This window comes from Kogia breviceps, chromosome 3 (genome assembly GCF_026419965.1).
Source record: "Kogia breviceps isolate mKogBre1 chromosome 3, mKogBre1 haplotype 1, whole genome shotgun sequence".
NCBI lineage: Eukaryota > Metazoa > Chordata > Mammalia > Artiodactyla > Physeteridae > Kogia > Kogia breviceps.
The window spans coordinates 102,378,789-102,447,908 of record NC_081312.1 but is presented as its reverse complement, the minus strand read 5'-3'; the positions used below and the strand labels follow the sequence as shown (position 1 = coordinate 102,447,908).

The following is a 69,120-nucleotide window of genomic DNA, read 5'->3' as shown; positions in this document are numbered from 1 at the left end:
CGGCAGGCGGATTCTCAACCACTGCGCCACCAGGGAAGCCCTTCCCTTGCTGCTTTTAATATGTTTTCTTTGTATTTAATTTTTGACAGTTTGATTATTATGTGTCTTGGCGTCTTTATCCTTGGGTTTATCCTGTATGGGACTCTCTGTGCTTCCTGGACTTGATTGACTATTTCCTTTCCTATATTAGGGAAGTTTTCAACTATAATCTCTTCAAATATTTTCTCAGTCCGTTTCTTTTTCTCTTCTTCTGGGACCCCTATAATTCGAATGTTGGTATGTTTAATGTTGTCCCAGAGGTCTCTGAGACTGTCCTCAGTTCTTTTCATTCTTTCTTCTTTATTCTGCTCTGCAGTAGTTATTTCCACTATTTTATCTTCCAGGTCACTTATCCGTCCTTCTGCCTCAGTTTTTCTGCTATTGATCCCATCTAGAGTATTTTTCATTTCATTTATTGTGTTGCTCATTGTTGCTTGCTTCCTCTTTATTTCTTCTAGGTCCTTGTTAACTGTTTCTTGCAATTTGTCTATTCTATTTCCAAGATTTTGAATCATCTTTACTATCATTATTCTGAATTCTTTTTCAGGTAGACTGCCTATTTCCTCTTCATTTGTTAAGTCTGGTGCGTTTTTATCTTGCTCCTTCATCTGCTGTGTGTTTTTCTGTCTTCTCATTTTGCTTATCTCACTGTGTTTGGGGTCTCCTTTTTGTAGGCTGCAGGTTCGTAGTTCCCGTTGTTTTTGGTGGCTGTCCCCAGGGGCTAAGGTTGGTTCAGTGGGTTGAGTAGGTTTCCTGGTTGGGGGGACTAGCGCCTCTGTTCTGGTGGATGAGGCTGGATCTTGTCTTTCTGGTGGGCAGGTCCACGTCTGGTGGTGTGTTTGGGGATGTTAGTAGCCTTATTATGATTTTCGGCAGCCTCTCTGCTAATGGATGGGGCTGTAGACCTGTCTTGCTCTTTGTTGGGGATAGGGTGTCCAGCACTGTTCGTTGCTGTTCCTTGAGTGAAGCTGGGTCTTGGTGTTGAGATGGAGATCTCTGGGAGATTTTCGCCGTTTGATATTGCGTGGAGCTGGGAGGTCTCTTGTGGACCAGTGTCCTGAGATTGGTTCTCCCACCTCAGAGACACAGCCATGGTGCCTGGCTGGAGAGCCAAGAGCCTTTAATCCACACGGTTCAAAATAAAAGGGAGAAAAAATAGAAAGGAAAGGAAAAGAAGGAAGGAAGGAAGGAGGGAGGGAGGGAAGGAAGGAAGGAAGGAAGAACAGAAGGGAGGAAGGAAGGAAGAAAGCAAGAAAGGAAGGAAGGAAGGAGGAGAGGAAGGAAGGGAGGAAAGAAGGGAGGAAGGAAGGAAGGAGGGAAGAAAGGAAGGAAGAAAGAAAGGGAGAAGACAAAATAAAGTAGGATAAAGTATAGTTATTAAAATAAAAAATAATTATTAAGAAGAAAATTTTCTATTAAAAAAAACAAAGAAAAACGGGTTGGTCTAACCTAGGACAAATGGTGAAAGCAAAGCTATACAGACAAAATCTCACACAGCAGCACACACATACACACTCACAAAAAGAAAAAAGGGGAAAATAATAGTATATCTTGCTCCCAAAGTCCACCTCCTCAACTTGGGATGATTCGTTGTCTATTCAGGTTTTCCACAGATGCAGGGCACTTCAAGTTGATTGTGGGGCTTTAATCCGCTGCTTCTGAGGCTGCTGGGAGAGACCTCCCTCTCTCCTCTTTGTTCGCACAGCTCCTGGGGTTCAGCTTTGGACTTGGCCCCGCCTCTGCGTGTAGGTCGTCTGAGGGCATCTGCCCTTCGCTCAGACAGGACGGGGGTTAAAGGAGCAGCTGATTCGGGGACTCTGGCACAGGCCGGGGGAAGGGAGGGGCACGGATGTGGGGCAAGCCCGCGGCGGCAGCGGCCGGCGTGATGCTGCACCGGCCAGAGGCGCGTCACGCGTTCTCCCGGAGAAGCTGTCCCTGGATCCCGGGACCCCAGCAGTGGCGGGCTGCACGGGCTCCCGGAAGGGGTGGTGTGGAGAGTGACCTGTGCTCACACACAGGCCTCTTGGTGGCGGCAGCAGCAACCTTCGCGTCCCACACCCGTCTCTACTGTCCGTGCCGACAGCCGCGGCTCGCGCCTGTTTCTGGATCTCCTTTAAGCGGCGCTCTTAATCCCCTCTCCTCGCGCCGCAGGAAGCAAAGAGGGAAGAAAAGGTCTCTTGCCTCTTCGGCAGCTCCAGACTTCAACTGGACTCCCTCCCGGCTAGCTGTGGCGCACTAACCCCTTCAGGCTGTGTTCACGCCTCCAACCCTAGTCCTCTCTCAGGGATCCCACCGAAGCCCAAACCTCAGCTCCTGGCCCCCGCCCATCCCGGCGGGTGAGCAGACAAGCCTCTCGGGCTGGTGAGTGCCGGTCGGCACCGATCCTCTGCGGGAATCTCTCCGCTTTGCCCTCCGCACCCTGTGGCTGCGCTCTCCTCCGCAGCTCCGAAGCTGCCACCCAGCCACCCACAGTCTCCGCCCGCGAAGGGGCTTCTAGTGTGTGGGAACCTTTCCTCCTTCACGGCTCCCTCCCACTGGTGCAGGTCCCGTCCCTATTCTTTGTCTCTGTTTTTTCTTTTTTCTTTTGCCCTACCCAGGTACGTGGGGAGTTTCTTGCCTTTTGGGAGGTCTGAGGTCTTCTGCCAGCGTTCGTTCGGTGGGTGTTCTATAGGAGAAGTTCCACAAGTAGATGTATTTCTGATGTCTCTGTGAGGAGGAAGGAGATCTCCGCATCTTACTCTTCCGCCATCTTGAACTTCCATCCATATTTGAAAATTTTAAAACAAAAAGAGGTTTTTTTTAATTTTTAAATTAATTTTTGAAAAACAGACACAAGAAACACATTAGTCAAATATATAATAAAAGGGTATTTTAAGACTCTTCATTTGAACATCCATCTGAAAAAAAAAGACAAAAATTGGACTTCGATGGACTGACTGGACATTTGATGATTTTAAGGAATTATTATTCATTTTACTTTTCAGGTTTCATAATAGTCCCGGGCTTTTGTTTTTTTAAAAAATCCTTATCTTGAAGATACACAAACTGAATTATCTATAGGTGATGTTATATGAAGTTTGGGGTTTGATTAAAGTAATCCAGTGTAAGCAGAGTGTGGAGAGTAAAGAGGAAGCAAGAGTGTCTATATGTCAATAATTATTGAAGATGAATAATGGGATTATTATATTTTCTTCTATATAGATAGAAAATTTTCATTAAAATGGGGTAAAAATATTCATTTAGATGTATATGTGTGTGAATTTATAAATAAATCTTTCTATCTATCTATCTATATATCTCTTTATTTCCTATTCCATACCTGACCTTCAACTTGTATAGATTTCCTTCTGCCTGAAAGTACCTCTTAGGTCTGCTAGTGACAGATTATCTCAGTTTTTATATGTTTGCAAGTATCTTCATCTTGCCTGCTTTTCTGACATATATTTTTGCTATGTCTTGAATTTGAAGCTGCAATCATTTTCTTTTAGCCCATTGAAGGTGTCATTCTATGGTCTTCTGGTTCCTGCTGTTTCTGTTGAGAAGTCAGCTTTCAACCTCATTCTTGCTCCTTTGAAGGCAAGCTGACTTTTTTCCTGAAATTCTTCTAAGATTTTAAAAAATGTGTCTTTGATTTTCTGATGTTTTACCGTAATGTAGCTAGGTGTATAATTAATTTTATTTATCCTGCTTGGAATTTATAATACTTCATTATTTGAAAAACATTCTGTCATTATTTTTAAAACACTGCTTCAACCTCATTACCTCTTTCCCCTTTTGACTCCAACTGAAGGCATATTCGATCTACTCAGTATATCCTCTGTATCTCCTACTCTCCCTTCTGCATATTTTATTCTTTTGTCTCTTCATGTTTAATTCGAATATTTTCTTCTGACCTATCTACCAGCTCACTAATTCTCTCTTCATTTTTGTCTAATTGACTATGAATACCATCCATGGGGTTATTAATTATTGTACTTTTCTACTTCAAATTTTTTTCCAATCTGCTGTGCCATTTTTTTTGGTAGTTTTTGAAGTTTTCTCAGTCTTTTATCTCCTTGAACATAGTAAGCATGGTTATTTTTTAGTCTGTGTCTGTTGATTCCAATATCTGGAATCTCTGGGGGTGTTTCTTTTTTTCTTTTCTCTCTTTTTTTAATAACCATGCCTGACTGGCTTGTTTTATTAGAGAAGAGGATGTGGAGTTAACAACGTGAAGACAGTTGGTACCGATCTCAGAGAGACAGCAGTGAGTGGTGCTGAAGAGAGATCTTAGTTCCCTGCCCAGGAATTGAACCTGGGTAGCCTGGATGAAAACCAGGAATCCTAGCCAGTAGCCCACCAGAGGCTACAGGCTAGAAGCAAAGTTCCCCTGGCTCTTACCCCGTTGAAAGCAAGAATGTTTCAGCGAGGCACAAACTGTAAGAACAGGTACAAAGTTTATTATTACAGACACAACACACAAGTGGGAGAGCACACAGAGAAACAGTTTGTTTATTTAAGACAGAAGTAGGCAGAAATACACACCTGAAGAGAAAGGGTATGGGCATCCTTCCTAATGAGGAGGAGCGCAGTAAAGAGGTGATTTAAATCACTTAGATAGGGCAGTTCTTCTGGGTCTTTGTTTACCTTTGGCCAATTATCTTGTTTCTTTTTTCACATCTGACTGGTCCTAGGACCCTTCCCAACTTGCATGCACAACTTTTTGCTAAGATGGATTCCATTGCAGAGGCCTGTGGTGGTATGTCCACACTTATTATGGGGTGGCACCCTCACCCTTTTTGACCCCCAAGGAGCCTTCCTGTGCATGTGCAGACAGGGAAGTTTTCCTTGACCTCAGGAGCGGTCATCTTATCTCTTTACTTCAGCAGAGCTCAGCTTCTGCCACTAGCTTTGTCCTTGGAGCATCTGGGTGAGAAAAGAGCTTCAATTTTACTCCACTTGACAAACACCAGCTGTCCAGCCCAGGGGCCCATCTATCTCCTACCTCAGTATCTGAGGTTGGGAAAAACATCCTCCCCTCCCCATAAATGCCCACTGCTACAAATAAAAAATAACCAACTATGAGGGAGCAGCTGAGACAGTGACTGGGGTTCAGGGGAAGGACACATGGAAGTCAAGGGCAGCAGAAGAGACCATGCATGGACTGGGAGGGCCCAGAGGCAGCAGCTGCATGAATAACATGAGTACAAGTCTCTGTATCTTCCACATAGGTCTGTATAAGTACGGAGAGATAAGTTGTCACTTTGCCCCACCTTCTCTCCCTTCTGCTTCATGCTGCTTGCTGCAATCCCAGCTCCAAGGTAAAAGGAAGGGGAATGATGAGTACGTCATCACTAAATTGCAGTCAGACTCATATCCATTATCTGGATCTTCCATGCTATTACAAGATTCTTCAATGTTCACTGAGTGCCTAGGGGTAATTCTTTTTTAAAAAAAATTTTATTGAAGCATAGTTGATTTAAAATGTTGTGTTAATTTCTTATGTACAGCAAAGTGTCTCAGTTATACATATGTTACCGACCAGGGTTCTTGGCCTCCTTAATCAATAGAAATTGACTAGAGGACAGACCAGAAATTCAAGTAAGGCTTTACTGGGGCCCCTGCTGCAGCAGAGGGGAGCAAGAACAAGTAACAGTTTCCCTTGCTAGCTCCCTCCCTCAAGGTGGTGTGAGCTGATTCCTTATATTCGGTGAGGGTAGGGGTGTGTCCAGGGTTCGGGCTGGAAGGGTGGCTTAGATGGTGTGCTCGCCCCTTAGGTGGTGCTGTGTGCTGAGGGCACGCGCAGTACCCTGCTTTTGCCCCGGGCTCTTAGAAGGAGCAGTTGGGCTTTTTGGTCTCTTTGTATCTTGTTGTCCAGAATTTGCCCCAACTGCACATGCACACAGTTATTTTTAGTCCCTTATAGTTTCTTTGTATTTTTTTGCTCAAGGTGATGTTTGACCAGGTGCAAGCACTGCAGCACTGTGGCACTGCAGCAAAGGGTCCCAGGTCCCAGCCTGACTCATTTCCCCCAAGAGACTCTACACCTTTATTCTTAAGGGGTAAGGGGCTGAAGGTCTCTCCTTCTGAAACTCTTCCTTCTGGATGGGCTGCAGATCCTAGCCTACCCTAGAGGTGTAGAAGTCCCTCGCTGACTGTTTCAAGGACTTGTAGGGACCTGGGCCACTCTCCTCTAGAATGGGTTGAATGCCTTGAGCCATCATGAGCCTTACTTCAGACTGTTGGAGCCTAGAAGACACAACCTTAACCAGAAGGTTAAACAAACAAGGGCTAAAAAGGGGACGAACAACAATAGCCATTAAAGGGCCTCGAAAGGGAAGGAACCAGGTTAACTTTGGGAGGGCTTCCTTAACTGTTGACCAGACAGCTGAGGCGGTATCACCCCTGCCAAAATAGTGAAGCCACTTTGCTCGGGCATATATTTCCTTAATATTAACTTCTACCTGCCCTGTCTCATTGATCCAGGTGCAGCAGAAAGTATTAGTTATCACACAGACTATCTGTCAATGGTGCCGGTCTTTTGAATAGATATCTCAGGTCTTCCACTGGCTCACAGGTGTATTGTTCTTCTGTTGTGACCTTCAGGGCTTCTGGAGGTAAAAGCTTTAGTGTGGACAAATGTACCCAACTAGATATCCTTTGAGTTTGACAGCAGGGGGAGTGGCTAAAATTACTTTATAGGGGACCTTCCATTTTGGCAATAGTTGGTCTTCAGGGATCCAACTTTCCAGGTTTTACGAACTTGGTCCCTAGGGTTTATTTGTGAAGGAACTGCTCCTTCCTCTGTATTTTTAGTGGGAGCTGGCAGTTCTTTGTGGGCATAGTCCTGATCGCCTTCTGAACTTGTCCTAGATTAATAATATATCTCAGGGCCTGGTTTACTTCCTCATCCAGTACAATGTCAGTAGTAAGAAAAGGCCTCCCATAGGTCGTTTCAAATGGCTTAAGCCTCAGACCACTCCTGGGGGCTACATGGACCCTGAGGGGTGCAGTAGGAAGCAAGCTGGCCCAGGGTTCATGAGTGTCTTGGCAGAGCTTTGCTAAGGTTTTCTTTAAAGTATGGTTCGTTTTCTAAACCTTCCCTTTCTCTACCTTTCCTTGGCACTGGGGGTGCCAAGAGGTATGTAGCTTGTAATCTATCCCTAGGGCCATTGTGAACCCCTGTGTGATTATGGTTATAAAGGGCCTGTTATCACTCTGCAGGGACTTTGGAAGCCCAAACCAAGGAATTATTTCTTTTAAAAGGGACATACAGACTTCCATAGTCTTTTCAGATCGGGTAGGGGAAGGCTTCAACCCATCCTGTGAAAGTATCAACAAACACCAGAAGATATTTATATCCTCATCGTGGGGGCATTGGGTGAAATCTAACTGCCAGTCTTCCCCCGGGTGTGTCCCTCGGCATTGAATTGGCCTGAGTAACGAAGGGGGGATTGGATGGGTCTGTGGGTTATTACAGGCACATAAATCACAGGCAAGTGTTACTTGTTTTACTGTTCCTTTAAGCCCCTTCCCTGAAAAAGCCTTTTGCATGAAGTCCCATAGCGCATCCTCCCATAGTGGGTAGCATCATGTAAACTCTTAGTGAGTTTCCACTGTTGGGCCTCAGGGATTAGAACCTTATCCTCCTTTTTATACCAGCCAGTGCCTCCTTTCTCATAGTCCCATTTCTCAGCATTTTCTTGTTCCTGTGGGGAATACTGGGGAAGGCTGGGGAGTTCAGGGAGCCATAATTTGTTCAGGTTCTTGAAATCAAGCTGCCTGTTTTGCAATTTGATCAGCTTTGCTCTTCCCTTGGCTCACAAAAAATCCACCCCTCTGATGGACCCTACAGTGGGCTACTGCTACCTGGGTCGGGAGCTGTACTGCTTCTAAAAGAGCCAGAATCAAATCTTTATGTTTTATGGGGGAATTTCTAGGGTTAACATTCCCCTTTCTTTCCAAATGGCAGCATGAGCCTGGAGCACATGGAACCCATAATTAGAGTCAGTAAAAATATTTAATTTCTTATCCTTCCCTAATTGCAAAGCTCTCATTAATGCAATTAGTTCAGCCTTCTGGGCTGATGTCTGGGGTGGCAGGGCCTTGGCTTCTATAACTTCATCTAGACTAACTATGGCATACCCTGCCTTTCAGGTTCCCATTTCTACAAAACTGCTCCCATCAGTAAACCATTCGACCTCAGGGCTGTCAAGAGGCTCATCTAGAAGATCAGACCTGCTGGAGTAAGTCTGTTCTATGGTCTCAATACACGGATGCACTGAGTCTCCACTCTCGACTGCTGGAAACAGAGTTGCCGGGTTCAGGGTTTGGCATACCTTTAAGGGAATGTCAGGGGTACCCATTAGGAGGGCCTGATATCTTGTTAACCTTCTGCCAGTCAACCAATGATGTCCCTTGACTTCCAGCACAGATTGTACCTCATGAGGGGTTAACATCTAAGTGTTGTCCCAGGGTGAGCTTGGAAGCCTCATTAACCCACAGGGCTGTGGCTGCTACTGCCCACAGGCAGCTTGGCCATCCCAGGGCCAGTGAATCCAGTTGTTTTGAAAAGTAAGCCACCGGTCTTTGATCCAGTCCCAGCTTTTGTGTCAGGACTCCTAGTGCTGTCCCTGACCTCTTGTGAATGTATAGGGTGAAGGGCTTGTCCAGATTTGGAAGCCCCAATGATGGTGCTCTGCTCAACTCTGGCTTTCGAGTCTCAAAGTCCTGCTGGTAGTCCTTATTCCATTGAAGGGGTTCCCTTTCTTCTCCCTTTAGAGCCTCATATAGAGGTTTGGCTATAAGGCCATAATTTGGAATCCAGATACAAGAGAACCCAGCTATCCTGAGAAAGCCTCGGAGTTGCCTCTGTGGTTGGAGATGGTAATGCACTAATTGCTGTTTTTCAATCTATGGCCAGGGCTCATGCCTCTGGGCTCAAAAGAAATCCTAAATATTGAATCTGTTGCTGTGAGATCTGAGCCCTGGTTGAAAAGACTTTACATCCCCTTTTTGCCAGAAAATTTGGGACCCTAACAGTATTTTGATCTGAATCTTGTTTGGTCTCACTACTTATCAATAAATCACATCAACATATTGTAGCAGAGTTCCCTTCTCAAGGCCCAGTTTCCTCAGTTCTCTTTCTAACATGTTCCCCAAAAGATGGGGGCTGTCCTGAAAAGCCTGAGGAAGCACTGTCCAGGTATACTGGGTAGCCTCCAGGGTGTCAGCGTCCATCCAATTCAAAGGCAAAAAGGATGTAGGGGAATACAGAAAAACGCAACTGTGAGGTCCAAAACAGAAATACTGAGCGCTCCCCGGCACATGGGTGAGGTTGTATGGGTTTGGCACCAGTGGGTGAATAGGGATGGCTACCTCAATCACTGCTCCTAAGTCTTGCGCAAACAGATATTCCCCATTAGGCTTCTGAATGGGGAGGATGGGGGTATTGCAAGGGGATTGGCAGGGCCTAATGAGTCAGCTTTTTAGGAATTTGCTGAGCAGCCGTTGGATACCCCTTAGGGATTCAGACTTTAAAGGATATTGTCTTTTCCAGGAGTATTTTCCCCCAGGCTTTAAACTTTTTCTTAATTAGGGGAACACGTTTTGCCCTTTCTGGCACCGATGTATTCCAAACTTCAGGATCTACTCATTATCTAACACCTTGGGGGATGTTTGGGGGAGAATTATAATGACCATCAGGTGGGTCATCTGGGGCTACTAATAGATGGCATTCTGTGTTTGAATTCTCTACCTCGTTGGACTTCACCCTGTCCTAAGAATATACTAGCTCCTAACTTATTTAGCACATCTCTCCCGAGGAGAGGGACCGGGCATTCTGGCATATACAAAAAAGGAGTAAGTAATATTAATGGACCCGAGGAGATGTAAATCGCCTTACTTTTGGCTGTCCATCAACTCCCATCCCAGTACACTCAGTTGGAGAGGGGGACAAGAGGGGTCAAGTCAGAACAGAGCAGGTGGCTCCAGTGTCTACAAGAAATTTAGTTCTTCTACCTGCCACATCAAGGGTCACCTGAGGCTCCGCTGGAGTAATGAGGATCGATTGAGTGGGATCTGGAGCCGCGTAAGTGCTCAGGCCCCGTCAGTCGGTGTGTGGGAATCTCTCATCAGAGAGATTCACAAGGAACTGGGGCCACTCAGAGTTGCCCCTCGGGCATCCCGCTAGAGGGCGCTCAGGACATTCCCCCATCCAGTGCCCCCTTTCCGACAAAAGGCACACTGGTTCGGGCCCAGGCAGCTTCTTGGTGGTCTGTCCAGCCTTCTCTGCCCTCCAGGGTCCCCTCTAGGTAGTGGGTGGATCAGAGCAACCAAAAGCTGCATTTTCTTTATTAGCCTCTTTATTGGCCTCCTCCTTTAAGTCTCGGTTGTTCAAGACCTTGAAGGCCTCCTCTACCAAGGTTGACAATGGGGTTTGGGGCCCAGCCTCAAGCTTTTGTAATTTTCTCTGGATATCAGGAGTAGCCTGGGTGATAAAACGCATGGCCAGGAGTGTCCTTCCTTCTGAGGACTCAGGGTCTGTATTGGTGTTCTTCCTGAATGCATCTGTCACCCAGCTCAGGAAGACTGCCAGGTTTTCATCTTTTTCCTATTAACCTCTCGGACCTTATCATAATTTACAGGCCTCACCCTACACCTTTTCATTCCTTCTGATAGGCAAGTGATATAATGTCTCATCCTACCCTGGCCTAGATGATCTTCATAGTCCCAGTTGGATCATGTTCTGGGATTGTGTTCTTACCTGCCTGATAAATATGGTGGTGTAGATTGGTTGCCAGTAGGTCATCTCCATGTTCCCTGGCCTTCCTCAGTATACACTCCTTTTCATCTGGGGTGTGACAGTGGGCCAGAATAACCATGATGTCCTGCCAGGTGAGAGAGAATGCCAAACCCAACCTGATAAATTCATCCTTAAAATTGTCAGGGTTCTCTGAGAACCTGCCAGACATCTCCTTACAGATTCCTAAGTCTCCCATTGAGAAGGGGACATGCACTCTAGTAATCCCTCTGTCCTGAAGGCGGTCAAGGCCTTGTGGGCAGAGGTGGGGGCTAACTTTGAACCTGATTCAGAGTGTCAGGAAGTTTTACCCTGGAGGGACTAGTCTCTCCCTCCTGGGGCAATGGAAGATATAAAGGGACATAGCGAGATGGAGTTTGGGATTTGTCAGGGGGACCCAGAGAAGTAGGTGGCTCCGGGGAAGTAGGTGGGGCTTGATTTCCCCCTGAGAGTTGGGGAAGGTTAGAGTGGGGTCATCTAAAACATCAGGAGTGTTTTCTGATTCCCCAGGCTTTTGATTACAGGAGCTGCATAGAGCTGGGTTTTGGTAAAGGATCATGAACACTTGAACGTAGGGAACCCCAGTCCATCTTCCCATCTTGTGACAAGTAAAGATCCAATTGCAAGATGGTACTATAATTTAGAGACCCACTTTCAGGCCATTTTTCTCCATTCCCCAGCTTATATAAGGGCCAGGTAATGTTACAGTAGAGTTTGTTTTTCCCTTTTCATCCCGTCAATTTTGAAAATTTTCCAATTTTTTTTGGTGTATTTTAAAAATTTAATTTAATTTCTTTTTTTATACAGCAGGTCCTTATTAGTTATCCATTTTATACATATTAGTGTATACACGTCAATCCCAATCTCCCAATTTATCCCACCACACCCCCTCCCCGCCACTTTACCCCCGTGGTGTCCATACATTAGTCCTCTATATCTGTGTCTCAATTTCTGCCATGCAAACTGGTTCATCTGTATCATTTTTCTAGGTTCCACGTATACATGTTAATATATGATATTTGTTTTTCTCTTTCTGACTTACTTCACTCTGTATGACAGTCTCTAGATCAATCCAAGTCTCTACAAATGACCCAATTTTGTTCCTTTTTATGGCTGAGTAATATTCCATTATATATATGTACCACATCTTCTTTATCCATTCGTCTGTTGATGGGCATTTAGGTTGCTTCCATGTCCTGGCTATTGTAAATAGTGCTGCAATGAACATTGGGGTGCATGTGTCTTTTTGAATTATGGTTTTCTCTGGGTATATGCCCAGTAGTGGGATTGCTGAGTCATATGGTAATTCTATTTTTAGTTTTTTAAGGACCCTCCATACTGTTCTCCATAGTGGCTGTATCAATTTACATTCCCACCAAGAGTGCAAGAGGGTTCCCTTTTCTCCACACCCTCTCCAGCGTTTGTTGTTTGTAGATTTTCTGATGATGGCCATTCTACCTGGTGTGAGGTGATATCTTATTGTAGTTTTAATTTGCATTTCTCTAATAATTAGTGATGTTGAGCAGCTTTTCATGTGCTTCTTGGCCATCTGTATGTCTTCTTTGGAGAAATGTCTGTTTAGGTCTTCTGCGCATTTTTGGATTGGGGTGTTTGTTTTTTTAATATTGAGCTGCATGAGCTGTTTATATATTTTGGATATTAATCCTTTGTTGATTCGTTTGCAAATGTTTTCTCCCATTCTGAGGGTTGTCTTTTAGTGTTTTTCTAGTTTCCTTTGCTGTGCAAAAGCTTTTAAGTTTCATTAGGTCCCATTTGTTTATTTTTGTTTTTATTTCCATTACTCTGGTAGATGGATGAAAAAAGATCTTGCTGTGATTTATGTCATAGAGTGTTCTGCCTATGTTTTCCTCTAAGAGTTTTATAGTGTCTGGTCTTATATTTAGGCCTCTAATCAATTTTGAGTTTATTTTTATGTATGGTGTTAGGGAGTGTTCTAATTTCATTGTTTTACATGTAGCTGTCCAGTTTTCCTAGCACCACTTATTGAAGAGACTGTCTTTTCTCCATTGTATATCCTTGCCTCCTTTGTCATAGATCAGTTGACCATAGATGCGTGGGTTTATCTCTGGTCTTTCTATCCTTTTCCATTGATCTATATTTCTGCTTTTGTGCCAATACCATATTGTCTTGATTACTATAGCTTTGTAGTATAGTCTGAAGTCAGGGAGTCTGATTCTTCCAGCTCCGTTTTTTTCCCTCAAGACTGCTTTAGCTATTCGGGATCTTTTGTGTCTCCATACAAATTTTAAGATTTTTTGTTCTAGCTCTGTAAAAACTGCCATTGGTAAGTTGATAGGGATTGCGTTGAATCTGTAGATTGCTTTGGGTAGTGTAGTCATTTTCACAATATTGATTCTTACAATCCAAGAACATGGTATATCTCTCCATCTGTTTGTATCATATTTAATTTCTTTCATCAGTGTCTTATAGTTTTCTGCATACAGGTCTTTTGTCTCCCTAGGTAGGTTTATTCCTAGGTATTTTATTCTTTTTGTTGCAATGGTAAATGGGAGTGTTTTCTTAATTTCTCTTTCAGATTTTTCATCATTAGTGTATAGGAATGCAAGAGATTTCTGTGCATTAATTTTGTATCCTGCAACTTTACCAATTTTATTCATTAGCTGTAGTAGTTTTCTGGTGGCATCTTTAGGATTCTCTATGTATAGTATCATGTCATCTGCAAACAGTGACAATTTTACTTCTTCTCTTCCAATTTGTATTCCTTTTATTTCTTTTTCTTCTCTGATTGCCGTGGCTAGGACTTCCAAAACTATGTTGAATAATAGTGGTGAGAGTGGGCATCCTTGTCTTGTTCCTGATCTTAGAGGAAATGCTTTCAGTTTTTCACCATTGAGAATGGTGTTTGCTGTGGGTTTGTCCTATATGGCCTTTATTATGTTGAGGTAGGTTTCCTCTATGCACGCTTTCTGGAGAGTTTTTATCATAAATGGTGTTGAATTTTGTCAAAAGCTTTTTCTGCATCTATTGAGATCATCATATGGTTTTTCTTCTTCAATTTGTTAATATGGTGTATCACATTGATTGATTTGTGTATATTGAAGAATCCTTGCATCCCTGGGATAAATCCCACTTGATCATGGTGTATGATCCTTTTAATATGTTGTTGGATTCTGTTTGCTAGTATTTTGTTGAGTATTTTTGCATCTATATTCATCAATGATATTGGTCTGTTGTTTCTTTTTTTTGTAGTATCTTTGTCTGGTTTTGGTATCAGGGTGATGGTGGCCTCATAGAATGACTTTGGGAGTGTTCCTTCCTCTGCAATTTTTTGGAAGAGTTTGAGAAGGATGGGTGTTACCTCTTCTGTAAATGTTTGATAGAATTCACTTGTGATGCCATCTGGTTCTGGACTTCTGTTGGTTGGAAGATTTTTAATCACAGTTTCGATTTCATTATTTGTGATTGGTATGTTCATATTTTCTATTCCTGGTTCAGTCTTGGAAGGTTATACAGTTCTAAGAATTTGTCCATTTCTTCCAGGTTGTCCATTTTATTCGCATAGAGTTGCTTGTAGTAGTCTCTTAAGATGCTTTGTATTCCTGCGGTGTCTGTTGTAACTTCTCCTTTTTCATTTCTAATTTTATTGATTTGAGTCTTCTCCCTCTTTTTCTTGATGAGTCTGGCTAATGGTTTCTCAATTTTGTTTATCTTCTCAAAGAACCAGCTTTTAGTTTTATTGATCTTTGCTATTGTTTTCTTTGTCTCTATTTCATTTATTTCTGCTCTGATCTTTATGATTTCCTTCCTTCTACTAACTTTGGGTTTTGTTTGTTCTTCTTTCTCTAGTTCCTTTAGATGTAAGGTTAGATTGTTTTTTGAGATATTTGTTGTTTCTTTAGGTAGGATAGTATTGCTATAAACTTCCCTCTTAGAACTGCTTTTACTGCATCCCATAGGTTTTGGATTGTCATGTTTTCATTGTCGTGGCTCTTCTTTGTCTCTGGATGTGGGGTATCCTCCCTGGTGAGTTCCAGTGTCTTCCTGTCAATGACCACTCAGCAGTTAGTTGTGATTCCGGTGCTCTCACAAGAGGGAGTGAGAGCACGTCTTTCTACTCCGCCATCTTGAACCAATCGAAAATTTTCCATATTTTAAGAATACACTCCAGAGATATTTCTTCTGGCTTAGAAGAGGATCGTCCCATGTTGAGTAAGCTACAACCAAGAGCACTTCTAGAAATGAAGTCCAACATCCCAGAGACATTTTACCAGGAAGCTTTTGTCAGAAGGTGGTAGGAATGTCCTCCAAAATCCCTCTTGCCTAATGGGATTTTGAGTGTCCTCTACTCTCCCATCACCTAACCAGATGTCTCTCGTCAACCCAGTCCCTTGAGTGAGGGGTCCCCAATAAGGGACATTTGAACCAGTGCCAGTGCATTGCCAGGGCTCTCCCTTGAGGGGGATCTGTTGTCTATAAAACTTATGTCCCATAACAAGGTTCCCTATGTTGGGATGTATTCCTCCAAATTGAGCATCTATAAAGACTAGGATGTGGGCTGCTTGGAGTTGGCCAGCCCAATAGGTAGTCTGTAACAAGGTATGGGCTGCCAAGACCTGGAGTGAAGGGGGTCCTAGAGGTGCAAAAAGGAACTCCTGGAAGAATTGGAGTTGGGCACAATGGAAGATGCCATGAGGGTCAGGACTTGAGGGCCTAGAGGTGGGAGTATTCCCACAGGGAATTTTTTGGACATAGAGTAAGGTGAGAGACTAGACAGCAGAAGAAGCCCAAACCCTTTCCCCTATCTGTTTGGTGGCTACGATAAAATTGAGGAAAGCCTGATGATTCTATCTGGCACAGGCAGCAGCAAGTTTGGACAGTGTTTCCCATGTAATTTAACATACCAAATGAACCCAATTAGTTTAGTATCTCTCTTTGGGGTGCTCCAGGGGCCGTTTGAAGCATCCAAAAGTTAGCTGGAGGTCAAAAGAACTTTAATTAGAATTTCATATTTGAGAAGTCTGTCAAAAATTTTGAGAGGGCTTCCCTGGTGGCTCAGTGGTTGAGAGTCCACCTGCCGATGCAGGGGATACAGGTTCGTGCCCCAGTCCGGGAGGATCCCACATACAGCAGAGTGGCTGGGCCCGTTAGCCATGGCTGCTGAGCCTGCGCGTCCAGAGCCTGTGCTCCACAAAGGGAGAGGCCACAACAGTGAGAGGCCCGCGTACCACAAAAAAGAAAAAGAAAAAAGAATTTCAAGAAGTTTTAAAACACCTTGTTGGATAGAATTGCAGGTCGCTGTGAAACAATTATTCCTTGAGCTAAGGTGAAAAAAAGATTTCAAAAGTAAAAACAGGGATTTCCCTGGTGGCGCAGTGGTTAAGAATCCTCCTGACAGTGCAGGGGACATGGGTTCGAGCCCTGGTCTGGGAAGATCCCACATGCCGCGGAGCAATTAAGCCCATGCGTCACAACTACTGAGCCTGCACTCTAGAGCCTGCGAGCCACAACTACTGAGCCTGAGTGCCACAACTACTGAAGCCCGTGCACCTAGAGCCCGTGCTCTGCCACAAGAGAAGCCACCCAATGAGAAGCCCATGAACCGCAACAGAGTAGCCCCCACTCGCCACAGCTAGAGAAAAGCCCGCACGCAGCAACAAAGACCCAAGGCAGCCAAAAATTAAAATAAATAAATAAATTACAAAAAAAATTTTATAAATAAATAAATAAATAAATACAGATCACTTAAAGGCACAGAAACTCACACAATCTGTTATCAAAAGCAGCATTCCAGGAAAACTTTGTTCTCTTATGAGAGAGAGAAACCAAATCCAGTCTTGCATCAGCCTACTCTTAAGAAAATCCATTTACCTAATTAAATTTAACCCAACTTTAGAAAATCCTGACCATGTACAAAATTCTTTTCTCAATGTTCCTTTCCCACAAACCTTCTGCAAGTTTCTGTAGCCATATTATCCTGTCCCTTATTCCTTCCATTCAAAAATAACCAGCTCTAGGACAAAAATCACCCTTTTTCCTTTACCGAAATATATTTCCATTCTTCATACCTTCTTTTCTGAAAACAAACATCCTACTTTCCTTAAGGAACCATGAACTGTCTTTTACATTAGCATTCTGTAGATTGGTAGAGAAGATCTCAAGGCAGCACCAAATAGCTTTAGTTTCTGTCTCACAAGAAGAAAAAAGTAGGTAAATTTAGACCTGTTTAGCAATTAATATTCTAATATTTCATCTTATTTGAAATGGCCTGGATACTCAATGAGTATCTATCATTTAACTTAATTTAGTTTCACACTACCAAAATTTGGAGAGACTATTTAGATGGACATTTCCAAAACATAATTATTCCTATAGAGTCTACCAAAAAGCTGTTATCTCAGTTACATTTACTTAAAAATATAATCATATGAGATTATTTTCCCTGTTGACAAATTTCATAACAGAAACAATATGCACTTATTAACTTTCAGTAACCCTACATACTGGCACTCCTGGGACTTCCCTGCTGGCCCAGTGGTTAAGAATCCGCCTGCCAATGCAGGGGACACGGGTTTGAGCCCTGGTCGGGAAGATCCCACATGCCACGGAGCAACTAAGCGCGTGCGCCACAACTACTGAGCCTGTACTCTAGAGCCCACGAGCCACAACTACTGAAGCCCGCGCCTAGAGCCTGTGCTCCACAACAAGAGAAGCCACTGAAATGAGATGCCTGTGCACTGTAATGATGAACAGCCCCCGCTCGCCACAACTAGAGAAAGCCCACAGGCAATAACGAAGACCCAATGCAGCCAAAAATAAATAAATAATGTTGATGACTCTTAAAGGCAGGTCTGTATTAATTAACCCATAAGCTTAAGCTAGCTCTAATGTCAGATATTAATTCAGTATTGAATGTTTTCCAGATCACATGAACCTGAAATATATTCTGGTGAGGTTTCTTTTAAATTTCTGAGAATGTATATATACTCAATTTTCTTTAAGTTAATTAAATACAGCTTATTTACAAGTTAGTTTTTACATTAAGACAGAACCAGAGATCTCAGAGTTTTCCCACTTGAATTTAAAAACCCTCTTTTTTTTTCCCCCTCAGTCTGGGGGACTACAGATGAATCAGGTGGTTCCTGAGAGCCCAGGCAGAGTTACGTTACAAAGGCAGAGGAGAGAGAGGCAAGCTCCTCTCTTCTTTTTTTGCTCTTTAAAATCTCACTAAGTAGGACTTTCCTGGTGGTGTAGTGCATAAGACTCTGCGCTCCCAATGCAGGGGGCCCGGGTTCAATCTTTGGTCAGGGAACTAGATCCCACATGCATGCTACAACTGAGAGTTCTCATGCCATAACTGAGGAACCCGCCTGCCACAACTAAGACCAAGCACAACCAAATAAATAATTTTTTAAAAAAATCTCAGTAACCCAAGGCTGGAGTCTCAGTTTATGTGGGCTGCATTTTCATTTCAAGGTGTAAATGCTCCACCATGCTCACAATGTTGGCAGAGACTTGCACGAGCAGTTAGACAGACAAAACTACATAAAACAAAGGTCCTTTCAAAAACATGTACCAGAAGGCTTCCCTGGTGGCGCAGTGGTTGGGAATCTGCCTGCCAATGCAGGGGACATGGGTTTGAGTCCTGGTCCAAGAGGATCCCACATGCCACGGGGCAACTAAGCCCGTGTGCCACAACTACTGAGCCCGTGTGCCACAACTACTGAAGCCTGCACGCCTAGAGCCCGAGCTCCGCAACAAGAGAAGCCACCACAATGAGAAGCCCGTGCACCGCAACGAAGAGTAGCCCCCACTTGCTGCAAATAGAGAAAGCCCGCACACAAGCAACAAAGACCCAATGCAGCCAAAAAAAAAAAAAAAGTACCAATGACAGAAAAAGATACAAACAAGGAGTCTTCAGGATGAAGAGGGATGGAAGTATAAGGGTGAGGACCAAAGGAAAGGTAAAGGGAGGAGGGACAGAAAAGACTGAAAAAGAGAAGGAGACAGAAAGAGATTGCTATTTCAACCTGCTCCCTGTCGGTGTCTATTCAGGCAACAATCTGTGTGCTTCCAGAAAGGGCCAATGAAGGAGGGAGCACCCTGTCCACTGCCCACAGGGTGATCAAGCCTGGAAACCAGCCAGTTGTACGTCATCTGTGGGTCCCCAATCCACAGGTGGGACTCTCACCCAAGTGTACACCAGTATATAGAAATCTGCTGGTTCAGCCCGTTCCCAACAGGACTTCTCTTGGAGGCAGGAAAATAAAGGCAAGAATATTGGGACGATCAGACTTCCAGACACTACACGATATGAGGTTTGAACCTCTATCACTCACAAATCTCTAGTCGGAGAGAGCCCACTGGACCAAGGTGTGAGGTGAGCCTCTCCCACCTCTGCTTGTCACCTGTCAAGGTGAGCTATTGCCAGCCAGAGGGAGCAGGTCTCACAAGCTGAGAGGAGTGATGCTGTAGCTGCCTGATATCTACTCTTTTGGAAGGATAGGACAGAAATAAGAGAGGACAGAGAGACAGAAGTAGAGAGATTTCAGGAGAGGGAAAGGGACAAAGGGGAAAGAGAAAGTGGTGAGGGAAAAAGAACAAGGAGAGGGGGAAAATGGTGCCTGAATGAGGGTACTGAGGCCCTCAGGGGCCAAGAAGGCAGACTTTCCAAACGTGGTGACGCTGAAACAAGAGGTTCAGGCGGCCGCTTGTCACCACAGGGTAGCTGCGTTCAGTGGTCCCAGAGGTGCCCAGATCCTCTCCTGGGAAGGGGACAATAGTCCCTTTGTGGTGTCACCACAAAGTATGTTACTGATCAGGGTTCTTGGCCCACAAAGAATGTTACTGATCAGGGTTCTTGGCCTCCTTAATCAATAGAAATTGATCAGAGGCCAGACAAGAAATTCAGGCAAGGCTTTATTGGGGCTCCTGCTGCAGCATGGGGAGGCGAGAACAAACAACAGGTTCCCTTGCTTGCTTACTCTCTGAGGTGGGACGAGCAGGTTCCTAATATGGGGTGAGGGTAGGGGTGTGACCAGGGGTTGGGCCAGAGGGGTGACTTAGGAGGTTTGCCCATCCCTTTGGTGGTGTTGTGTGCAGGGGGCATGTGCAGTACCCTGCTTTTGCTTTCAGCTCTTCAGAAGTGGCACTTGGGCTTTTTGGTCTCTTTGTATCTCGTTGTCCAGAAGTTGCCCCAACTGTGCATGCATGTAGTTATTTTTAGTCCCTTATATTGATATGTCCTTTGTATTTTGTTGCTCGAGATGTGTGTCCAGGTGCAAGCACTGCAGCAAACGGGCCCAGGTCCCATATATACGTGTGTGTGTGTGTGTGTGTGTATTCTTTTCCATTATGGTTTATCACAGGATATTTCTTTTCCATTATGGTTTTTTTCATATTTTTTTCCATTATGGTTTGTCACAGGATATTGAATATAGTTCCCTGTGCTATACAGTAGGACATTGTTGTTTATCCATCCTGTATATAATAGTTTGCCTCTGCTAATCCCAAACTCCCAATCTTTCCTTCTCCTACCCACCCCACTTCGGCAAACACAAGTCTGTTCTTTATATCTGTGAGTTTGTTTTTGTTTTGTAGATATGTTGATTTGTATCGTATTTTAGATCCACATGTAAGTGATATCGTATGGTATTTGTCTTTCTCTTTCTGACTTACTTCGCTTAGTATGATAATCTCTAGATCCATCCATGTTGCTGCAAATGGCATTCTTTTGCTATTTTGATGGCTGAGTAATATTCCATTGTGTATATGTACCACATCTTCTTTATCCATTCATCTGTTGATGGACATTTAGGTTGTTTCCATGTCTTGGCTATTGTAAATAATTCTTCTATGAACATAGGGGTGCATGTTTTTCAAATTATAGTTTTGTCTGGATGTATGCCCAGAAGTGGGCTTGCTGGATCATATAGCAACTCTTTTTTTTGTTTTTTGAGGAACCTCCATGCTGTTTTCCATAGTGGCTGTACCAATTTACATTCCTAGGTGGTACTTCTGCACCTGTTCCAGGATGAGCTGCATGGCCGGGTCACTCATTATCTGCTGCACCTCAAGGCAGCCACGGCCCATCACTTCACATCTTCAGGCTGTCGTGTTGGTTGTACTGGGCCATGAGGTAGCATTGGTAACCGTCTGCTGCTTCCTTTACAGTTGGAGTCCAGGTCTGGTGTCTTCTGGTACACATTTGTGGCCTTTGGGTAGTCTTTTATCACTTCTAGGGCAGCTGCTTTCCATGTATAACCCTTGATGAACGTTGGCTCTAGCCGGATACATTCCTCACAGTCCTTGAGTGCCGTGTGAAACTCCAGGAGTTTGCTATAGCAGGAAGCTTGATTGCTGTACAATTTAGCATCTTTTGAGTTCTGTTTGATGGCTTCCATTTAATGCTTCCTGGCCTGGGGATAGTCCCTTTTCTGAAAACATGCATTGCCTTTGTTCTTCTCCTCTAAAGCCCACTCAGGGTTTATGTAGGCCAGTCACTCTTGCTCCTGCAGGATTTTCTCTTCCTGTTGGCATTTCTTGAGCACATCTGGGGTTCAGTGCTCTGCCAGAGACTTGTTGTAGAAATGGATGGCATCCTTGTACTTTTCTTCTTTGAAGTAGGCATTGCCAATTTGAGCATAAGCTCTGGTAGTCTGTCAGTAGTCTTCTTGGCCAACTTCAATGGCCTTCTCCAAAAGCTCCTGGAATTCACTGTAGTTGCCCTTTTCAATGTACATGGCTGCTTGGTTGGTCACAAAAGTAATGTTGGTGGGGTCCAGGCCTGTGGCTGTGTCATAGAGCTTCAAAGTTGCATCAGAATCTTTCTTCTTACAAGCATCATTCCCCAATTCTTTTCCTTTCAGTGCCTGCTTCTTACTCTCCTGAAGATCTTTTTCCATTGGCTCTGGCTTGGTCTCCATTTTGGGAGGAGGTGGTGGTGGAGGTATTGTCCTGGGATCATGCTTCAACTTCTGGTACAGTCTGGACATGTTGAAAGGGTTCATGAATTTCCTCTCTGCCAGCCAGGCCTCCATACTCTGTAAACCCTCTTTGAGCTGAGGATTGTTTGCTTTGTGTTTTAAACCCTCCTCATAGGTTCACTTGGCTTCTTCAAATGGGTTTAAGAACTCAAGAGCTTCTGCTTTTCATGAATAACCCTTGCCCCAGTCAGGCTTGAAGGCAAGAGTTTTGCAACCATCCTCTGAAAGTGTTTCTATTGTCTGTTGTCTCTGCTAGCTCTTGGTTCAATTGTCTGGTCTCCTCTTGTGCCTGGCTGCCTTAGTTGTGTGCCGAATATTAAAAAAAAAAAATTAGTTTGTAACATGTTTTGAGGATTAACACAATGTTATCTTCCTGCAGAGACAATTTTGTTTTCCTGTCCCAGTGCCTGAACTCACTAGAAATTAAAGATCATTTAAATCCAATTTTATGGATTGAGACTCAAAGCTGGGCTGCAGTCTATGTGAGGTCTGGCTTCCAGATCACCCTTACTCCCAAGGTACAGCCTTCCAGGGTCTCAAACTAGTGGCCTGTGGATTTATAAGAGCCATTCACACACCCTGCCCCAAACTTTGGCAGGCCCTGGGCTCCTACTTTTGTCTCTGTAGTAATCTAGAAGCTGTTCAAAGTACTGCTCAGCTTCCCAGCTGCCTTTTTAGGATTGGCAACACACCCCCGCCCCTGCTGCCTGACATGGGAAAACAGCTCCAAATGCTGAGCCTCCCTCTCTGAATGTTTGTCTCCTCCTGTATCTTGCTCTAGGAGTTCTTCACTATTGTGTTGACTCTCTGACAGCTTCAAGCAGATTTTTGTTTCTCTGCAGCCAGAGTTTTTATTAAAGGTAAAAATTGCACTGCTGGGCTTCTCTGGTGACGCAGTGGTTGAGAGTCCGCCTGCCGATGCAGGGGACACGGGTTCGTGACCCGGTCTGGGAGGATCCCACATGCCGCGGAGCGGCTGGGCCCGTGAGCCATGGCCGCTGAGCCTGCGCGTCCGGAGCCTGTGCTCCACAACGGGAGAGGTCACAACAGTGAGAGGCCTGCGTACTGCAAAAAAAAAAAAAAAAAAAAAATTGCACTGCTTTTCCAATTTCTTCCTTGGTTAATGGGCAGTTCATACTGCCTACTCCTTCTTGAAACAGGAGCAAAAGCATGGAGTTGGAAATGAACCTGGAAAGGATGAGGGTTCCCACTTAGCCCAAGTGGAGGGTGCTTGCTGGGGAGACATGGAGAAGGGTGAAGAGAGGAAAATCATGAAGGGCTAAGAGCACCTAAAAGACTGGGCTGCCTGAAAGGGATGCATGCCCCAAAGACCGTCCACTGCCCCCATTGAGGGAGCCTCGCTCATGTTGGCTGAGTTGGGGGCTGCTGAGTCAGAGAAGGGAGGCTGTGCAAAGTTTCTACCCAACACAGGTGTAAAGTCAGGGCCAGGGCAGTAAAAAAAAAAAAAAAGACAGAAAACCCCAAATAACAGTGGTTTGAATAAGACAGACATTTATTTCTCTCTCGCACTAAACAAGTTTGGAGGTGGGTAGTCCACGGTCGGTCAGGTGACTTTACCAGGATGTCTAGGACCTTCCTTTTTTGCTCCACCATCTTCCACTCACAGCCTCTACTTCATGGTCCAAGAGCTTGAGTTTCACATTTCAGTCGGCAAGAAGGAAAAGGACAAAGAATAACACCTTTTCCTTTTGGGGACACTTACCCTACATCCCTCACGGCACTCATCCTATTGGCCAGAATGGGGTCACATGGTCACACACACTACAAGGGAGGCTAGGAAATATAGTCTTTATTCTGGACCACCCTATGCCCAGCTAAGAATAAGGGATAGTGGGGACTTCCCTGATGGTCCAGTGGTTGAGACTCCACGCTCCCAATGCAGGGGGCACAGGTTCAATCCCTGGTCAGGGAACTGAGAAACTAAGAATCGCACATGCTGCACGGCACGGCCAAAAAATAAATTTAAAAAAATAAGGGATAGTATTAGTAGTTAAGAATGGGAGGAGGAATATTCAGGGACAACTAGTGGTCTCTGCTAGTGCCTTCCCCTTTCCTATCCTGTCCTCCCCCTCTCCTCCAGGAAGCCTTCCCTGACATCTCCAGTACTTACTAAGTTCCATTTCCTCTGCTTCACAGCTCAGAGAGTCTGATCACTGTACAGAAATTTTGAATTAAAAAATTACTGGATGTTTCCAATGGAAAACTATGCATTGTTTTGATTAGAACACATTCTTCTGATGCTCTCTCTCTATATTTTTAAACAAACATCTCTTTTTTTACAACCTGTACCTTGTGGATGACTGATAGCAGTGCAAAATAATTGTTTATAATCATGCAAATAGATTGTTCACTGGAGATTTAGACCCTCCCCCTACCAATAGAAAAAGCAGTTTTACATGTATTTCTTTTTTTTTTTTTTTTTTTTTGTGGTACATGGGCCTCTCACTGTTGTGGCCTCTCCCGTTGTGGAGCACAGGCTCCGGACGCGCAGGCTCAGCGGCCATGGCTCACAGGCCCAGCCGCTCCGCGGCATGTGGGATCTTCCTGGACCAGGGCACGAACCCGTGTCCCCTGCATTGGCAGGCGGACTCTCAACCACTGCGCCACCAGGGAAGCCCTACATGTATTTCTAAATTTATTTAAACATTCCTTTATTCCATATAAATTAAGGCTTCTTTGAATTCTCCTTTGAACTGGTTGTAACATCTGCCTGGTTCCCTCATTAATACTGAGTTAAACACAATCTTTAACGTGTTCATTTTTTTTATCTGTATGAGAACCATGATTTTCCTTTCTTTCATCATTCAACACCATACACAGCCTGACTTGGTAAGCGGGGGAATCCAGCCAGAGGTTCCAGCAGGACAGATGCCAGTCTGGGCAGAAAAACCCAGGAAAAATGGCTCTAGGTGTCAGACCCCTGACCTTAGAGGATGTACCTTTGGAGATAAAGGGCAGGTCTGGGGCCAGGTTTCCTACTTGGGCACCATTATTCCCAGGGAGGAAGGACAGACAGCAGGTGAGGCAAAGGTGGGCAGGGAAGAAGTAAGTTTGCCTGATTCAGCAGGGACATCTATTTGTCCTTGCCTGTGACAGGGGCTCACGGAGTGATTCTCACCCTGTTGATGTGCTTGACAGAGGTGGGTTGACATCGTGGATACCTGGGTGATGCAGCAGTGGGCAGAGCTGTAACTGGAGAACTGGAGACCCTTCCCCGACCCTGGGGGAGCCTTGACTGGGCCCCTGAGGTAGGGAACTGAGGGCTCTGGAATGTGGCTTCCTCCCATGCATGAGCTGACTCACCTGTAGAACTTTGCTGAGGCTATTCTCTTGGCCAGAACACCGTCCCTGGAAGCACACTGAGTCAGGAAGGTGCTGTTTCCTCTCTCATACCGCCTCTCCTGTCCCTCCTCAGCCAGCACATGGCCACCTTAGCAGTCGTGGCAGGGGTGGGTCGAGGGGAGAGGGCTGGAGCTGGGCTGGGGAGTGGGCCAGGACTAAGGTCAGCCAGGCAGGCTGGCCAGAGGCCTCCAATGGCTGTGGAGAATTGAGAATTCAGCAGAGGATGCAGAGGGTCCCGGGCTCCCCTATACTCTTCTCTCTGTTCCTCCTGTGAGCCCCCTATTCTGTCCTGGTCAAGTGGCTGGAGCCCTTGGGCCATCATAGCAACACTTGTCTGAGAAGCAAGGTAACAGACAGGGGATTAAGGTCTGGATCAGGCAGGCACCTGCCAAGGGGCACTGAGGAGTGTAAGCTGATCTCTCACCCCACCCCCACTCCTCCACCAGAGGGCTGGGAGCCCGGAAGAGAGAGCCAGGGAGGGGAGGCCCACCTTCGAAGCTGGAGAGGCCTTACCTCCAGAAGGTACATAGGCAAAGCTGAGCATCTGCCAGCCCCACTGCCGGTGTGTCTAGGCAAATGTCTGCCTGGTCAGCCCTGGGACCACCTGTCTTGTTCCTCCCTTTGGGGTCCTGCCTTGCCCACTGCTGTCATGTTCTCCAGGACTCTTTGGGTCTCCACACACCCCCTCTTCTGGTGCTGGACTAGGGTCACAGGATGACCCAGTGCAGACCCTCCTCCTGCCCCAGGAAGCCACTGCCCCTGATGATCACAGAGAGAGAGGGTTCCCCTCTGTACTCTGCTGTGTTAGGAATGGGTCATGGGGGCGGTGCAGAGCTCTTACACAGAACAGTCAGACTATAATCGCACTAGGCTGTGGTCCTCTCAGGGCTGTGGAGCTCAGGAGGAGGAGGGAGGCACTGGTACCGGCTGCAGTGCCAGGAAATGGCCTGGTTGAGGGGCTTGAGCTGCTCCACAAGAAGAGGAATACTATCCAACCCTTGGTGCCAGATCCCCATCCTGCCCCAGAAGCTGTGAATCTTCTAAAAGTTCTTGTATTGAAATCCTTGATCTCAAGCTAGAATTCCCACTCAATTTATTTCAGGTACGAGGAACAGTTTATTTCAGGTGTTGGGATGGCCATCCTGTTGGAGCGCAGGGGAAGAGCAGCGAGACCCCAGGTCTAGCCCAGCTCAAGTGCAAATTCCAGTACCAGCCCTGTCATAGACTGAGCCCCATCCTTGTGCATAACCTAAGCCCTGATCCTAGACACAGGCTGAGCCCTGATCTCTAGCTCTTGATTGGGCTTTCTCTGTAAAATAGTTCTTGATCAGCAGGGGCTTGAATGGGGAGAGTGAGCATGTGCTCATCTCCCACCACTGGAGCCTGAGCCCAGAGCCCTTGCCCGGTGGTGTGCAGTGGTCTTCAGGCATGCTTCTGTCTCTCATCCCTCTCCTGTCCCTGGGAGCTCCTGCTTTGACCATCGCTGCTAAGCCGGCCTCAGAGCTGAGAGAACCTTTAGCCCTGCCCCCAGCTTTGGCCCCAGCCTCGCCTAGACTGGCCTGGCCTGGCCAGGAGGGGCGCTGAAGGGGCCGGGAGATGAGGACCCAGTGTCCTAGGGTGTGAGTGGCCTTTGCTCTTGGACTGGAGCCATCAGAAATCAAATCTCCCTGGCCCTGAGCGTGCCTGGGAAGGGGGCAGCCCTGCCAGCCTGGGCAGAGGTTGGGGTCTCTGCAATCACTCCCTCCTTTGTGGAACACTGACATCTCCGGAGACAGAGCCTTCCTGGCCATCACCAGGTAAGACCTGAGCATCCTGGGAGCACAGGCAAGGGATATGGAGTGGGGGTGCCAGAGTGGGTTGACTGTCCTGGGAGATGGGGTCACAGGCCAGAGTCGGGGCAGGGGGGCCCCTTATGGAAGGGCAAGTGGGAGAATGGGGGCAATGGAACTAGGACTGGAGGTATAAGTTGTCAAAGACCAAAGCCTGCCCTTAGGAGGGCATCCACCCCACAACCTGGCCAGGCCTGGACTCTTAACCTCTTCACCCCGAAGGGGCTGGGGTGCAGAAGGCAGCCTCTGGGTGTGCAGACAGAGGAGTGCAGGTTTACAAAGCAGTTGAGCTGTGATTGAACAGAGGGAAAGGGCTGGGCTGAGGGGTTTGCCTGATCCATGGGATGATATATGTGTTAGAGCTGGGTCGGACTGTGGAGGATTTTTCCCTTAGAGGAAGGAGTGCCTCCAGGTAGGAGTTACTGGGTGGTGGCAAGAGGCAGGCGAGGAGGGTGGGAGTTTCCAGCCGATTTCCTGCCATGAAGGGTTCTAGGGATTATCTCCCCTTAAGGGGTTTCTGCGGTCTGCCTGTCCTGAGTGACCTGGGACAGACAGAGGTCACTGACCCTCTCGGAGGTCACACACAGGCCAGAAGCCTGGTGGGAGAGGCTTTGAAAGAGCTGAAAACTTCCTACGGCTGCTGCGGGTGGGATTGGCAGGGGAGGGGTGCGGAGCATGGTCTGAGCCCCAAGCCGAGCTGGCTCCCGTGAAGGCACCAGACCCCTGCCCTTCCTGCCCTCAGCAGCTCAAAGCTTCTTAGGGTCTCCCTGGTCCTTCTCCTCCTGTGTCTGCAGGGGCAGGGGGAGGAAGGGGGGTGGTGAGCAGAAAGCAGGAATGACTGTAGCAAGGACCAGGAGGAGGCTCTGGTTGAGACTCCACACCGTTCTGGGTCTGCCCAGAATGCCAGGTCTGCGGGGGTACCTGGGAAGGACCCCTCATCCCAAAGCCCACCCATCTCCACACCCAACATCCCCAGTCCAGGTCTCTGGGCAGGATTCCACAGGGGCCCAGTGGGGGCGGGCAAGATGGGGACTGTCTCTGATCTGCCCTCCTCCAGACTCCCCTCTAGCCTAATGTGGTGGAAGCAGGGACCGAAGTGCCTCAGGAGCTGCGGCAGGGGATGGGGCGTGGCTGTCAGTGTCACTGCCCTCCACTAAGTCCCATCCTACCAGGACACCAGCAGAGCTCCCAGCACGGTTAGCACCTCTGCCATCATCACAGCTCTACCGTGACTGCCACTGTCGCCACAGCCACCCCACCCCTCCGTCAGCACCACTAACGCTCCCACCCGCACCCGGATCATCTGCACCACTGAGACCCTCACCACGTCCTCGAAGAGCACCCACCTCGCATTTGAAGACTGGACAGAACTTTTCATTCTTCTTCAGTAGGTTTTCAGGCCTATAACTGCTCGGGCTATGGGGCTGGCACATTCAACAGAGTCTGCAGCCCAAAGGGAGTAGGGCTTTGCTGGAGGGTCAGGCAGCAGGGGCTTGCAGCTGAGCTGCAGGGCAGCACTGTGGAAAGGGGCCAGGCAGACGCAGCTCGGGGAGTGGCTGGAGGCTTCAGCTAACCAGAGCTCACAGCTGGGCAACCTTCCTTTCCTGAAGGGGGATCCGAGCGGAGTCTTTCATCTGCCACCTTCCATCTGGTCCTGGAGGCTTGGCAGCCTGAGCGGGAGCCTTCAGCATGAACGGGCAGTGGCTTCCAGCCGCTGGGCTTCTCCCGGCTGGTAAGTGGAGGTGCAGCCCCTGGGGGGAGCTGTCCTAGACCCCGCCCACTCACCTGGGGGACTTCCATGGCTCCCACGTCAGGGCTGACCTTCCTTGTCTTCATGTCAGCCTGGCTTTGGTCAGCTCGGAGGAACCTGAGGTGGGGCGAGCATCCCCTCCTCAGTCCCCCACGCTTGGGGCTCCATGAGGGCACTCAGCGTCACCCACTTGGGGGAACCTGGCATGGGGCTGGCCCCCAAGGGGCTCAGTGCACCCTTGTAGCCAGGTGTGGTATTACAGCTTTCAGAGATGGGTCCCCTCCCCATTCCCCCACCCCCCTTCAACCCTCAAGAAGCATCCTGTGTTCTGGGAATGGAATAAGGTAATTGCCTTGTTTCCTTGCTGGAGGTTGAACAGCACTTCCCAGCATCCTCAAGCAGCCTGGGTCTCACCAGAAAAGACTCCTTTGGGGAGGGGTCCTGCCATGGGGTGGAGGAGTCCATGGATGGGAGAGAAGAGAGGGACCCTTGAGGTATGCCCCTTTACCCTCACTGTCCCCCTTTCTGGTGGCAGGACAGAGTTCCCCTATCTCTGGCGGGCTAGGGCCAGAGAAAGGAAGTTTCTCCAGAGGTAGCCCAGTGGTTTGGGGCAGAGCCGGGGCCAGGGTTTGGGTCTCCTCAGGCGCCCTAAAGGAGGGAGGAGGCAGGGAGGGCAGGCATCTAAGAGGCTGTGGGCCAATCCCACCCCACCGAGCAGCTGGCAAAACAGGCCTCTCCTGTTTTGTATCTGTCCTGGTGGTCTTGGCTCCCGCCCTGCCCCTTCTTCCTCCTCACAAAGACTTGGGTCCGTCTCCCTTGGCTTCTGGCACATCTGTTTTGCAAGGGGACAGCAAGAAGATACTCCTCCCATCATTCAACTCCTTGGTGACAGTCCTCGCTGGAGTCTTTCCCTCAGCCAAGAGGCCAGGGGAGGCTCCTGGCAGGAAGGCAGGAAGGCAGGAGCCCTTTTTCCAGAGGCACCTGGGGACCAGCAGGCTCACTCCTGGACTTGCCTCTCCACTCAGACCAGCCTGCCCCTTTGGGAACCACTGGGGTCTCAGGCAGGGCCACACCCAGACCAGCTCCATCAGCAGTGGCTGAGCCTGCAGCCCACAGGGCCCCGGAGTCCCAGCCAGTGTCCTACGTGGCTGGACCTGGAGAGGAGATCTTGGTCACTGGGTCTCCAGAGACAGCTGCCACGTCACCATCGCAGGCTTCTCCACAACCTCTGGCCTGGCCTGTGGGCAGGCACACCTTCAGCCCCAATGCTTGGGTGCCATCTGCATCAGGGGCCAGCAACTTCAGGCCAGGGACCGCCCCACTTCTGACATTGACTCCAAAGGCCCCAGAGAAGGCCGTGTCCTCGGCACCCCAGGGCCCACTTGCGTTTACATCGATCAGTAACACATTGGCTGGCAGAGAGCCTCTTCTCCCTGTAGCAAGTATGGTCAGGGCTGGACACGGCCTCCACAGCCCTCACGGTGGGCTCAGGCTCACCCAGAAGTGGTCTGGTGTCCAGTCTGGGCCCAGCGCCCAGTGGTCCTTCAGTGTTGCCATTGCCCTCAGCGGTACCCTCTTCACAGTCGTCACAGCATCACTGCCACTGTCGTCCCCACCCTCATCCCCGGCACCTGCACTAACATCACCATCACCAGTCCTGGCCCCAGTTTCCCCCTTCACCACCAGAGCCAGAACCTCTCCGGATGCTTCTGCATCTGAGCTCCCACCTACAACCTCAGGCCTTATCTTCAGTGTTTCCAGCGTCCCACCTGCCCTGCCATCTCTGGTGGTTACAGGGATGGCTGCTCTTCAGTGGACAGTCCAGCCTGGGCTGGTGGTCCCTGCCCACCCAGCCCCCTTGACCACCCTCTCCCTCGGATGTGCCTCTGGCCTTCCTGTCGGCTGCCCGAGCGTCCCTGGAGGTGCCGCCTCCTCCCAGTCATCTTTCCTGCCTCACCCCGGCCAGGCTGTCTCATTGCAGGACTCAGGTTCTCCCTCCCCAGGACCCAGTCCCGTGACTCACTCTGTGACCTTCAGGATCACCAATGAAGTCTCAGAGGGTCGGGAACCCTGCCTCCCTGGAGTACCAGCTGCTGAGTGAAAACATCCAACATCAGGTACGGGCTTCTTCCTCCGTCTGCTCAGGCGTGCTGACCCCAGCCCACCCCCTACCCCACTTAGCTCTGAGCACCCAGGCCCATCCCGCCTCTGTGCTTTGACATGGGCTGTTCCTCCACCCTTGGCCACCTCGCGCCCTCCGCTGCCCTTGCTGCCTGGCAAAGGCTGCCTCCTTGGAGAGGCCTCCCCTGGTGACTCAGACCCCCTGCCCCGCAGAATTGGCCTCCCTCCCTCTGTGAGCTGCCTTTCCCACACTGTCCCACCCCAACCTGTGGCTCTCCACAGACCTCAGCTCCCTGAGGGCAGCCGGGCACAGGGCTGGGTGCCCACAGGGGCTCTAGAAGTGTGGAGTCAATGAAACTCACCCTGTGCCTCTCCTCGGTGTGGGGAGGAGCATGTGGGGTGCAAGGTGGGAGCCCAAAAGATAGGAAACTGACCCTGTCCCGTGAGTGGCTCCAGCAGGAAGGGGGTGCCAGGCAGAGACCCTTGCAGAGAGCGGGTGTGGAGAGAACAATCTCCAAGGAGGGCGGGGAGCTGTTACGGGATAAACAGAAGACTGATTTAGATTGCCAGGGTTAGGGGGTTACCCAGAGAACACCTTTCTTTCTTTTTTTTTTTTTTTTTTTTAAGTATAAATTTATTTATTTATTTATTGGCTGCATTGGGTCTTCGTTGCTGCATGTGGGCTTTCTCTAGTTGTGGTGAGCCGGGGCTGCTCTTCGTTGCTGTGCGCGGGCTTCTCATTGCAGTGGCTTCTCTTGTTGCAGAGCACGGGCTCTTGGCGCGTGGGCCTCAGTAGTTGTGGCTTGTGGGCTCTAGAGCGCAGGCTCAGTAGTTGTAGCACACGGGCTTAGTTGCTCCACGGCATGTAGGACCTTCCCAGACCAGGGCTCGAACCCGTGTCCCCTGCATTGGCAGGCGGATTCTTAACCACTGTGCCACCAGGGAAGTCCAAGAACACCTTTCTGAGGAAGGGGAATTTTAACTGGGATGGAGAGAAGGCAGGCAGATAAAATGGGGAGGGGCTTTCTAGACAGAGGGAACAGCGTGTGTGAGGACCCTGAGGTAAAAAGGTGAGCAGAGGCTGAGGCCCAGGGCCACGGGAGAGGGGGGCTGCATGGAGAAGACATGAAACCCAGGGTGAGAGGGGGAGAATTAGGAGGAGGGGCTGTCGTCCAGGTGTGATGGCAGGGTGGCTGCTGTAGGGATACAGGACAATTGGATTGGAGAGTGATTTTCAATAAAACTACAGAGAAGGAAAGGCCTGGGAAGGCTCTGTGAGTTTGCTGGACAGCTGGAGGTGCCCTGCGGTTCTCAGTAGAGGGTGATCGGCAGGTGGGCCCTGGCGGCCATGCGGGGAAGCCTTGGATGGCCCCCCGGCAGTCCAGGTGGCCAGTGGGGCCATTGCAGGGGCCAGACCAGAGATAATGAGAGTGGATGGGGGTGGGCTAATGCCGTGGAGAAGTGGGGGGCCACGATGACCCTCAAATGCCTCTGTCTGTCCTCAGCTCCAGTCCATCTATCACGAGGCCTTCTCCAGCTTTGAGGGTGTCGGTGTCCTGCTCTTTAGGTAAGTGAGCGAGTCTTTCAGGGTCCACCACCTGCCTGCCAGCCGGTCTGTGTCTTCTCAGGCCGCAAGAGCACTCGCTCAGGCTGCCCCACTGTGCCCAGCCCCACCAAGGCCAGAAGCACCTTAGGGGCCAGGAAAAGCCCTGAGCAGGCGGCCAGGAGGCCCACATCTGGTTCTGCCACTGGCTGCGTGACCTCAGGTGACCTCCTGCCTGCTCTGAGCCCCAATTCCAGCAGCAGAATTTGGGCAGGGGTGCCAGGCGTTGCCTGAATGTGGTGGGAAAGGCAGAGGACTTCCCTGGGGCCAGGAGGCCATAAATGACATGTAAACAGATGCAAATCCCCTTTCTGGTTCTGAGCCCCTGGGGATGCTGGGGGTACCTAAAGCCAGATTTGCCAGCAGATGCCAGCCCTGCAATCTCATAAAAAAGGTTGAGAAGGTCCAAATCATCACATGTGAATTGTGAGCTCGGTGTAGACCTTGATAGAGGCTTGATTATACCTAGTGATGGGAAGTTCACCACCACTATCTTTCCAGGCCTTGAGCCAAGTTGGTTAGAAAGTTTCCCCTTTTAATGAACTGAAATCTCTCTCTGAATTCCCTGCCCTGGGTCTGAACAGAAGCTTTGTCTCCCCAGCCCCAGGATGGCACAGCAGAAAACGGGTACTCGGGGGAAGGATGAAGGAAATCTGGATCCCGATGCTGCTTGTTTTCAGATCTCTCCCCATAAACTCCATCAACCCCATGCTCAGGCCAGGCTGCCTCCTCAGGACATGGCCAGTTGGTCCACCTCCTACAGGCTTTCAGAGATTCCTCAGGCCTGTCACCTCCCTCTCTCCAGACCCCCTGCTCCTGTGATGCCACCAAAGATGTTTTTCTCAGTCTGGCTCAGGTTGACTTCCTGACTGCTCACAGCGGCCGTCTCCCTGGGCGGGATTCCCAGTGTTCCCATTAGAGCCAGTTTGTTGGGGAGTCCGAGGGAACCTGCTTTCCTGAGCACCTGCTTTGTGCTCTGCTGGCTGTACCATTAGTCATCACACAACCCTACAGCAAAGGAATCATTATCCACATTTTAGCGAGGAGGCAGCTGAGACCCAGAGGGGTGTTCTCACACAGGGACTCAGTCCATGGCTCCCCCCAGTGGATTCCCCTTCCTCAGGACACTGGCCTACTTGTGCACCAGCCAGGTCCTCATCCAGCCCCCAGGGCCCTCCCTGCCCCCACTGGACCCCTGGTAAGGATGTGTCTCTGTCCCCAGGCCTGACTCCGCAGCTGTGAATGCCTCCCTTGTGTTTGGGGGCCTCGCCCTGGGCCCCTCTGCCCGTGAAGTCCTCTGGACTCTGTACCGCAAAGTAAAGGCGGCAGGGAAGATGCTGGGGAACCTGTCCCTGGATGACAGCAGCCTCGCCTCTGATGGTGAGTCTCCGCCCGCCCCCCCCACCCCCTACCTCAGTGCCTCCTCGCCTGCCCACAGACGGCTGGGGGTGCTCCCTAGAGGGGTCCAACTCCTGCCCTGGCCATGAAGCAGGGTGTGGTGGATCAGGAGGCTCCTGGGGCCTCCTGAACTCCCAGCCATGGCTCTGCAGGTTCCAACCTGACTGACCTGGCCCTGGAGCCCATCAGCATCCATCTCACGGCCATGAGGCCCTTCCAGCCCCCTCTCCTCCTGCCTGGCTCGGCCCCCTTTGTCCTGCTGGAAAAGACAATCCTCCGACAGGTGAGGTGGCCTCTTGCCCTCCCTCCGAAGCCTGGGACACCCACTTTGCCTTCCTTGACTGCAGGCCTCCGTGGCTTCGGGGTGAGGCGTGGGGCAGCACCCAGCCACCGCCCTGTGGGGGGAGGCAGGCATGGAGGGCACACAGTCCCGCCCGATGCGCCCCCGTTTGAGGGGTGATGCCCCACCCGGGGGTGGGGAGGTTGCCTGAGGGAGGTGACAGCTCTGTCCCAGGGGGCATATGGTCAGGCTCTGTAACCAGACACCCCTATCCAGGGCCAGCACCAGGGTGAGGAATTGAGACACCCAGGACACAATGTTTAAGGAGACGCTCAGTTGCCTCACCCCAGCCCTGCCCCTACCCCATCCCACGCTGGGTCTCAGGAGTGACAGTCCCCAGGCCTGCCCTGACCTCCAGGACTCCCCACAGGTCACGCCTGTGGTGTCAGGATTCTATACAGCACATCCCCAGGAAGACCCCCTACTCCTCTTCAGGTGGGTTGGGCTCTTCCTCTGCTGCCCAGCCTGCCCTGCTCCTCTCCTGAGGGCCACCCTGGGATAGACGGGGGTGTGACTCCGAGCCAGGCCATGGGAGCCATGGGCTGGGGGCCACCAGGGGAGGGCTTTGTCCCAGGTAGCTCCAGCTGGCCCTATAAAGCTCTGCCCTAGGAGGTAGGGAGCCCTAGTGCCTGAGGGTGTGCTGGGGTGGGAGGGTGGATACCTGCTTCTAGAAACATGTGCTGGTGGAGCCTGTAACCCGTGCATTCCCCCCTTGTACTCGGCCTAGTAATGCGGACCAGTGGGTGGGCGTTTACATCGAATACAAGTTCCAGGCCCCCATCGGTACCCACCTCCCAGGCTTGGCCAATCACCTGGCCCGGAACATAATGGATCCTGCTGTCCAGAAATCCAGCATCATGGCCAATGGTGAGTCAAGGCTGGGATCCCTGTGTGTCTTTGGCCAGCAGCCTCTTAATCTCTCTGGGTCTCAATGTTCCTCCTCTGGAGAATAGACAGAATTTCATTTCGACCACGAATACTCTTGTGTTGGGGCCACCGAGAAGAATCAGATACGGAGCCTCAGATGGGGAGCAGGATAGATAAGCTCTGTGGGCCATCATGTCTGTCACAGCTACTCAACTGCTCCCTTATAGCTAGAGGGCAGCCCCAGACAATATGTAGACAGATGGGCATGGCTGTGTGCCAATACAACCTGATGGATACAGAAACTTGTATATCACATAACTTTGATGTGCCACAAAATACTATCATTTTGATGTTTTTTCATCTATTTAAAAATGTAAAAACTATTCTTAGCTCATGGGCTATAGGTGAACAGGCAGCGGGGCTGGATTGAGCCTCAGACTGGATGTGGCTGACTGCTGGCTGAGATCACAGAAGTTGGGGTGAGCAGCCCTGGGGCAGGGCTTGGTCCTCTCCCAGGGCTCCCAGGAGAGGGGGCTTAGGCTGATGCCCACCTCCCCGCCCCTCTAGCAGAGAAAGCAGAGCTGGTGCAGTATGAAGTGTAGCTGCAGATCCTGGACCAAGCCTTCACCAAGGCCTTGTGGGACAAAAGCAGCCCTAAGTCCCAGAAACTTTGGGGGATGCTGATGAGATGGGTGAAGTGGGGGTGGGGGGAGAGAAGGGAGGAGCAGGAGGCTGGAGGCTTCATGTGTGGGGACCCAACAAGGCTGCAGTACAGCTGTGACCCTCTTCATCCTCTCTGCTCCCCAGATGACCACCGTCCTCAGGCCTCTGCAGAACTTCGGCCGAGTGGTAGTGGAGAAGTTCCAGTAAGGCCGTGGTGGCTCTGGGTGACCTGGGGCCCAGGGCTGAACTCTAGGGGTGGGGCCAGTGGCTCAGAGAAATGGCCTTCCTGAGACCCCCAGGCTGTCTAGCCTCCTGACACTGGTGATGATAGTCCTGCCAGGCCCGACCCACTGACTGCCAGGTGGGTGCCACCTTCTTCAGGGCCCCGCCGGCCCGAGCCCTCGTGCAGGACTGTGTGCTCCGGGGTCTGCATGCCCTGCAGGAAGCTGAGGGCCTCTCCGTGGAGATGGTCAGCCCAGATGTCGGTCAGTGCCTCTCTCCTGGCTTCCCTCTATCTTTGTCATCCAGCCATTTGTATCCTCCCTCAGGCTCGTTGCCTTGCTGTCCCTGCTTGCCCTGATTCCGAGGCCTGCTTCCCCCTCCTGCCCTGCCTTCTTCCTGGACTAGCCCACAGCTGGCTGCTCTTTAGGGTCCAGGCCCGGCTCCTCCTCTTCCCGGGAGCCCTCCAAGGTGGCCCCAGCTCTAGAGATCTATTCCTGTAGCACTTTCTGGGCCAGGACCCCTCGCCTGGGACTTCTCCACAGGCCTGGCTTTGCCTTCGCAGGGGTCTGTGGTCTGGAAGAATGCGGACCCACCCAGCCATCATCTCCCCACTTTGTTCTGAAGTCTCAGGTCGGCTTCACACCTCCATCCCCAGCTATGCTGTGGCGCTCATCATCCTGGGGCTCCTGCTTATTGCACTCACCCTTGTCCTGGTGAGTGTCTGACTGGGCCAGGGTCCCTTTCCTGGGAGACAGGCTGGGCCCTTGACCCTCTGAGTCAAGCTGAGGGGTCACTCCCCACCCCAGGAACTGAGGGGCTTCCAGCCAGGGAGCTTGGCCTGACCCCACCCTTCCCGTCCCAGGTGCTGATGCGGAAGACCTACTTCGGAGTGTCCAGGTACAGAGGTCAGTTCTTCCTGCTCCCCCGGGACGTTTACTCTGGATGGGGTCGGCCTCCCAGCCACCAAGGCCTCGTGTAAACATTTCCCAGTGGGTGTTGACAGAGCCTGGGCGGTACAGTCACTGTGCCCCAAAAGGTCACCCCCTCTGTCATGGGGGGGGGTGAAGCCGGGGTGGTCCAGCAGAACCGTCTAAATGTGCTCCACTTAGCCCCAGGAATGCTGCAGAGGGTGGGTGGACAGAGGCAGAACTTAGGGCCCCACGTGGCCAGGAGAGCTGGAGCAGGGAAGGAGATCTGGGGAGGGGAGCTTGCCTCGACCACCGACCACCGGAGGGCCAGGCAGCAACTCCTCCACGCCCCGGAAGAAGTGGGGACACGTGCCCCAACTCAGTGTCCCCTTTGACCCCAAAGCTAGGAGGACGTGGGGGAGGGCAGGTAGCAGCATTCTTGTTCCTGACTCCTAGCTTTTGTCCTTTCCCCACCCCCCAGACGCCCCTTCCCGCACTCCAAACCCCTCCTCCTGCCGCCCCCGCCCCCAGCCTTCCACAGTCAGCGCCTCAACCCCAACAACGGGAACCAGAGCAGCAAGGCACCACCTGAGGTCACACAGCAAGGGGGGCTTCTTCCCTCCTAGCTCATCCAAGGACTAGACTCCCAGGGCCGCGACAGAGGCAGGGTGGGGGGACAGTGCCTCACCACCCACACCAGGGACACCAGGCGTGCTCCAACCACGGTGGCACCCACCTCCCCCTGGAAGGTCTGGGAAACTACTCGATACCATCGTCATACTCAGGTCAGGCTCTGGGGAGCGGAACAGGGCAAGATGAAGGCCTGCAGAAGATGCGGGCGGGGGAACAGAGCTGGCGCCCTCACACCTGGCCTGACACGGTGGTGGGGCTGGAGGTATCACTGGTCTCAAGCCAAACTCCGGTCCTTTTGGGGTATGGAAAATTAAATGACACGGCGCAATCAGAACCTAGTACAAAAGACTGCTTTTGTTTCTAGGCAGTCATCCAACATGAGGACACAGGAGAGATTCAGAGCAGAGCCCACAGGAGGAGGAGGTGGGGGCAGAAGACTGACAGGGTCAAGGGTGGAAATATGGGGACCCTTGGGAGCGAGGCCTGGTCCCAGCCCCACCTCCGCCTTAGGGCCGGCCACCCTCAGACCAAAGGCCTTGGGGTGCTGGTGGCCGCAGTGAGGCCTGGCTGTGTGCCAGGGAAGGTTGCCGCGGGGCAAGCCGGGCTCAGAGAACAGACCGCCTGGCTGGGGAAGGTCTAGGACGGAAGCTGAGCTGACAGCCTCTCAGGGGCGGAGGGTGGGGCTTTGGAGGGGGAGGCAGCTTTCCTGGACAACAGCCAGGGAGGTGAAGGCCTTGGCCCACAAAGCTCCAGAGACTCCTGGGCCCCCTGGGACGTGAGAGATTTGGTAGCACAGGGCGATGGTCTTTGAAACCATGACCTAGAAGGGAAGGAGACTCAAGTGTAGTCTTACCTACAGAAGAGCCGGCAGGCCCGGTGAGGGGACCCAGGAGCCCAGGGCCCAGACCATGGGCTTACCTGGCCAAAGATAGCAGCCAGCACCAAGATGCCAGAGACGGTCAACAGGAAGGTCACCACGTAGAGGTTGACTATAGCTGGCGGCCGATTCCTCTGCACTTCTGGAATACTTAAGCTTTCATTCATACCCCTGAAAGGCCCCCGCCCCCCAAGCCTCTACCCCTTGGTACCCGGAAACTAGCCTGATATCTGCACCTATCTTGGGTCAGCCCCCTCTCTCCACGACTTCTGACTCAAGGGCCAGGGCAGGCCAGGGACTAGGAGGCGGCCCTGCAAGATGCTCCCCCAACCGTCAGGATGCCTAAAACATCCCAGCTAGTGTTTTTCTTAGGGAGGGAGGGTTATGCCAGCCTTGTTCTCCCGAGCTGCCCCCCTTACCATGAGAATCCCTGTAGGCGATACAGGAGAGAAGGGGGTGGGATAAGCAGAAAAGAGCCTGAGGGCCAAGGCTGGCCAGTGAACACTGAGCCCCTCTTCTCTTCAGGCTTTGGTCGCCTGGCCCTCCACAAGCCAGGCTGTCGAACATCACGTGAGGCCTTGCATGAAGATACAGTTCAGACACACCCAGTGACTTCTGTGGGTTTGAAGGAGAAGGTACAGGGGAGGGAACCCACACATGGGGACCTAGGTTGGTCTCTCTGGAGGTGAAGGGACAGTCCCTGCAACACGTAAGGAGAAAGGGTCTACCTGGCAAGGTGAGCCAGCCATGCGGACACCAGGCTGGACAGACATCACCAGGGTCTACAGGATGGCAGAGGGGCCTGGCAAACCAGCACCCTCATGCAGACGAGTCTTTCCTAAGCAAGTCTTCCCCATGGGCCAGACGGGGCCTGCAGGACACTTCCCACGGCCCACCGTTACATGGACCTTAATTCTCAGCAGCTCTGGAACTGCACAGTCCCATTCTCCAGCTGAATAAACAGAGGCTCAGAGATGAACATGCAGTGCTACCTTGATCACTCCGCTGCTGCCTCCTCCAGAACTCAGTTCATTCTAAAAACCTAACACTCATCAAGCACCTGTGAATAGGTGCTATTATCCCCATCTCGCAGCCGAGGAGAGGGAGGCAGAGGAGTTAAGTGACTTGCCCAAGGTCACAGTCACAGGGCTCCAGAGCCTGCATTCTTGACGACCACAGGCCCACAGCAGGGCGGTGCTAGCATCTGCACCTGAAAGGTGGGAACTCTGCTGCTTTCTTACGCCCACCCAGAGGACAGGGCGTGCAGCTCCAGGTTTTGGAAGGAGGCAGTGCAGGAAATAAGCCGGCCCATTGGGCCAGTGGTTCTCCAGGGTCTGAAAGGCAGGGATAGTGCTGTGAGCCACTCCCCCACCCACCCCAGCGACACTCACTGGGAACCTTGAATCAGCACCTGCCAGAGGGCAGGGAAGGGGCTCAGCGCCCGCTGCACCAGGACTGGGAGGTGGGCAGGGATGGGCACTCTGCCTCCAAGCAGCCTCAGGTGGGTGAGGGAGGACCAGATCTCTTGCCTCCCCTTTTACCCCCACCCCAAGGTGCCCTGCAGGGGAGAAGGGGCATCTTCCCACCAGGCCATTGCTCAGATGGAGAAGAGCCTATGGGAACCATGGGGGCTGCATCCTAGGAGAGCATGACCTCCTGGTTAATCCAAGGCCAGGCCCAGGCCTACCAAGGTGGCCACGTCTCCAATGAAGGCCTGGTAGATAAGAGATGCAATGTCCCTGAGCGGTTCTATAAACTTCCTGTTAAGGACAGACGAGGAAATGGGCAAGACAGTCATGTTCAGTGACAGCCTGGCAGGTAAAGGAGGGGCCAGAAGCAGACAAAGGTCAGCTGGGCCTAGACCTGGCCCCTGGAGGGACAGCAGGCTCGGGGAGGGGTGTCACTCACCAGCCACAGTGAGGGAGCTCAGGTCCATGAGCAGCTGGGCAAGGCCATCAGCACCTGGGGACTGTCTGCCGGACCTGGCTCTGCACTCGGGCTTCTGCCTGGAACCACAGGTGCCTGACACTGGCCTGAGGTAGGGAGGGTGGCAGGAGAGGCACCTCAGCACGGGGGCGGGGGGATGCGGTGCCCAAAAGAGACTACTAATACGAGCTTAAGCGAGTGTCATCCTGGGACATCTTGTCCACATAAGTCAGACCTTATCCCCCACCCTCAGCTCACAGTCTGGTTGGGGCTTGACAAACAGATGTCAGTGCTGTGCAGAGGGAGCCTAACCAGCCTGGGACATCCAGCAAAGATGTGTTTTGAATCTCCCAAGAAGATTCATACACAACAGGAGGACCCTCAGGTCCAAGTCCAGGGCCCAAGAACTATGGGCTGGCTGGAAGGTGGCAAAGCGATGGCCAGAGCCTGTCTTGGTGGGGCAGCCCTGGGGATGGCTGTGTCCGGCATCCCCCAGGGCTAGGATAGGGGACTGCCCAGGGGAGGGGTCTGAGGAGCTCTAGGGAGACAGACTCAAGGCGTCCTGGGCACCTGGATCAGGAAGCACGTGAGGGCACCCTGCCCAAGGCCAGGTAAGAACCTGGGGGATGCCTTTCTAGTCTAAGCCACTCATGCTGCAGCCCAGACGCCATCTCTCCTCAAACAGGAGATGAGTTGGCAGGGAAGGCACCCTATTCCCTCCCTCCCTCCTCCCCCGCCAACCAGATGTGAAGGAAGGTGAGAGGCTGTTGCAGGACCCAGCCTGCCTGGGTTCTCTAGCACCTGGAGTGGGTGGGGAGAGACAGTGCAGCTGAGTGAGAAGAGCCAAGGTTCCACTGCCCCCTCCCTGCAGGGTGACCTTGGACAAGCTGCTTGCTAGCTCTGGGGACAGGAGACTCACAGGGGAAGGGCCAGGTTTGGAGGTCCTGATCCTGGAGCCCAGAGCTACCCTTAGAGAAGACAGCCTACGGAGCCTTGTCCTCCCGATTCTGCCCCTGGCCCCTGGGAACAGCATCCTCCCAGCTCAGAGGCCCTGGAGGTGGAGGGGCTGCACCTGATTTCAGATTGCTCCATAGGTGTGAGTTGGCCTTCGTCCTGAGCAGGGGGCTGATCACACTATCACCCAGGTGATGGGCGGCTTCTCAGGCTACAGGTGCTCCGAGATATACCCTGCAGGGCACAACACCGGGAGGGTGTAAATACATTGAACAGGGCCCCCAGGCCACTCTGGGCCAAGAGCTGAGCTCTGCTTGGCCATGGTGACTCTGGCCTGCGGCAACCCCTGCTGGGCCTCGGTCTTCCCTGCTATCTCATGAGGATGTCGATATTGCCTTGGAAGGCAAACAAGGGCAACCTTAGCTCCCAGCAGGCCCAAGACCAAAGGAGGCAGGGTTCTGGGTTGTTCTAGAAGGTGAGGCTGGGGCAGATGAGGGCCTTGCCCCGAGGGAATCACAGCCATCTGGGTCCTAGTCTAGACCCTCATAGGCCATCCCATAAAACCCAACCCTAATATGAACCCCTACGGAAAGCATTAAAGTGCGGGGGCAGGAGGGTGGGGGAGGACCCTTCAGGAAAAGGTTCCTAGGCCTAGGGGAAGGTTTGAGCTGGGCAGCAGGGCAGTCAGAAGGGTAGGTGACAGGCATCCTCACAAGATCAGCCAGGGAACCCAGGAGGGACAAAGGTGTGGTGGTGGGCATGTTCCAGAAGAGAGCGGGCATCGCCCCACTCACCGCTGGGGCTGAGTGAGGCCAGGCCCGTGCACCAGGGGCAGCAGGTACCCTTGCGCTGGCGCGCCTTGGCTACCACGGTGCTCGGGAAGTCTGAGTTGGCGAGCAGAATCTGCCTCCAGCCTCCACCTGGCTCTGCACCCACACTGACCTCTGGCTGCAGGGAGCCAGTGCGGTGAGGACTCAGCTGGCGCGCTAGCCACCACTGGAGGCCGGGGCCCCTCCCCAGCCTGGAAGGGGCCTGAGAGGTGGGTAGGGCCCCTAGGCTTAGCAGCCCACGCAACACCATGGAGCCGAGAAGACTTACAAGAAACAGACTGGATTTTAGGAAGCAGGGATGGAGGACAGCAAGCACCTGAACCGAGGAGAGGGAAGCCTCTAAGCGTGGACTCCATCGGGCATGACCACCTGGGAAGGGCTGGGCTCGACTCCACCATTAAGATCTGGGGCCTTGGGGGAACCGTCCACCTCGCTGCCTCAGTTGGCCCCCTTTGCTGAGGAAAGGAGGGATAATTGCCTCTCACATGGAACCTAGGACAAAACAAAGTGTCAGTCCCACATGGGTACATTCTAGGGAGGGAGAGGCCAGGGGCAGCATTGTGTGTGCTTGGGGCAGGGTAGTAGATACGGAGAAAACTGCCTTCTTTGAGGGCCTAGGAGAAAGGAAGATAAGCAGAGAGGAACTCCCAGAGATTCTGTCTCAGGCCCTTTTCCAGCCACCCTCTAAGCAGGCTCAGCCATAACTTGGGTGACACTGTTCTTACTGTCAGTATGATTTCCAGGCCGAGCTGGGGGTGAGGGAGGAGCAGTGCATAGGTGATGTGCATGAGACAGAAGTGGAGAGGAGCAAGGGAGCCTTTGAGGCCAGGCCTGGGGCTTCCGACATGGTACCTGCCTTGGGCACAGGCCGTGCTGGAACAACCTGCCAGCTGTGGCCTCCAACTCAAAGGTATCCAAGTGCCAGGCCAGGACTAGAGCCAGGCTCCCCTCAGGGGCAAGAGACAGAGTGGGATGGGACATAGGACACCCAGCCATTATTGGGGTTTGGGGCCTGCTGGCCAGATGGAAAGACAGAGGGACTCTGCTTGAGGGAAGGACTGGGGCCTGGACCACTCAGACCTACCTCTGTGACAGGGGCAGTCCCATCCTCCAGTTAGTCTCCTAAGCTGACCAGAGGGGACCTGTAGTCCCCCCAAAGTCCCCACCCCCTCCCACCCAAGTGGGCGCCATAAAAACGGGGGCAGAAACACCAGGCACTCCCCCCAGCTGGCTGTGGCTTCCTGTGGTGGTCTCCAGGACCCCTGAGTGAGTCGAGTTGGGGGTCCCAGCAGCCAAGGTGGGAGGAGAGCTGGGTCCTCCCAGTGGATACTGGATAGGCACACAGCAGAAGCTTAAGAGCTGGTTCCTCAGGACTGAGCACCGCTGCCCAGATGTCCTCAGAGACACTCCTGCTGCCCAGTTCAGCCCAGAGAGCCAGGGCCTGGTGCCAAGCAGGCTCTCTGCTTGAGAGGAACGTCCCAGGGGTCATTACACCTCTCTGCCCAGAGGCTCAGGTGTCCAGGCTCTGGGTGGGCCAGCAGTCAAAAAGGGGGCCGTGGGTCTTGGGCCCTGGTGTGGGTCCCCCAGCAGTCAGAGGCCTTGGTGGCCACAGAGCCAATGGGTAAGGGAGAAGGGGGACTGGGCTCTGCCCCACTGAAATCGGTGGCATCAGGCTCCAGAAGGGTCCCTAGGAGGAAGACCAGCATGAGAGGAAGTATTGCAGAAACCTCAGGCACCTCCTCTGCAGGGTGGGCCCAGCTGAAGGGCCCATATCAGGAAGGTGGGCCCTGGGGCCACAAGAGAAAGGGGCTACCTGCTGATGCCGCATGGAAAGCAAGCCTGGTGTACAGAATGTGGCATCAGCTGAGCAGGGCAAGATCCCCCTGAGACAGGCTTGCACCTGGACACAAGCCTCCTCCAGCAAGAAAATACAAAGTATCAATATAAGGGACTAAAAATAACTGCTTGCATGTGCAGTTGGGGCAAATTCTGGACAAGGAGATACAAAGAGATCAAAAAGCCCAGCTGCCACTTCTCAAGTGCCTGGAGCAAAAGCAGGGTACTCGGCATGCCCCCTGCACACACCACCACCTACGGGGGTGGGCACATCACCGGAGCCACCCCTCCGGCCTGACCCCTGGACACACCCCCACATAAGGAACTGGCTCACCCCACTTCAGCTAGCGAGCAAAGCCGTGGAACCTGTCACTTGTCGCTTGTTCTCGCTCCCCCCCTGCTGCAGCAGGGGCTCGAATAAAGCCTTGCCTGGACTTCTTTTCTGGCCTCTGATCCATTTTTACTGATTAAGGAGGTCAAGGACCCAGTCGGCAACATCCCCACCAGTCCTGAGGAACGCTGGAAGAGCCCGGGATGCCAGGGGCTGGGGCCAGAGGTGCCCACAACCAGGAGAGGGGTCTGAGCTACCTCCAGACGGAGCAACACCAGGTCCGGAGAGGCTCCAAGCTGGACAACTGGCAAGGGCTGGGGTACCAGAAGCTGGGGGCCTGGGATGCACACTGGGCTGGAAGGCAGTGTGGAGGAAGCACCAGGCAGATCTGGTGGGGACCTGGTTTAGTGACTGGGACTCATGCCACCTGCTAGGCTTGGCTTTACCAGGGTGGTGGTGGACAGGGCTGGGGAACATGCCCCTGGAAGCTGGTGTCCGTGTGTCCTCAGGACCAACAGGTGGCAAGCTGAGGGGTGGCAGGGAAGGCTGGCCAGGGCTACCCTGGCTCTCCCACACTGAGGAGGCACCAAGCTTTGCGGAAAGGCAGGCAGGGCCCAGGACTGCCGGGGCACCCAGGCCTCCCCAAGCAGGGTCTCTTGCCCACTCACAGTGGATGGGAGCCCAGGCCTCACTGAGGACACTTCAGAAGGAAGGGCCAAGGCCTCAGCAGGCAAGAGGCTGGCAGAAGCCCCTAGCTTCTCTGCCGTGAGGCCCCAAGCCAAAGCCCCAGTCCCTCTGACAGCAGGGCTTGTGGAAGGGAGGTTGGGAGGGTCTGAGGACAAACAGCCGCCATGGAACCGCAGGCTGTGAACTATGGAGAGAGAAGACTGCCCCGGGCTCACCACCCCACCTGAGGAGGAGAGGGGCTTGTAGATGATTTTATCCGGTGGCTGGTGGAGAAAGGAGCAAGGCCCCCCGCCCCCCGCCAGGCCTAGTAATCATTGGACAGGCCTCTAGAGGTCCTTCCCAGGAGCCCAGGTTCTCGCTGCCCTGAGAAGACACAGGGGCCTGGGGGTGGGGTCCCTAGAGGACAGAAGCAGCGGTGCAGGAGGCAGAGTGACCAGTTCAGGCTGAGGCTGGGGAGGGGTGCAGGGGGTGTCAGATAGGGTGGATAGCTCCATCGACGGACGGGCGAGCCTCTGGGTGGGCAGCAGCTAGGACGCCCAGAGTTGGGGTCCCCAAGGAGGTAGCAGTGTACCCAAGGAGCCCCCCCATCGGCCTGCCAACCTCAGTCCAGCCAGGGGAGTGAGCGGAGGGGCTCTGCAGCCCCTCCCCTGCCCTGGGGCCTGGAAGGGCTGCATTAGATTGGGCTGCGGCATCCCCTGGGCCGGGGGCTGGGGGAGCTGCCCGAGAAGAGGTCCGGAGAGCACAGAGGACAACAGCCGGAGCAGAGCCCAGCGCTCACCGGCCGGAGCACCCCTGCGGCCTTCCTCACACCCAGGCCCTCCCCAGGCTTCTTCAGCTGGGGCCGGGCCTAAGGGGCAGCAGGCAGGGCTGGAGGCACCACTCCCACTTCCAGAGGGGCCTGGGAGGGTCAGAAGAGGTACATTCAGTCAGCTGGGAGTTGGGGCCTACTCCGTTTCTCCTGCTAGGGGCTGAGGGAGAGAAGCCCGGTCACTCCAACCCCCAGTGACAAGCCAGGGAGGAAGCTGTGGAGGTTACCGAGGGGAGGGGGTATCCTCGTACCCATGACCCCCTGCATAGCCTCACTCTCCTCCTCCCCACAACACCCGCCCGAGACAGAGCTTCCCCCTCACTCACCTCCTCGCAAGCTTAACTTCTGGCAGCAACGCTAGCTGGTTGGGCCCCTCCCCTCAGCCTTTTGTACTGGGCTGGGGAGCCAGGTGGGGCAGCCAGGGGGCAGGGCCTCACTCAAGCTGGAAGCTCACCTGAGTGCCCTCCTCCTTTTAACTTAGGGCAAGAGGTGCACGTGATGTCTAGCAAGCCCACCTGGGTGGGGAGAAAAGCCCAGCCAGGGCAGGTCTGGGCCAGGCCAACAGGGCTTGGGGCAGAGCCAGGTACAAAGGTTCCTGGCCTCCCCGCTGGCCCAGAGCCCTCAGGACTGGCTCTAGGTGTTAACACAGGCCCTGACTTGATGTGACCATCAGCAAGTTCCTGTACCAGTTTCCCGATCTGTAACCTAGAGGGAGTAGTAAGTAGTCCGTGTTACTGCAACACCTGATTCAGTATCACCTTCAATTAAAACCCAGGTTCCTGGGCTCTGCCCAAGACCCTTCTCAGTGGGGCCCGGGAAACCATTTCCCAGGTGATTGTTTGAAAAGCCCTGCCTGGGCGCAGCCCAGCCCAGGAGCCTTAGCCGGTTACAGGGAACGGTGGGGTCAGAACCGAAGCAGAGTGGGCCCCACTCCAGTTTCCTTGAGGGCTGGGGGGCACCCAGCACACTCAGCTCCACACCTCATCCCCCCTTCCTTGCCCTCAGCTCTTAGCTATCAATATCCCCACCAAAGAATGGAACAGGCTTTGTGAAAAACTGTGAGGGGTGGTAGCACTGCCTCCCTGACAAGTCCTGGGGCAGAGTTCTGTTCCCGTCCCTACCACCTTAGGCTGGGCTCCTTGGGATGCTGTCCTACCCCCTCCCTAACAGACCCCTCAGGCCAGGGCCAGGTCTCTCCCCTCAGACTGGGCTGACAGGACACAGTTATCCCAAGGGAGGCGGCCACCTCCCCCAACCAGCTCCAGCTCTGCACTGCTCTCACCCCGCCTCTGCACCGTTACTGTCCTCTAGGGCCCCAGGCGGACTCGGGTGCGGAGTCCTATCTCAAGGCCTCAGATCCTGCCAGGTAACTGCGCAAGATGCATGCCTGGCATGTGACAGGGACACAGTAGGTGTACAAGGAAGGCAGGAAAGGAGGGAAGAGGAAAGAAGGAAGGAAAAGAAAATAAAAAGTAAAGAAGGAAAGAATCAGAGCCAAATCCAGCAAGGCCCGGGTAGCCGGGTGGGTGAGGCTGGCAGGCTGCAGAAGCCCGGGGCCTGGGGGTTCAGAGTGACCTCACCTACGTTGCAGTCCTGTCTCTCCCTGCCTACACTAGTAGCCAGGAGTGATTCAAACTCTCCCAACACTTCAGCTTTCTGTAAACATGAACCACACCCCAGCTCTTTAGGTTGCAAGACAGACTGCGTTGACGTGGTAGAAACAGGCTGGATTTGAGCCTTGTTTCCAGGCCACGCCTCCTCCCATCTCGTTCCCGCTCTCTAGCCACACCTGTGTCCTCTGGGACCCTGCACATGCTGTTCACCTGACTCAGGAAGCACTTGGCACTCATTTACCCACATCTTCCTACTTGGCTCCAAGGCCCACTTCAGGCAGCGGCACCTCTTCTGGGATCCAAGGACACGTCCTCATACCCCGCTTAGGCCAGGCCCCTTCTGAGTTTCCATGGCACCCTTCCTCCAGGTTCTGCACTGCAGTCACCACACGTGTTGGAGTTACCTTTCTCCTGACCTGTCCCCTTCCCAGGCCAGGGGACTCCTCGGGCCTGTGTGGATAGAGTACTGGGGGAAATGGGTCTACACAAACAGTGTAGCTGAGCTCAGGGAAGACCCACAAATATTAGGATCGATGCTGGTAGGTGTGACCAGCCCTCACAGACTGGCTCTGGCCAGATGGAGTGGGAAACCACGGCTGGGAAGCAACCTCAGCAGCCCTAAGAACAAACCTCTGTGGGAATACATGCCAGCAGAGGCAGGGTGTCTGGAGGGAACCTAAGCCCAGCTAAGGTGCAGAAGGGGCCATCCCTCGGTGGAGAGATGGGGACAGCTCTGTTTTACCTAGCCTTTGGCAGGCACATCCTTGGTCCTGGCAGAGGGGCACACAATAGGGGCTGGTGACCAGCATTTCTCACTGGGCAGTGGGCTACAGACCAGCAACCACCAGGACCCACATGGGTCTCAGGAGGGAGAGGCTTTGCCTGAGCAGGGAAACGGCTGCCCCATGGGCATGTGGTGAGGGCCCATGTGGCTGGAGCTAGTGGGCACAGCATGCCTGTCGGCCTCAGCATCTTCTGGGCTGGGAGCAGGGAGAGCTGCAGCCTCTGACTGAAGGGCTAGCGACGACATCACCTGGCGATGACATATGAAATCTATGACCTCTCCACAAGACAGTCAGGCCCCAGGTCCAAACACAACCCAAATGCCTTCATGTTTAATGGCCTGCCTCCAGGGCCCACAGCCTTATTACAGACCCTAACTAGGCTAAGGGCCCAGCTTGTCAGCCTCTGGCTCAGTTCAGCACTCTGCAAGAAGGTAACCCCACAGCAGGCCTGGCTGATGGGGCCCTGGCTTGGGGAGGGCCAAGGTCCTTAGTCAACATCTTCGGAGACCTCCCAGGACTGAGCTGCCCCTCAGCCTGTCCCTTTTTTAGTCCCTGAGTCCCTGCAGCTGCTTGGCTTCCGGCAAACACACAACTTTCCTGGGAAAATGCACCAGGTTGGGGCGGCACCTCAGGGAATTCACTGGTGTCAATTCAGCACAGGCCGGGGGCTCCCAGGGGTGAAAGCAGCAGGCCCAGGACAAGGATGCCAGCCCCAGGCTGTATCCCTGCACCCCCTGTAGCAGGGGATGGGAGGGGAAGGCTCCCTCAGGGAGCTCCAGACTCAGGGGTTAGGGCCCAACCCCAAATGCTGGGGCTGTATGTAGCGCTAGGCTTTCCTGGGAAATGACTCTAGAATGTGTGTGAGCCATATACACTGGACAACATACCACTCTAAGATGACCAAGTCCTGTGATACATCAAGACTTTCTAGAGGAAGGTTCTGTGGGCCTCAGCCTCCTATTCTGGGCCCTGGCTGAGATCTAGGCTCCTGTCCTGGGCAGGAAGCAGAGAGCAAACCGTGATGGGTGTGTGTCAGGAATCACCCCACAACAACCCTGTGAGGTAGGCTGTGTTGTCCTATTTTACAAATGGGGAACTGAGGGCGCAAGAGAGGAAGTGGCCCGCCCATTTACACAGCAAGGAAAAGGAGCCAGGATTCAAGCCCAAGTCTGTCGGGCTCCAAAGCCCACACGTTTTCTCTAAGGAAGAAATAGGAAGTAGTCCTTTCTTATAAAGGCCCTCAAGTTAAAAGTTCAGGGGCTCTCAGCCCAGCCTGGGGTGGGGGGCGGGGGCAGGGTAAGAGCTGGAGAAACCCCAAGGCCATGTCCATTCCTGGCCCTCAGCAGCTGGACAGGCAGAAGCAGGGCACAGAGAGTGATCCCCAGATCTCCAAACAGCAGAGGCGACCAAGGCTACAGCTGATGGCTCTGGCTGCCCAACAGCTGGGGGCGGGGCGTGGTCCGGTCGGGTCCTGAGGCCTTGTGGCCCCAAGTGGGCAGAGCCAGGCCATTGAGCCAGGCGGATTCGAGCAAGCTGCGGAAGCGCGCCCTCATCACGGGGCCGGGCGAGCTGGCACCAGCAGCAGGGGTGGGTGAGGCACCTCGGGACCCTCCTCCAGCAGTTGCCTCTGCTTTCTCCAGGCCAGGGGTTGGTGGCTTCCTCCCCGGCTTTTTGGCTTTGGGGGCAGACAACTTCCAAGCCAGGTCTAGGCTCTCTGGCTCCTCTCTGGCCACGGTGGGCTCTGAGGAGGGCACAGATCCAGCCTCAGTGTCAAGGTCACCTAGAAAATGAACAAACCGTCAGGCTGCAGACCCCCAACCCCCTCAAGTCCCATCTCCAGGCCTCCAAAGCCATCTAGACCAGTGGCTCTACTGTCCCAGGTCAGGGCGGCCCTGGCCGCCCAGACATCATGACCCTTCCCAGCATGTGCACACTGGCCAGACTGTCATGCCCGTCAAACCGAAAGGGTGTGCTTCTCCCCAGGTGATACCAGCACTCTATCTAATGAGGGCACCTACCAGGAACCCGTTGGGTGCAAGGACAAGAGGAAAGGGGTTCAAGAGGCCAGAAACCATTGGTCTGATCCAAAGGCTCACTGAACAGGTGGGGAAACTGAGGCACAGAGAGAGAGGACCCTGCCACATACAAGGGTGCCATCATTCTTCTGCCACATTACCCCCAGAACCGAAACAAGAGCCAGGCAGAGACTGCCCAGAGAGCAGTGCCCGGAGGGAGGGAGTAGAGGAAGGGGTGAAGGGAATGGGAGGAGGCTTCTGACCAAAAGCACACCTACCTGGAAGGGAGGCTGTCAGGGGAGCACTGTCTAAGGACACCACTGAGGAGTGGCCCCATAAGGATACAGGAGGCAATGGGGACGGGGGCACCAAAATGCAGCCAGTGGTGGGAAGCTGGGCCCCAAACTCTCGTAGGCTTGGTCAGAGCAGGAGGGGTCTGTGATTTGCCTGTGACCCACTGTCCAGCGGATCTGTCCCTCTCTGGGCCCCAGAGAGCCCAAATGTATAAAGAGAAGACTGGCTGGGGGGCTTGTGAGCGAGGCATGACACCCACCTTCACTCTTTCTTACCCAGGAAGAGAATGCTTGTACTTGCATTTTCTTTGCACCCCATTAGGGCAAATGCCCCAACTTTGTAAGTGCTCAGCAATGCTCATCACCCACACCCCAAACTCCACATCAGCCCCTCACTGCCTCAGGCCCCCCTCTCCACCCCGATATGGGAGTCTGGACCAGGTAAATGCCCAGGGCAAGGCTGCCAGGATGGGGAGAGGACAAGAAAGTTTCTGTGGAGACACAACCAGAGGCCTGGCAGACGTAAGGCAGGGGGACTACAGAGCGGGCCTCTGGCCTCAGTACCAAATGTTCTGAAGTAGGACAGGCAACGACAGACACCACTTGACACCATCACCAAAGCTGCGGCTGAAGAAGTGTGATCCTGATGGTACACGCCATGAGGCACTACAGCCACTCCCGAGAGCAAGGTCCAGCTACCTGAACTGACGCAGAAGATGCTCTCGGACACAAAACCAGCACATTGGAGAACACCGTGCACAGATTATTTGGTAGGGAAAAGCAAACCACAAGATGACGCTCCGACTTACAGGCAATTTCTGTGTGTGTAAGTATCTGGGAGGACTGGGGAATTACACATTTAAAAGTGCTCAGGGAGGGAGGGTGGGACCCCTCCCCCCTCCCAGGTTTGGCGTATGAGGTGCTAGATGAGTGCAGCTCACTGAGACGGGAAAGACTGGGGTGGGAAGTGAGCTCAGGGGAAAGGTCAGGAGTGTGGTTTGGGAGGAGTTAAGGGTTGAAGAGACCCCAGGTGCAGAAGCCCAGCATGCAGTCAGGTATTTGGGGCTTGAGCTCAGAAGAGGGGAGGCGGGGCGAGACAGACACAGGGGGAGATGACCTCAGACAGGCACAACGGAGGATGAGGGGGGAACCTGGGAGGATGCTGCGCCAGGGAAGGACAAGTTTTCCTGGGGACAGAGCAGTTGGCATGTTCAGAGACTTAAAAAGGAGGCTGTGCAGGCGCTCACTGATGCGGGAGGTGAAGAGGGATGGGGGTGTCCACAGAGCCTACCCTGGAAGGCCAGCCCCCTCCCTAGGCACGAGCTCTTTCCAGAGCCCGGGAATCCCTCCGCCCCTGGCTGTGACCACTCACACAGCCCACACACCTGTCACTCGCTCACACAGCTCCGGTGGCTACTGGGGCTGCCCCATGCTCACCCAGCTGGCGGCGTACACAGTCTCGCCACTGAAGGCCCAGCAGGTCAGGGTAGATGTCGGGCAGCTGGCGCAGTGCCAGCAGCTTCAGCATGCGCGACGTGCAGCCGTGCAGGGCGCGCTCCCGCAGGGCCCGCTCCTCCGACAGCGTGGTGGGCCGCAGCTCCACGCGATGCTCCTGCAGCACGTGGTCCACGGAAGCGGGTGGCAGCCGCGGGAAGAGCCGCTCCTTCACCAGGTGGATGGGCACGAAGATGGCCCCGGCCCGCACCACGTGGGGGAAGGGGCACTGCTGCGTGCACACGAAGCTCTGCAGCTGGGACAGCAGCTTGCCCAGCAGCCCCTGCACACCCTGGCAGTCCTGCCACGCCGCCCGGCCCCAAGGCCCAGACGTCTCAAGCCACTCGCGCAGCTTTTCCGGCGGGGAGTGGGCCACTGAGCCCGAGATGGCGTCACACAAGGAGGCATGCAGTCCTGCAAAGTGTTGCTCTGGGGAGTCTGCTGTGGCGGGAGTAGAAGCTGGAGCGGGGCCTACAACTGGAGCCGGAGTCGGAGCCGGAGTCGGAGCCGGAGCTGGAGCCGGAGCCGGCGATGGAGCCGGAGCAGGGGCCGAGGCGGGGGAGGTCATGGCTACAGCTGGAGGGCTGGGCAGCGCCAGGTTGAAGCAGGCCACGGGCAACGGCTGGGTGAGAATCTGTAGTCCAGCGGGCACAGGTGTGGGGGTGGGTGCAGGCTGGGCAGGGGCTGAGGTGGGCACAGCTGGGACCACGGCTGGAACCACAGTTGCAGGCAAGGGTGCTGGCCGGAGGATCTTGAATTTTCGGAACATGAAGGCCACAGAGCTGTGGAAGTTGGTCCTTGGGGTCGCCTCTGTGGTCACTGGCACCCCAGGCAGGTCTGGTACCTCTGTGACTACCTTTTTCAGGACTTGCCGATCTGAGACTGTGTCCCCCACACCTGGCATGTCGGAGACCGTGCTTCCCATGCCTGGCACATCCACAGCTACAGTGGGCTTAGCATGCCCTGCGGGATGAGGGACCTGGGTAAGGGGGGTCTCTGCCACGGTCTTCTTCACACTCAAGTCCAGTGCCACCTCCTCCTTAAGTGAGGCGTGCACTCTCGAGGGGGCTTCCCGGCCAGGCAGAGATCCCCTGCAGTCTTTGTCATGGCTCTCACTGGGGGCTGGGGCCGGGTCTGGCTCAGCTGTGGCCTCAGATGCCTGCACGTCCAGGTAGTCACGGTAGGGGGCCAGGCTGAAGACGTTGTCGATAATAGGCATGGGTGGGGAGCTGGGTGGCAGTGTGCCCTCATTCTGTGAAAGAGACTGGCGCTCCTGGGCACAGGGCGGGAGTGCCGGTGGGGTGCGTGGAACTGGACTATCTCCAATGATGATGGGTGCCCCAGGGTGCTCACCGAGCTGGGGCTGGAGCTGCTCTCTCCTGCAGCTGGGCAGCCACATCTTCTCCTCAGCTTCCTGCACTGGCTTCTCTGCAGGCCTTGCAGGCTCTAAGCATGGCTGGCTGGCAGGCAGAGGCTGGCATGCCCGCTGGAAGGCACCGGGCTGTGGCACAGCCTGCACACTGTTCTGGGGAGGTGGCGTCCCTCCGAGCCCTGGGGATGCTCCATAGAGAGAGAGGTCATCCCGGGCGTAAGGAAAGCCCAACGTCTGGGGGGCAAAGTCCACTGGGCAGCGTGGGGCAAGAGGTGGCTCCAGCTTGAGGCCTGGCGAGGGTGCTGGGAGGGGGGCAGAGGGGTAGGAATAAGTATCCAACCCCACTGGGGGCATATAGGGTGTCTGAGCTGCCTGCTGCCTCAGGTAGGGGCTGCTTAGCCCACCAGCTGGGTACACGGCCCCCTTATGGGCTCCCAGAGGCTGTGGGGGAAGCATTGAGCCATAGCTGCCCGGCTTCTCTGGGTGGCGACAGGCTGGAGGGCAAGGGAGGGCCTGTGTGGGATGGGGCAGTGGATAGTGGGTGGGCACTGCATCCTGGCAGGCTGGTCCCAGAGGTTGGGCCAGCTGGGTCCAAGGACTGGAGGGTCCCTCGGACAATGCCTGCTTGGGGTCCCCAGAGTAAGGACCTGCATACTTGGAGGCCAGGAAGCCCGTGCTGTGGATGGTCCGATACTTCTCCAAGAACGCCTGGCACGGGGAGAAGCTCACCGAGGAGTCTTTGCCAGATGTCCCAGCTGGCACCCCACGCAAGAAGGTGCCATCCAGGGACTGGCCCTTGCCAGGAGCTGGGGGCAGAGAACAAGATGGGTCGGCGGGGGGTAACAGGGATCCAGTCACCAGCGTCCAATCAACATCCAGAGGCCTCTTTGCTGCCCCTTCCCCCAGGCAGGTTGAGAGCCCATAACACAGAGGGTTGCGGTAGACAGGTTTGGGTGCCGCCAGTGGTGGGCCTGGGTAGGAGTGAGCCTGGGGACCGAAGGGTAGGAGCTCAACGGGGCCAGAGTCCTGTACTTTCTCGGAGCTTTCTGTGGGTGGGCGGTAGAGCAGGCAGCTGGTCAGAAGGTTGTCTGCCCGAAGTGGGGGTCCTGCCATGCTGGTGGGGTACAAGGGTGGATATGGGGTCCAGGATGCCAACCGCTCAGACCCTGTCTTCGGAGGACCCCCCATGGGGCAGGAGAAGTAGGCACCCTTGTAGCTGCAGGGGTCCTGGTTACCAGCAGAGGGGGGCAGGCTGTGCCCGGGCCCAGAGTCTGCCTCTAGGCGGGGCAGCTTGCCATACATCACAGGCCCCAGGGTCCCCAGTGGCCGCTTCTCCGCCATCACTGTGAAGGCTTCAAGCCCTCCAGGGCCCCAGCTACTCAACTGCTGACCTGGGAGAGAGAGGGAGAGGCAGGGGCTGTCAGAAAAACAGGTTACAGGCAAGCAACAGAAGGCTGTTGCTCTTACTGGCTCATTGCCATGCCTAAGAACTTGGCACTTAGTAAATGCTCAATAAAGACTGTATGGATGAATGAATGAAGGCATGAGCCAATTTTATTCTGTAAGCTGCAGAATCCTTTGTAAAATGAATTCTTGTACAGCAGCCCTAACATACCCCCGCGCCCACTCCAGGAGCCCCTTCTGTTCAGCTTTCCTCCACATGACTCCCAAGACCCCTTCCACAATTTCAGACTTTGTAGAAGACAGTCTGAGGATCGCTTCGCTTGGCTATTCCTCCTGCCCACACCTCACTGATGAGAGATGGGAGGAGAGGCAGGCTTCCTACCTCTCACTACAAGCTCTTATTCCAAGATGCCCTAGTGATCTCTAGATGCCTACAGCAGCCAAGACGTGGAATCAGGCACTGTCTACAAATTCAGATTTCCTGTGATACTCTAGATCTCACTTTTTAACCTGCCAGTCTCATCGAAAATAGCAGAGCCAGGCCTGGAACCCAGGTCCCTAGGCCCAGGAGGACAGATACTGGGCTTGGCTTTAGAGGGCAGTACCCCAGCACAACCCTTTGTATAAGCCCCACCCCACACCCTAGACCCACCCCAGACCCACCCCCCAGAAGGAGAGCAAAGGCCATCCAGCAGATGGTGCTGTGGCGCCAACAAGAAGCTCCCAAAAGGGGAGGGGAGGGGAGGAGAACCTGTGCCCATCCCAGCCCCTAAACTGCAGCTATTCCAAGAACATGGGGGCAGCACAGGACCATGGAGCAGGTGGGGAGGTGAGAGGATGTGAATATGCAGGGAAGGAGCTTCCAGGGGTCACAAAGTGCTAGTTGGCAATGACCCCCATTGTATTGATGGAAAAACTGAGTACCAGAGAAAAGACTAAGGTCCTCAAGCAAGGACAAGCAAGGGTTGGGACCTAGGCTCAGGGAGGTCAAGTGTGGCTTTCCTCAAGGCAGCAATGGCCCAGGAGGGGGTCATCTGAGGCCAGTCTACTAGGAACACATTGACCTGCTTCTACCTCCCCCAGTGCCCTGTTCCCCAAAACCCTCAGGTGGCTTAGAAAGGATGACTCAGCTCAATCTTGCTATCATTAGGCCATGGGACAGGTGTCACAAGTTTCACCAAGCCAAGACCAGCCCCCTCTCTCAGTCTTCTCCCTTCCGGCTGGCGGCCAACGACACCCACACACTCAAGACCAGCACATTTAGGGGACAGAAAAAGCCAAGGGTAATATGGGGGCCAATGCCTACTCTCATCCCAGCCTAAATGCACCAAGGAAGCCAGACACAACTCAGAAAGAAAGCTGTCTCATCTCCGGGCCAGAATCCAACACCTCAGGCCAGCCTGGAGAAGTGGATGCTCCGAGAAGACAGGAAGGAGCACCAGAGCAACAATACCGATAGCACTGCCCTATGACAGGGCCCTGCACCCCAAGGGGAAAGCCCCCACCCTGATGCACAGCAACTTTGCAAGAAGGGGTTGTATGGTTTGGGGAGTGCTGAGCCCCCCTGCCCTTGGGGAGCTCTGGGTTAATAAGTGCTGGCTCTAGTCTCACCTCCCCCACACACTCCTTGGGGCCTTCTCCATACCCACCCCCGGGCCCAAGAGCCCTTCTCTCCTAGACTCTGCCCATTGTGTGCCCTTGACCCTGGAGACTTCCTGAGACACCCCCCCTGGGACTTAGCCCAATAAAGGTGAGGCCACTTGGGACCCCCAAGAGTCTTTGGGGGAGATATGGGGGCTCCAGGGAGCCAGTAGAGGACTATGAAGGGTATGGGGGTAATATTACCTCCGGCTCTTAGGAGATGGGGAGAGCCCAATATTTTACACACTGCCTCAAGCGAGGCCCCTCTCCACTCTAAACGGTAGCCAAAATGTAGGTGCCTCCTTCCCTCACACACACGCAGCAAGAGGCAAGCAATTGTTCGGAGCAGGGCGGGACCCCAGGGGGCAGGGTCACATCACCCTATGGGCCACCGAGCTGCTTACTGGCTGAGGTTGCGTTTGGGCTGGGAGGACCAACCTCAAGCAGCGCCCAGAAGAGCCCACCACTGCTGTCATCCCTGCCCTAAGCAGCAGGGGGAGCAAACAGCTTCGTGGATCAATTCCCTCTTCCAACGCCTAAGGGGTCTCCGGATGGACGCAGGGCAAGACCAGGAAAAAAAGAGCGATCCTGCCCAGCTGTGGCCAGCGCTTGGACTCTCTTAGAGGACTGAATCGGCTCCCCTTCCGGTGTTCGCACACCTCCCCCAGCTGAGGCTCTGGGCCCTAACCACGCCGCATCTAGGGGCAGCCCAGGCTCTCGTGGTGGGGGAAGGGTCGCGGGACCCGCTCCACCCCCTTTCTCCTACCTGCCTGGCCCATAACTCCGGTGCCTGGGGCCCTCAGCCGACCTAGCTTTGGGGCTGCCGCCACACCCGACCCCGGCGGCTTCCGGGTGTCCCCATGCCCTGCCCTGAGGCGCTGGGGCGCACGTGCACCCCAGCAGGCCGATACACAGGCCGCCGCCACCCATGCAAACCCGTGCCTGCAAGTACGTGTCTGGCCCATATCTGCACACACGCCCCTCCAGAACTGCGTTCTCCCCTTCTTCGGGCCCCCGCGCACCCAGCCCCATGGACCGACACCCAAAGACTGGCGGGAGGGCGGGGGCAGGGGGCGGCCCGGCAGCAGAGTCCGGGCAGCCACCGCCTCGGGGCCATCCCGCCAGCCTGGGCTGCGGCCAGAGGGTGAGTCAAGCCGTAGCGAGGAAACCGCAGGGCCGCCCCGTCCCAGTAGGGCGCGTCCAGGGCCCCGCGGCGCCTCAGTGCCAGACGCCCCCAAGGCCAGCCCCCCGCCGCCCCCTCATCTCCGCCCGGGCAGTCCACGTGAGCCGGGCCCCGCGGGAGGCCCGAGGGCTCGGCCTGAGCTCCTCTTCGCCAGCCCCACGCCGGATCGGGCGCCAGGGCCCCGCCGGGGCTCCAGAGAGTTACCAGGCCCCGGGGGCCTCGAAGTCCGGGGGAAGTTGGGGCAGCGGCGCGACCCCTGCCCCGCAGCCCGCCAGCCGGGGGTCCGCGGCAGCCAGGAGCCACGCCACCTCAGCCCAGGCCCAGCGCGCTCCATCCCCGAGCCGGCCGGCAGGGGCGCCCTGGGACAAGCGCCACCCGCCCCTTCCCCACGCGCCGCCCGCAAACTCGGCCCAAGTTTCCGCGCCCGCCGAGTGGGCGAGCTCCTACCTGCAGGGCACCGGGGTTCCCGCTGCTGCTGCCCGGGGCCGCGGCCGCATCCTCCAGCGCCGCCGAGGCCGCGGGTCCTTGTCCTGCCGGGCCCTGCACGGGAAGTCGCGGTGAGCACCGAGCCCGGAGCCACCCTCCTCGCTGCCTTTCGCGCCGCCGCCGGGCGCCGTCTGCGGTCCCAGGCGGGGCGGGCTGGGGGCGGAGCGGGGGCGGGGCGGCCCGCGCTGTTGGGGCAGAGCCGGGCCGCGCCTCTGGGAGCTTGCGCTCCCCTGAGCCCTGGGGTGCGAAGGGCCTGCCTCTGCCAGCCCTCTGGGGACCGGGCCGCGGGCGCTGTGCACAGTCTGTACCCACCGCACTGTGCGAACCATCGCCTGGCGCGCCCATCCCACGCCTTCATTCAATCACTCCGTTAGATCATTCATTCATTGTCACTTTCTAGCTTTGCGCCGCCACTTGACATCATGAGCTTTAGTTTACTTATTTTAGTAAAACTGGGATTATATCATAGTGGTTGTGTCGTAAGGCTTAGAAGAGTTTGTATTAAAATATCTGGCTCTCAAAAAAATAAATAAAATAAAATATCAGGCTCTCTTGGGCTAGTACAGTTGCATTAGGAGGCTGGAGAAGGGCTCCGTAGTCTGTCCCCTCATCTTGGTGCAGCCAGTGAGGGCAAATTCCAAACAAATGTATCTCAACTCCTGTTAGGGCACCATACCTGTCTGAGGAAGGGGTGATTTCCCCATCCTTGGAGTGAGCCAGGAATGAGGATGCTGGGAGGTTTGTTAAGTGGCCTCTGAACCTTTAGGACAAATCTCCCTCAGTAAGACAAGCCTGAGCATGTGAGGCCTGGGCGGTGGGATGGGGTGGAGCATCCCCAGCCAGGAATGGTCTGTTACCAAGAGAGGGGCTGGAGTGGTGGAAGTGCTTTCTCTGTTTGCCCTTTCTGGGACACCTGATGTTGGAATGAGAAGCCCCTTGATGCTGCTACCTTCTCTGAAAAACCTGGTCCCTCACATTTCCTGGGCTTCCCAAGGACTGGGGACAGGTGTGTGCAGTGGAGGGAGGGAACAGGTGAACATGCCAAAGGTCAGAGCAAGTTCATGGGACAAAACCACCCAGGCCACTTGCTCAGATCCCAAAGGTCAGGCCTGCCTGAGTCAAAGGGCAGAGCAAGTGTAAGGCCACAGGTTACAAGAGTAAAGAAGCAGCTACAGCAGCTGGAGCTGAGCAGCAGGGGCTGGGCACTGCAGGGAGGAAGAGGAAGTGAAGATCACCTGGGGGCAGCAGAGAGGGAGTCACTTAACTGAGAGCTGGAGGCTCCTTAGAAATAGTGTTTGGAGAGAGCTGGCAAGCAGAGACTCAGAGAAGGTTGGGGCTTTCCCAAAGTCACACAGCAGTCTGGGATCAGGAAAGTGCATCTGTGTGCTGACAAGTAGGAGTCATGGCCAGGCCTCAGCTCACAGGCTGTTCTTCCCCACTTTTGCTCTTCACCAACCTGGCCTCCCCTCCATGACACCCATTCCCCTGCCTCTGCCCTGTAATTAGGGGCTGGGTGGAGGGCAGTGTTCTCAATTCTTAGGGTCCAGTCTCAGAACTCTCGGGTTGTATGCTCAGCGGGCTGGGTGTTCCCTTCAATCTCTCTGAGCCTGAGCGGAGCCCACCCAGGCCAGGATGAGCCTGGCGAGACCCCAAGGGGGCCAATTAAGAATCTTCAGCCCAGGAGTTCCCTGGTGGCACAGTGGTTAAGAATCTGCCTGCCAATGCAGGGGACACGGGTTTGAACCCTGGGCCCAGAAGATCCCACATGTCGCAGAGCAACTAAGCCCATGCCCCACAACTACTGAGCCTGTGCTCTAGAGCCCATGAGCCACGACTACTGAGCTCACGTGCCACAACTCCTGAAGCCTGCATGCCAAGAGCCCGTGATCTGCAACAAAAGAAGCCACTGCAAGGAGATGCACTGCAACGAAGAGTAGCCCCCACTCGCTGCAACTAGAGAAAGCCCGTGTGCAGCAATGAAGACCCAACACAATCAAAATAAATAAATAAATTTATTTATTTATTTATTTTTTAAAAAAAGATTTTGCGGCCCCATTGAGTCTTGTCTTAATTCAGAGACCACTTAACAAAGTATCTTCACTTAATCATTGTCTTCTCCATTCCTTTTAGGCATCACTTAGACACCTTGGACTACAAAAGGGATATCACGGGGCAGGGGACTTGGGAGCCACTTTGTAACTTTCTGAGACTCAGTTTCCTTACCTGCAAAACAGGAACCATGAAACCTGCCTCACAGACTTCAGTGAGTGTTGAATGAACAAAATCAGCGTGGGAAATTGCTTGTAAACCATAAAAAGTTTGTAGAGTATCAGCTGATTATGAGCTCCTGAAGGCATGACCTTGCCCTCTTCTTCTCTATCCCAAGGTCATGTGCAGAGCCTGTGGGGAGAGGTGCCGATCAAGCCTTTGTTGGATAAAAGAAGGTAATCAGTACAAGGTGGCTGCCTTTGGACCCCCCCCCCCCCCTCCACTGCACCGTGTGTTTATTAGGCTGTGGTCTTGCAGAGGAGGAATGGTATTGTGGCTGGAAGGAACAGTGCGAGCAAAACAGAGAAGGAAAGGGAATAGTCTGCCCTTATGTGGGCTTCCCGGCTGGTGCTAACAAAGAACACTCAGCACCCCCCACTCCAACACACACACCAGGGCTCCACAGGCCCCACAGGCAGATTCTCCCCCTCCACCCCACCCCAGACACTGATTACTCCTCCTGGCTCCCTGGGAATGCGAGGTAAAAGGTCAGCTTCCTGAACCTCTGCTTGTTACCTACACATGGCTATTAATAACAATGCCATTCTCTCTAATGAGGCCACCCCTGCTATTTACAAATTTCCTTCCTCAGAGGAGCTCCTTCTCACCCGAGGGGAGGGAGATGTGGTGCTGGTAGAGCCACCCTACAGGCAGAGAAACAGAGAGAAGTGTGGTGCCTTTTCCCAAGACACACAGCAATGCTCTCCCCAATCCTTTCAGACCCCGCTATAGACATTGCCTCCTTCAGGGAGGCCCCCAGATTGCTGTTATGGCACTCTCTGTCCTCTCTACTTCCTCATCCCTTCCCTCCTCCTGCTCAACAGAGGAACATCTCAGTGCTGGTGGGTGGGCAAGGCAAGAAGGCAAGGAGCCCCGCCTTGAACGTGGCCCTGCCGTCATCGCTTGATAGACATGATCTCATTTAATTCTTACAACAAACATATGAGGCAGGGGTGTGAAAAACAAGTGAACTGAGGTGTGACCTACTGAGCTGAATCACCTTAGACAAAACCCTTAACCTCTCAGTTTGCTCATCAGTCAAATGGGCATGATTAGAAAATGTCACAGGGCTCATGCAGATCCAAGGAGTTCACAGCTTGTTTTTTATAGTAAGTCCTCAACCAGTGGTAGCTCTAGAGGTGGAGAGGGAAGCGGCTTGCCCACATAGCCAAGAAATGGAGGAGCTGGGACTCTCCCCGCTGCCCAGGACTATGTGACCCCAAACCCTTCTGAGAGAAGGCTCCGGCACAGCTGGTGGTCAGGAAGCCTCTGCCACTCAAGCAAGCAGAGCCTGAGCGGTGTCCTGTACCAGGGGCTGTCAGCCTGGGCTCAGGGCATCTCAGGGGGTCTGGATTGGATAGCACCTGGGGTGGGGCAGGTTCATAGGATCTGATCAGCGTGGCTCACCACTTCCCAAAGATGTGCTGGAAAACCAGGGTTTCCTTCTGCAGGGAGGGCCAGGTTAGGGGCGGGGGAAGCTGCTACTCTTCCTGGGTGAGCAGGGAGTGGGGACCGCCCCCCAAACTCTGGAGGAGCCTAACCCCACCTCCAGAGGAAATCAGTCTCTCAGAGGGGGATCCCAAAGACCAAGAAAGGGAGAAGACTTTTCACTAGGCCACTCTGAAGATCATGCCTGCCTTCTGGCTAGAAAAAAAGCCCACACACGATAATTTGGGGACCTTACTGCAGGAGAGGGAGGACTCTCTGATTAATTAACAGCCAGAGTGGATTGACTGTCCTTCCCTTCCTTCCTCCCACCAACTACTGAGGACCCACAGCCTTTATGCTGGCAGTGAGTGGGACCCTGCTACTGTTTCCCTGGCCAGTGAGAGAGATGGATATAAAATAGACCGTGACACTCCAGTGTGATGTTTACTTGTGTGGGGATGGGGCTGCTGTGGCCTGAGAGAGGCCTGAGGGATAGGGTACTGGGCCTTGAGTCAGGGGAGGGGAGGGTCTCCCATTCTGGCTGTGCAAAAGCCCAGCCACTGGCGGGTGGGGTGGGGTAGGGGGTCTGGCTAGGTGCTGGAAGCAGTGGGAAACATTCCCTCCCTGACTCCAGAGAGGTCTTTCTAATGCCCACATCTGACCCTGTCACCCTCCCTGCCCCCAGCTTGGAGTCTCCCATGGCTCCCCAGTGCCTTCAGGATCCAGTTTCCCACTCTGGCTTCTGCCTGCCTCCTGACTGACCCTCCCCAACCGACCTGCCACGGCAGCCCCCAGAGCCAAAGTTTTGTGCCGGGTCACACCTCCATGCTTTGGAATATGCTCTCCCTGAGCTTTGGCTGCCTGTCCAGCTCTTTCTTTGCTAACTCCTGTTGGTCTTCAAGGCTCAACTCAGACCCCTTCCTCCAAGAAGCCTTTCAGAGCTCCAGGCTCAGTCTGGTCACCTCTTCTGAGGCCTCATAGCATTCTGAAATTATCTCCATGCTAGCCATGAATTTATCTCCATTACCTAGTTGCAAGCCTGGCTCCCATACTAGCCTGGGTCTGCCTGAGCGCTGGGACTCCAGTGCCCAGCACAAGGCTAAGTCAGGCCGTGGTTGTGGAGTGAAGGGTTCATGGCAAAGGGGGACTGTGCACATCTGAAAAGGAAGAAAGGCAGAAAAACCTCCCCGGGCCCAGAGGTGAGAGCCTAAGAGGAGCCTCTGCTGCCAAAATCTCCACTGAAGCCCCTGCATTTCCCCTCTCAGCCTCTCAGGACCCGAGACCACAAACCCGAGGCCAGCGGCAGCCTGCTGGCCAACGTAGGGAAACTAAGGCCAGGGTCTGGGGCAGGCGGGCCTGGAACCCAGGTTTCCTGAAGGCCTGTCCAGTCTGAACACTGGCTTCCTTCTTGTTCTGATGCTGCCTCTGCATCCCACCCCCAGGAGGGAGAAACACCTGGCTGAGCTCCACCTGCATGCCTGAAGCCGCCTCCTCGGAGGCTCCCAGCCTGGGACTGGGAGTGAGGCGAAGAGGAGGGGGAGCCCCTGAGAGAAGGGGAGAGGCTGATGCATTTCCCCCTCGGTGTCGCAGGAGGCTGCTCCCCCCATCCTGAGCCTGGACTCCTGACAGCCTCCCTAATCACCTCCTTTCCTTCCCCATCCAGGGCCATTCCCTGGGGATCCCCTCCCCCAGGCCTCTGTGCCCTGGGCAGAGCAGCCCAGCTATTTCCAGGATGGTGGTTTGGGCCTGGGCAAGCTGTACCCACAACCCTGACTCCTGCCCAGTGCCCGCCTTGCTTGGGTCAGGCTTTGGCCTCCATAGGGAATTACCTTCCCCCAGCTCCCCAGTTCAAAGGTCTTGGGAGGCTGCCAACCCAGCTCCTCCTGACCCTGCCTGGGCCCCCTCCCCCAGCGCCAGAGCACCCTCCTGTCCTACCGTGGGCAGGCCGGGTAGACTGCCCATTGAAGCCTTCCTAAGGCTGGCTGGGGCAGTGGGGTTTGGGCCAGGTGGTTAGCGCTGCCCCCTCATTAGTGGCCCGCTGGGGTTTCCATCACTTAGGGCTGGTTACCAGGCAACTGCATCCGAGGGCTCGGCTCTGGCTTTGGGCTGGCACAGCCGCTGCTGCTGAGTGGGGAGGCTTGAAGTCAGGCCAGCTCAGGTCATGGTGAGGAGGCCTCATGTGCCTGGGAGGGATGGGGGTGGTGCCTCAGATCTGTGACCTCAGAAACTCCTTATCATTTTCTCAGCTTAGACCCATAGCCCTGCCCCACAAAAGGGGTCTCCAGGGTCTTCCACACAAACACCCACACTCAGAGCCTTTAGGTTTCTGGGAGGTTGAGGGGAGGCTGAGTGGGAGCAGAGAGGGGCACTTTTCCCTCTTTAGGGACTGGGGGTGCAGCCCTGTGGCCTTACTGACCAACACTCTGTGGCCTGAGGTGGGGTCCACGTGGAGAATGATTTCCCAGGTTACAGGGCTTGGGCTTTGGGTCTAAATCCTGCTCTGCCTCTCAGTGGTTGTGTGACCTTGGACACGCTGATTGCCTGTCTGAGCCTTGGGTTGCCTCGTCTGTAGAATGGGATGATAACCCCTGTCTCATTAGGCAGTGTTTAGCCTGTAAAATGCTAATTAAAACTTTGGCTCCCCTGGTCCAGGAAGATCCCACATGCCGCAGAGCAACTAAGCCCATGTGCCACAACTACTGAGCCTGTGCTCTAGAGCCCACGAGACACAACTACTGAGCCTGCGTGCCACAACTACCGAAGCCTGCGTGCCTAGAGCCTGTGCTCCGCAACAAGAGAAGCCACCACAATGAGAAGCCCGCGCACCGCAACGAAGACCCAATGCAGCCAAAAATAAATTAATTAAATAAATAAATTTTAAAAAAATTTTGGGCTCAGGGAGGCCCTTTTGGGGCAGGGATTGCCTCAGTCAGCTCCTTTGGGGAGGTCCCCTAATTGGACCCCTGAGCCCTAGTAATGATGCAAACTCACCAGGCAGAGGATAACAGGCAGGGAGGAAGGGGAAAGGGGGAAGGAAACAGGTTGGCAAAAAAATAATAACAACCCCCCTCCCATTGTGAGGGGAGGGACTCGAGAGTCCCCAGATTGTCACTTAGTTGCTGTGTAACTTTGGATGGGTTGCTTGACTTCTCTGAGCCTCCAATTCCTCATTGACAAGTGGAGATAATAGAAACTCCAGCCCCAGAGTGTTGCTGTGAGAAGATATTCAAGGAAAGTACCTAGCACAATGCCTGGCTCAGAAGTAGGGACTCAGAAAATTGGAACAATTATCGTCATGTTATTAAACCTGTATTACTACAGGTTTAATACAGATGACTGTTCATACCAATTATCTCATTGAGTTCTGAGAGGAAGGAGAGTGGGGGCAGGCATTCACCTGGGGGAGGTGTTTAGCCTCCCAGCTTTGTCTCCTGATTACCTGGTCTGGGGGTCCTGGGCCCCCTGAGGGGTATGGAGGAGGCGGGGCTGCAGATCAAGCAGAAGGTCACAGAGCAGTCTGGGATGCAGATGGAACCAGAGTCTGCAGAGTGGGGAGGCCTTAACTAGGCAGAAAGAAGCAGAGAGGGTATGCTTGGTGGGGGGAACAGCCTTGACAAAGGCCTGGAGACCAGAGAGAGTGTAGAGTGTGGTCAGGACCCACGGGAGCCAATGCGGCTAGATGCAGGGTGGGCTGAGACACCTAGGCCGATGTGAGTGACAGTCACATACTGCCCTGCTGAGGCCTGGGTTCTGGCCCTAGGCAACCAAAGACTCCCTTGCTCCAGGGTGCTGAGAATGACTGTGCCAGAAAGGTGGGCTGTGAGGAGGGGAATCCTTTCTGGTTGCATCAAGGTGGCCACACTAACTCGCCTGCCCTCTGTCTGGAGGTCAATCTCATCCCGCATCTGTGAGCCTCCATCATCACAGAGCACAAATCCATCTCCCTGGGCTCTCCAGCCCCCTCGGGAGGCCACACAGGCCTGTTCTTGAGGGACAGAGCCCAAGCCGAGGTCCAGAAAGAGCCAGGGCTGGCATGGCATGAGCCCAGGCCCTACCAGGATGACCCAGCTCAGTGATGTCACCACTTTTCTCACAGGCAGCCTCAAGGGCTCCCAGCCCCACATCTGCCACCCCAGAACCAGGGGTGTCCTCCCTCCTGCTCCAGTCTCCCCTGGAGAACAGCACTCTGCCCCCAGTGCTCAGTGAACCCTTCCAACAAGTGTGGCCTCAGAACACAAGTCTTCTGGTGGCAAGAAAGCCAGGTCCAGGGCTGAGGTGTGGAGGAGACCAGGACGTTGCACGACAGCTGGCCAGTGCTAGTAAATCAACAATTCCTGAGCAAACACAGTCTGCTCTGAACCTGGGCCTCCTTCCTCACCCTCTGCGGGCAGCCTCCTCCCCTCGTTCAGTCCCTACAACCAGGCCATCTGTAGCTGACTCGGCTCAAATTAGCTCAGTAATTAGCACCTCATTAGCACCTGTCTGTCTTTGAACAGCTCCCCTGGGAAGGGGTTTGAGGAGGTCTCCATGACCTCAGGGCCCAGGGCTGGGGCAAGTTCATGCAGGCCCAGGTGCCAGGCTGCAAGGCCCCTGTCAGTCTCCCTGCATCCACAGGTGGCCCCAGCATTCACTGATGTGGCATTCCCAGCACAGGGCAATGGAGCCAACTGAAGAACCCCTCTGGGATTGGAGTAGGGGGCTGGGAGGCAGAGGAGCCCCTCCCAGGACAAGGCTTCTCCCAGCAATCGCTGGGACCCTTCTCAGCACTTCCACACACCTCCTCACCAGCTCTGCTTGTTCAGGGACCCCTGGCTGGCTGGGATATCAGGGTGATGGGCAGGGGAAGCGCGAGAGGACAGCCGAGTCCCCAAGGGAAGGAGGCAAAACTGGTTGGGGTCAGATCAGGGAGCTGAGGCGGGGGTCGGGGGTGGGATGGCCCGTGACCTGTGGCTGGTGGGGTCAGAGAGGGCCTTCTGCAAGAGACAAAAGGAAGTGGAGAGACATGAGGGGTTGTCAGAGTGTGTGAGGCCACAGCACAGCGCAGGGGCTCTGGCGTGAGGTGCAGGCCAAGATGTCCCCTGTCTGAGCTCAATTTCCTCATCTTTTGTTTTTTGGCTGTGTTGGGTCATCGTTGCTGCACACGGGCTTTTCTCTAGTTGCGGTGGGCGGGGGCTACTCTTCATTGTGGTGCGTGGGCTTCTCAATGTGGTGGCTTCTCTTGTTGCTGAGCATGGGCTCTAGGCGTGCGGGCTTCAGTAGTTGCAGCACGCACGTTCTAGGGCACGTGGGCTCAGTAGTTGTGGCTCGCAGGCTTTGTTGCTCTGTGGCATGTGGGATCTTCCCGGACCAGAGCTCAAACCCATGTCCCCTGCATTGGCAGGTGGATTCTTAACCTCTGTGCCACCAGGGAAGTCCTCCACATCTTTAACAGAGGGACGGTCATAGTAACAGCCCCCAGGTTCCAGGGAGAATTACAAGATGTGGGGTGTGGGGTGGAGCAGCAGCCCACACGGAGGTGTGAGGCAAGTGGCAGCAGCACCCAGGCTGTGGGGCAGGAGATGAGCGTCACAGGAAGCCAGCTTTTGTCTCCCTCCCCAGAGTCAGAGAAACACTGGCCGAGGCAGAGAGGCCTTGACAGGGCTGCAGGTGCCCCCAAGGTACTGCTCAGGATTGGGGGAGGGTGTGAGGGAGGGCATGTCAGGCCCAGGTAAGCAACCAGTGTGAATGGTGCAGGGGACCCAGACACGGGGGGAAGTCAGCCTCACCCCAAGCCAAAGCCCACAGATCGGAGCAACCTGGGGCTGACATCGGTCTGTGGTCAGCCACAAGACTGGAGCCCTAGCAGCAGGAAGGGCAAATAGGGTGCAGCTGGGGAGGACACTTGGCCAGGGCAGGGTCTGCCCCTGCAATGAGTCTCCTCCGGTTCAGTTTAGAAAAGTCCCATCGCTGCCTCACCGTTCTGGTGCCAGAAGTCCCTGTAAGTGTCTTCTTCCCTGGGATAAGCATTACCTTATTAAAGATGCTCTGGTGAAAAAATGCCACCAGCCACTTAACCCAGTCCCAAATCCCAACTTGCCACTCATGGCTGTGGGACCTCAGGCAGGGCCCTTCACCTCTCTGAGCTACAGGGTCCTTGACTGTGCGACGATGATCCTGCCCCAAGTTCATGGTGAGGCTCAAGTGGCCAGTGTTCTCAGGCACTTGATTGGGCCTGGCAGGCAGTAAGCACTCCAGGAGCCTGTGTTCCCCCTCCTTTCTCAGGCCAGTTCCTGAGAAGGCCTTGGGACCCTGAGAAAGTCGAGGTCCACTTTCCCTTCTCTCGAAAGAAGAAGTTCTGTGATTCACGGGGGAAAGGCCAGAAAGACAAAACCGCCTTCCCATTCCTTCCCCCACCAGAGGCTCCGTGCTGGAGGGGAGCGAGCAGGCAAGTCCTCCCAGTAATATCTCCTGCTTGCAGACCTCCAGCTCCCGGCCCATCTTCATCCCAATCCTGGTTCCCAGTTCCAGTTCCATCCCCATTCCTATCCCAGTTCTGAGGCAGCGACCAGGTAACAAACACAGCAGGAGGATCCTAATAGGGCGAAAGGCCTTGAGGTGGGTTTGTTCAATTAAGGGGAAGGGACTCGGAAACCAGGGCTCCTTGCCTCCAGTGGGCAATGAGGGGCACCTGCTGCCTCTGGCCTGGTCCTCCTTGCCTACAATGATCTTCTGAGTGTCAAACTCAAGTCCACGGGGGCTTCCTGGGACCCACACCACAGGTGCTGACGGTGGGGTGCAGAAGTATCAGGCTCTGGTCAGCCTGAGCCCTGCCTGTGACCATGGTCCCTGTTTGTCCCCAGAAGGGGCAGCATAAAGCCTTGAGGGCAAAGCATTTGTGAAGTCATTTGGGGGCAACTGTGGAGACTGTAATTCTCAGCTGGGAAGGGGGTGCTGTGGGAAGCAGCAGGGGAAGCTGGTGAACCCAGGAAGTGGATCTGGCTTGGACGTGAAAGGCCTGGGCCTCTCCCTGGAGCCCACGTGACCACAGCCATGATCAGTCTTCTTTATTTCTCAGTCAGGGTCTGCCCAGAACCGGGGCCACCTCTCATCCACTCCGGCGACCCCTTCGGTCCCAAGCACCCCTGTGGACTTTGACGGGCTCCCTGATTGGCTGACTCCATGACTCCAGGTCAGTGCGGGTAGACTGCTAACCACCCCCCAGGGCTGCGGCTGGGAGCCAGTCCCTGGGGAGCCAGGACTGTCACCATGACCTGATAGGCTTCTACCAGGATGCTGGCCTCCCCACCCTGTGACAAGTCGAGACAGGCCTCACAGAGCAGAATGAGGGCCCTCCCTGAGCTTGAGAATGTGCTTCCGGGGCCACAGGACTGGAGGGCAGGGGCCCACACTCTGGGCTGGAGGGGCCGGGG

The 69,120-nt window shown here is 53.8% G+C and overlaps 2 protein-coding genes and 1 pseudogene across 7 annotated transcripts; 1 reads left to right on the top strand and 2 right to left on the bottom strand.

Moving 5' to 3' along the window:
- Positions 1-20,794: 20,794 nt before the first annotated feature.
- Positions 20,795-28,353, bottom strand: LOC136793893 (stress-induced-phosphoprotein 1 pseudogene; annotated as a pseudogene).
- A 238-nt stretch (positions 28,354-28,591) lies between these two features.
- On the top strand, positions 28,592-34,689 carry LOC136793892 (taste receptor cell protein 1-like). The gene is made up of 6 exons (XM_067030619.1): positions 28,592-28,707; positions 30,763-30,842; positions 32,352-32,413; positions 33,672-33,829; positions 34,000-34,130; positions 34,558-34,689. Exons 1-6 carry the CDS (start codon positions 28,665-28,667, stop codon positions 34,687-34,689), a joined length of 606 nt encoding a protein of 201 aa, XP_066886720.1. The 5' UTR covers positions 28,592-28,664.
- A 2,672-nt stretch (positions 34,690-37,361) lies between these two features.
- On the bottom strand, positions 37,362-58,159 carry C3H15orf39 (chromosome 3 C15orf39 homolog). 6 transcript variants are annotated; one of them, XR_010839726.1, is made up of 7 exons: positions 57,977-58,132; positions 51,821-54,692; positions 49,728-49,907; positions 42,384-42,559; positions 41,356-41,471; positions 38,399-40,390; positions 37,362-38,300 (listed from the first exon to the last, which is right to left on the bottom strand). XR_010839726.1 is itself a non-coding variant. In XM_067029365.1 (4 exons), exons 2-4 carry the CDS (start codon positions 54,640-54,642, stop codon positions 42,549-42,551), a joined length of 2,961 nt encoding a protein of 986 aa, XP_066885466.1. In that variant the 5' UTR covers positions 54,643-54,692; positions 57,977-58,132; the 3' UTR covers positions 41,048-42,548. The 6 variants fall into 6 exon arrangements, 3 of the variants coding, with proteins under 3 accessions (XP_066885466.1, XP_058914868.1, XP_058914866.2); XR_010839724.1 differs by having other exon boundaries at positions 37,362-40,390; positions 51,873-54,692; positions 57,977-58,140; XR_010839725.1 differs by having other exon boundaries at positions 41,356-42,559; positions 51,873-54,692.
- Positions 58,160-69,120: the final 10,961 nt, after the last annotated feature.

Coding starts and splice junctions, on each gene's coding strand:
- LOC136793892 (XM_067030619.1), top strand. CDS start 28,665: ATGAACGGGCAGTGGCTTCCAGCCGCTGGGCTTCTCCCGGCTG. Junction 30,843..32,351: donor GTGAAAACATCCAACATCAG/GTACGGGCTTCT, acceptor GTCTGTCCTCAG/CTCCAGTCCATCTATCACGA. Junction 32,414..33,671: donor GTCGGTGTCCTGCTCTTTAG/GTAAGTGAGCGA, acceptor CTCTGTCCCCAG/GCCTGACTCCGCAGCTGTGA.
- C3H15orf39 (XM_059058883.2), bottom strand. CDS start 54,642: ATGGCGGAGAAGCGGCCACTGGGGACCCTGGGGCCTGTGATGTATGGC. Junction 49,908..51,872: donor CTGTGTACGCCGCCAGCTGG/GTGAGCATGGGG, acceptor TTCATTTTCTAG/GTGACCTTGACACTGAGGCT.